The sequence below is a fragment of the Dermacentor albipictus genome, chromosome 8 (genome assembly GCF_038994185.2).
Source record: "Dermacentor albipictus isolate Rhodes 1998 colony chromosome 8, USDA_Dalb.pri_finalv2, whole genome shotgun sequence".
NCBI lineage: Eukaryota > Metazoa > Arthropoda > Arachnida > Ixodida > Ixodidae > Dermacentor > Dermacentor albipictus.
The window spans coordinates 45,526,840-45,598,928 of NC_091828.1; the positions used below are offsets into that span (position 1 = coordinate 45,526,840).

Sequence of the window (72,089 nt, forward strand, 5' to 3'; positions counted from 1 at the left end):
CGTGGATGCGTCCTTTATGCTTGTCGCGTAGGAATGAAAGCACGGTTTGCTAGAGGGCGAAAGTTGACATCTCCGTTTTATTTTTGACACCGTGAATAACAAGAATAGCCTGGAGTGGATGGAGGCGCCAGAGCGGTAGAGATGGTCGTGCTGCAGGCATAAAGTTTGACGGTAAAGTTCCATGGTTGGGGGCAATAATCTTGCTAAAGGCTGAGCGAGGTCGACCGCCAGGAAGGGAGGCGAGATCATGCGATGGAAGTCGGGCTAAGTGCCTGATATGCATCCTTAAAGCGTCAACTTGAAGATACGTATTGATGGGGTGGTCATGCGCGAGGGCTATTGTTGCTGCCGTGGATGCACATCTGGGAAAACCAAGGCAAATTCGCAGAGCTTGAACTTGTACAGACTGGAGGACACGGAGGTTTGGCTTACCGGTCCCACCCAGTAGAGGTAAACTATAGCGCAGGAGACCGAGGAGTAGTGCGTTATAGAGTTGGAGCATCGCACTCACAGACGCACCCCATGACTTTCCCGCAAAAAATCTCACCACGTGGGTTATCATGACTAATTTCCTTTTTAGGTAGGAGAAATGAGGACTCCAGGAAAGGTCTCGATCGATTATCACTCCTAGAAAGCGGTGCGTCTTCTCGTAGGCAATCGGCTGTCCAATAATTCTGATAGCGTACGGTTTCAATGCTTTGCACGTGAAAGCGACTATAGAGCACTTCTCGAAGGACACCTCCAGACCTCGCACTCGAAGATAACCTATGTTAGTGGGGCCGCTTTTTGAAGTCTTGCGCGCACCTGGGAACGCGTCACTCCTGATTACCAAATGCTTATATCGTCTGCATAGATCGACACATAGACAGATTGCGGAAGGGTATGAACCAGGTCGATCAGCACGAGGTTAAATAGAGTGGGGCTCAAGACTCCGCCTTGTAGTACGCCACGGTAGGTGTTGTGTTGTGATGACGCACCATCCGCTGTTTGCACATAGAATGACTTGTCCTTCAAGAAGCTGGATATCCATCGAAAAAAAGGCCGCCTATGCCGACATCGCCCAAGGCGTCCAGGATGGCTTGATGGGTTACGTTGTCATAAGCGCCTTTAACATCCAGGGACATCGCCGCTGACAGCCTCATGAGGCTTTTTTCGTGCTGAACAGACGAGGCAAGATCTATGACGTTGTCTACAGAAGAGCGCCCATGTCGAAAGCCTGCCATAGCGTCAAGGTATAACTTGTAGTGTTCTATATACGACTCTAGACGCGTCAGCACCATCCTCTCAATCACCTTTCCTAGACAAATGGCCAGAGCAATGGGACGACAAGACGCCACGTCTAGGGGTGATTTACCTGGTTTCTGCAGAGGCACAAGGCGCCTGGACTTCCATGTAGCAGGAACTATGCCTTCACGCCGTGAATTATTGTACACGTCTAGAAGTGTACTCCGGGTTGTTTGACCGAGGTTTCCAAGAGCTGCGATGTCTCCCCGTCAGGCCCAGGCGATGAGGAACGTCTGCACGCTGCCAACGCCGCCTGCAACTCTTCGATGGAAAACAGATTGTGCATACGAGACTCCCGCAAGATTGGACATCACGGTGATCACGTGTAGCGATCGATGGCGGTAGACCAGCAACCTTGTAACAGAAGTCCTCCGCTACGTCGTTCTCTCTGCTACCTTGGTAGAGAGCCAGGCATTTGAAGGGGTGACGTTGTTGCGGTGATGCTCGAAGAACACGCACTGTTCTCCATATATGTGACAGGGGTTTATGAGGATCAAGGGTATCACAGAAAGTTTTCCATCTTAGAGACTGCAGGAATTTGATCCAACGCTGGATCTTCTTCTGTATGCGCCTCGCCTCCCTTAGGTCGTAGATTGACTTGGTGCGCCTGTACTTTCGTTCCACGCGACGGCAGATTGCTCGAAGCCGCTCAATTCCGCTTAGAATTCATAAAACTTAGGAATAGGCCTAAAAGGTCTCGTTGCTTCTTGAGCAGCGGCGTTAATTAGCTTCTCGATGTTGCCAGGTAGAGAGTCCTGGATCTCCTGGCACTTCTTCTCAATGAGCAACGTGTATTTAGGCCAGCCGATATGATGAAGAACTGTTGTAGAGTGTGACTTGCGTATGCCGTCGATATTAACATATGTTGGAACGTGGTCACTACCATGCGTTTGGTTGTCCGTGAACCATTTCACATTGGCACTGAGGCATCATAAAACAAAAGTTAAGTCCAGGCAGCTGCTGTATGGCAATCCGCGCAGAAAAGTGGGACTACCATCATTTACGCAGCAGAGCTCATGGTCCGACGCGAAGGATATAACACTTCTTCCTCTACAGTCCATCTTTAAGCATCCCCATAGCGGATGATACGCATTGAAGTCGCCGGTAAAAATCCATGGTCCAGGTGTCGCTGTTAAAATTGCACTTAGTCTTGCATTGTCAAATTGACTCGAAGGTGAAATGTAGGCACCTACGAGCGTGAGTGCGGCGTTCTTGCATTTTATAGTCAAGCATACGTACTGACTGTCGTCATCAGGTGCCACTGGGTGTAAAACGTATGTGAAATCGCATCTGATATAAACGATGACCTTGCTGCGCTCGCTGCAGGTGGCAGACATGAAAGCTTCATATCCTGATAGGCCGATTGCGCTCTCAATGTTTGGCTCACAAATGACGATTATTGAAAATTTGTTCTTAAAAACAAACGGAGGAAAGTCCGAAATGCGGGATTTAATGCCTCTGACATTCCATTGGAAGATAGACGCTTCCTTGGCCCCTTTAAGGAATGACTGTAGAGGAGCAGCCATGGTGCTTCTCAAGACCGCACACTACCGGATTCAGGGCATCCAGTATTTTAAGTGCGCCTAGAGCCGCCGGAGTGTGTATGGCGCTCAGTAGTACTCGTAGCGTGTTCATAAGGGCCCTTATCATGGTGACAATTTGTTTGTCGTCGTCTTGGCTGCTGCCAGAAGGTGAAGCATGGTTCGGCGAGCGCGCTACATCTTGTCGCTCCTCTGATGTATCTTGCCACACGCATGAGGCAATGGTATCGGAGGCTTTCTGCTGAGGAACCTCATTGCTACTATTCCTAGTTGTATGCGGAAATTTGTGGACTGTCAGTGGACGCGGTGCATCCTTAGCAATAGCAGCGGGTTTCCTATATCTCCGGCGGCGTGAACGTCCACGTCGCACCTTAGCGGCAGCCTCCCTGTGCGAGGAACCATCCCTGACCATTTGCCTCAAGACTTTCGCCTAATTTTTCTTATGTGGGCAATTCTTTGAAGTTGCTTCGTGAGAGCCTTGACAATTGGCGCACTTTTGGTTTTCTGCCCGACAGGCGTCGGAGCTGTGCGACCCAGAGCATCGTCAAGTTTATAAAAGAATGTTTTGCAGTAAGGCGATAAATGCATTTTGCGAACTACGTCGTGGCTTGGCCATCTGATGTATAGTGACCGGTAAAATGGAGGCGGAAACAGCATGGACAGTAAATATTTGTATAACGTTTTACGCGACACAGAGTACAAGTATTCAGTGGAAAACCGAAGTGTCAGAAAACGAACTGCCGAGTAAACTTCTTGCGTGAACCCCCACAAGCATAAACGCTAAGAAAAAATGTAAGAAACAATTAAATGAGATAATGCATCGACAAGTGCGACTTGCATGAATGACCGAATTATAGGATGCGAAGTATCGCGAAAAAAGAAGAAACGAGACACTATTGGCCGCACATAAATATGTACTAAGCCCAGCCCACCTTCACTAACGGGCCTGAAAATATTGTCTCGCCTCATGGGCTAAAAAGTTGAAGACCATACGAAGATTTCAAAGAATCGGCAGAAGCGTTGGATGTAGAGCCTGGCACAATGAATAACTTGCAATACATAGTGAATTTTTGTTCCCAAGAACTTATTACAAGCTTCGACTTTACCAAAGATAGAAAGATGGTATGGAACGAATGCCTGGGCGTAACATTGCAGGGCCAAAACCCGTTCTTTCTAATAGTGTGCGCTTAATTTATATGCGTGTAGCGGCACGCCAAGATACTTTGGCGGGACACCGGTCAATTTAACGCCTCCAATCTGTTCCGGTGTATAGCACCATGAGCCAAACCATAAGCCTAAACATTTTCAGGAGTTCACTCGTGCTCTTGAACACGCTGCCAGATTCCTCTATTTTCGATACTACCTTTTCAATACTGGACATATCCGTGCAGAAGAATGCTAAATCGTCTGCATAAGCTAAGACTTTTACTTGCATATTATTGAAGTCATGGATGTAACTCGATTGAATTACGTTTAAGCATAGCGGTTCCAGGTAGAGGGCGAATAGTAATGGGGATGTCGGGCATCCTTATTTTACTGAAGAGTGAATGGAAACGGGTTCAGAGAGTTGGCCATTATTAACTGGATGAGTAGTACAACAGGTATAGCAAAGCTTAACGCCTTTAAGCATAACGGAGCCTACATTGGCATGCTCCAGAAGAGAAAATAAATAGGAGTGACGGACACGATCAAAAGCTTTAGCAAGGTCTATCTACCACATTGCAATCTGCTCAGTGGAACCGTAACAGTATTGAAGAACTGTACGGGCGTTATGTGTGTTGGTTTGAATGGATCGGCCACTAATTCCACACGTCTGATAGAAACCAATTTGAATTGACATCGAAAATTGCAATCTATTAGTTAAAACTGTTGCAAAAAGTTTGTAATCCTCGTTTGACAATGTTGTTGGCCTGTAGCTTTCAACAGAACGCAGTTTCTCGTTATCCGAACTCTTGGGAATTAAAACTGTGTGGGTTTAGCAGGAAGATTGCGGAAGGGCGTCTACCTCTAAACTTGTAATAAAAATGTACAGTAATATGGGACGGATAATTGATTTCAAAGCCTTGTAAAATTCACTCGAAAGTCCAGAGCCGGGTGTTTTCAACAAAGGCAGCTGATCAACAGCTAGCTCAATTTGTTGTATCGTAAGGGTATCACTGATGAATGCACAGTCATCATCCTGTGAAGGTTTTACAAAAGACGTAAAACTCTCAAAGTCTTTTGCATCGTGATCGTCGGGACGGGCACCAAGCAGCACACTGCAGTTATTTCGAACTTGGAAATTATGTCATTCGTATTTGTCACAAGACTGCCTTCGGAGTCTATTTCTGGAATTACTTTGGAAATAACGTGGCATCGCTGGTCAACTAAAGCTTGACGTGTAGGCTGCTCAGACTGCAGAGCACGCCTATTTCGAGATCGAGCTCGCGCACCTCTGTAACGCAGTGCATCATACTTTTGTAATTACCATTTAGGATTTTCTACGCCAACAATGTAAGTGCCTGGCATTTCGCATTCCATCTCATAAAGGCTATATAGGCTCTTAAGAAAAATTTTTTCCTCCTTCTTCCTATAGAATGCTTTCAGCGATCCAATTTCTATAGCCACTGTACGAAGCTCTTGTTAAAAGAGTTCTCAAGCTGCAAAAAGCGGCAAGTCAGTAAACAGAGATGTTGTTAGGGCCATGCGCACGCGATAAATGAATCCCTTATCATTTAGGAGCTCAGAGTTAAGATTCCAGAGTGGCCACTTTGGTCGGAAATTAGTTTCAGATTTCTCACCTATCTTTGCGATAACCATACAATAATCAGAGAATGAAAGTGGGATGATAATGCAGGACACTCCTCGGGAGAGGAGTGATGAAGGAACATAAATCCGATCAAGGCGGGCGTAAGAGGGACCTTGTATTCGCGTTTAAGAGCGAGATCCCTGTCCCCACACTCCTATATCAATGAGCCCTGGTTTTCTATTACACTAGACAAAACTTCACCACTCCTGTGCCGCTGAATGTTAATGCTGCTTCGATCGTTCGGATCACATACACAATTGAAATCTCCCATTAAAACAATGAAATGATCACAGTACATTAAACTGGACACAGTATCAAATAAGACGATTCGTTTTGCAGCGTCATTAAATGCATATACATTGACTATTCGCCATGGCACACCATGCAATACAAAATCAGAGCATATATATTGATCTGCCATGTGTACATGGCGACTAAATGCTGAACAAAGTAGGCTCTTCTTCAGAAACAGCAAACAGCCCGCGGATAAACCAACTGCGTGTGAAACGCAGACATTATATTCAGATAGAAAATGTCGCAAAGCCCTTTCTGTCTCGTCATCACTCTCAATCTACGTCTCCTGCACGGCGACGAAGTCGATGGGCTTCGAAGACAGAATCCGGCGAAGCTGTGCCCGTTTCTGCAAAGACCTAAGGCCTCGCAGATTCAGAGTTGCGAATATAAGTTGCTGTGACAGGGCCATGGTGACTATCCACTATTTAGACTTAATACTCTATGTGGTCGGTCATATATACAAGCCTAGCTCTAGTGTCATAACTTCTATTCGCCGTTGTGCGCATTATACAACTACATAGTTTGCGAAATGTACTTGCGATATCGCGTACGCACAATGTTAGTAACTGGTTGCTTACGTGTTTTCTTACGTAAGGGCCTCTCGCATAATGCGGTATTCTTTATCACTGCTGTATTCACTCCATTAGACTAACACGTTCCTAGCAATCCTCGATATATTTCGACGGATGCTGCATTTTTGTCGTCCGGGTTTGTCGTGCAACACAATGGACCACTTGGAGAAAAAGAATGCTCTGGATTAGGCAGGTACTTTCCACAAAAAATACGGATTGAGTTGTCGTAAATACTGTTGTACTTATTTTTTTTTTTACCTTGAGGAAGCATCAGCGACCTACCAGTGGCGCAGAGCGCGTTATAGGCTACACTATCTATGTCTGGGGAAAAGAAAGTCAACCTACTCAGCTGGCAATTATCACCGGTAACAATAGCAAGGACATTCCTTCCAACTGTATTTAGTACTTCGGCCGCTAGCTGCCAGATGGCGCGCACCTTTTCGCAGATCGTCTACGTGCCGTAGCAATCGGACTTTGACGCCGTGTGTCGAAGGTGCTTGCGATAACGTATAAGTACCGAGTCCTGGACCCATTGTTGGAATGTTTTCTCAGGTGAGGGTGCGTTGAAGATACTCGTCTTGTTTATCATTGCTATCTTCTAATTTTCCTGACACGTGTCTAGCTACCACGCAGATGTGTCAACAGATTTTTTCTTTCTGTCGTCGGGGCTCGTGGCAAGACAGTGGCGTGGAGATGTGGACCATTGGCTGCGCCCTGCTTGTCGCACTGGTCGTGTCCGTCTGTCACAGCCTCGGTCGCTGGTTGATCAGGTGAGGAATATACCTTCGTCTTGTTTTCTCGTTACGCAGGTTTACGCGTGGGATCTTTTAAAACCTCTCTTTACCACATTTGCACGCTTCTACCACGCCACCTATTGTAAGGCGCAGTTATATTAGAGCTAACACAACCCCAAAATACTCGGTGGCGATTCTACCGGGCACATCAAGTAACTAAGCCTGAGCAGACGCATAGCGTGTAGAAACGATTTTATAGAACATGCAAATGCACACCGGGACACGCGCGGTCACCTAGAATAACACCTAGTCGCTATCCTATTCTAAGGACAGCTTCTTTTCGGTGTCTGCCGACCGCAGAACGTCATCTTCAGTTCCATTTTACGCATAAGAAATGCCACACTTCTTCAAGGCTCGCGCAACCAGTGTCTGCGGGAAGCATTCGATGCACGATGAACCCACCTTGCGATGTCTTTACGCGTGCGTTGCAATTGGTAGTGCAGCGCGCACGTAATGCGGAGGTTGTGGGTTCGGCTTCCACCAGCGACAGGTTACCTCTTCGCCCACTTTCATTTCCCTTTTTCTTCGTTATTTTTTTTTAATTCCAATTTTAACCATAGCTATTTTTCCCTATTTTTTCCTTGGCTTCATTTTCTGTTGGCTTGATGTGGTCATGGTTAACATATGATCATTCCCCTCCGTTCCCCTTCTCAGGTCGTGATTTAGTATTTCATTAGGAAGAATGGTAGTGCGCTCACTGGGCTCTTTTGCGGCTGTGAACGCTGTGGTTTATCAGGTGGGTTATGGGACGCAGATGTCGGCTGCGCGAGCAATGCAGAAGCGGTGATGTGCAAAATTCTTTTTCTCGGTGCCACATAGTGAGGATGGAGCTTACGGTAAGACCACCTGACAACGACATGATACCTATGCCGATTTGCCGATTAATACTGTTACCCCATGATAGAGTCAACTACCCGGGGGCATAAAAGAAAATACCAGCATACTTTGCAAAGCCGCATTAGGCTTTCCACAGCTATCGCATAAAAAGATTACGTGTGGTAAGCCTGACAGGTGGAACACAAAGGCGCTGCAGTTATCCCGTACCTGTAGCAATATCTCGCCGTGGTGTTTTTTTTTATAAAGCTGATTCTTAGTTCGCCATCAAAGTTGTCTTCTCAATGCGATTCAAGATTTGACGCCTATCTACATGACCCTTTCCGGTCATCATCAGCCTGGTTACGCCCACTGCAGGGCAAAGGCCTCTCCCATACTTCTCCAACAACCCCGGTCATGTACTAATTGTGGCCATGCCGTGCCTGCAAACTTCTTAATCTCATCCGCCCACCTAACTTTCTGCCGCTCCCTGCTACGCTTCCCTTCCCTTGGAATCCAGTCCGTAACCCTTAATGACCATCGGTTATCTTCCCTCCTCATTACATGTCCTGCCCATGCCCATTTCTTTTTCTTGATTTCAACTAAGATGTCATTAAATCGCGTTTGTTCCCTCACCCAATCTGCTCTCTTCTTATCCCTTAACGTTACACCTATCATTCTTCTTTCCATAGCTCGTTGTGTCGTCCTCAATTTGAGTAGAACCCTATTAGTAAGCCTCCAGGTTTCTGCCCCGTAAGTGAGTACTGGTAAGACACAGCTATTATATACTTTTCTCTTGAGGGATAATGGCAACCTGCTGTTCATGATCTGAGAGTGCCTGCCAAATGCACCCCAGCCCATTCTTATTCTTCTGATTATTTCCGTCTCATGATCCGGCTCCGCCGTCACTACCTGCCCTAAGTAGATGTATTCCCTTACGAATTCCAGTGCCTCGCTGCCTATTGTAAATTGCTGTTCTCTTCCGAGACTGTTAAGCATTACTTTAGTTTTCTGCAGATTAATTTTTAAACCCACTCTTCTACTTTGCCTCTCCAGGTCAGTGAGCATGCATTGCAATTGGTCCCCTGAGTTACTAAGCAAGTCAATATCCTCAGCGAATCGCAAGTTACTAAGGTATTCTCCATTAACTTTTATCCCCAATTCTTCCCAATCCAGGTCTCTGAATACCTCCTGTAAACACGCTGTGAATAGCATTGGAGAGATCGTATCTCCCTGCCTGACGCCTTTCTTTATTGGGATTTTCTTGCTTGCTTTATGGAGGACTACGGTGGCTGTGGAGCCGCTATATATATCTTTCAGTATTTTTACATACGGTTCGTCTACACCCTGATTCCGTAATGCCTCCATGACTGCTGAGGTTTCGACAGAATCAAACGCTTTTTCGTAATCAATGAAAGCTATATATAAGGGTTGGTTATATTCCGCACATTTCTCTATCACCTTATTGATAGTGTGAATATGATCTATTGTTGAGTAGCCTTTACGGAATCCTGCCTGGTCCTTTGCTTGACAGACGTCTAAGGTGCTCCTGATTCTATTTGCGAGTACCTTAGTAAATAGTTTGTACGCAACGGACAGTAAGCTGATCGGCCAATAATTTTTCAAGTCTTTGGCGTCCCCTTTCTTATGGATTAGGATTATGTTAGCGTTCTTCCAAGATTCCGGTACACTCGAGGTCATGAGGCATTGCGTATACAGGGTGGCCAGTTTCTCTAGAACAATCTGTCCACCATCCTTCAACAAATCTGCTGTTACCTCATCCTCCCCAGCTGCCTTCCCCCTTTGCATATCTCCCAAGGCTTTCTTTACTTCTTCCTGTGTTACCTATGGGATTTCGAATTCGTCTAGACTGTTTTCTTTTCCATTATCGTCGTGGTTGCCACTGGTACTGTATAAATCTCTATAGAACTCCTCAGCCACTTGAACTATCTCATCCATATTAGTAATGATATTGCCGGCTTTGTCTCTTAACGCATACATCTGATTCTTGCCAATTCCAAGTTTCTTCTTCACTGTTTTTAGGCTTCCATCCTTCCTGAGAACATGTTCAATTCTATCCATATTATACTTCCTTATGTCAGCTGTCTTACGCTTGTTGATTAACTTCGAAAGTTCTGCCAGTTCTATTCTAGCTGTAGGGTTAGATGCTTTCATACACTGGCGTTTCTTGATCAGATCTTTCGTCTCCTGCGATAGTTTGCTGGTATCCTGCCTAACGGAGTTACCACCAACTTCCATTGCACACTCCTTAATGATGCCCACAAGATTGTCGTTCATTGCTTCAACACCAAGGTCCTCTTCCTGAGTTAAAGCTGTTCTGTAGCTTGATCTGGAATTCCTCTATTTTCCCTCTTATCGCTAACTCATTGATCCGCTTCTCATGTACCAGTTTCTTCCGTTCCCTCCTCAGGTCTAGGCTAATTCGAGTTCTTACCATCCTGTGGTCACTGCAGCGCACCTTGCCGAGCATGTCCACATCTTGTATGATGCCAGGGTTAGCGCAGAGTATGAAGTCTATTTCATTTCTAGTCTCGCCGTTCGAGCTCCTCCACGTCCACTTTCGGCTATCCCGCTTGCGGAAGAAGGTATTCATTATCCTTATATTATTCTGTTCCGCAAACTCTACTAATAACTCCCCCCTGCTATTCCTAGTACCTATGCCATATTCCCCCACTGCTTTGTCTCCAGCCTGCTTCTTGCCTACCTTGCCATTAAAGTCGCCCATTAGTATAGTGTATTTAGTTTTCACTCTACACATCGCCGATTCCACGTCTTCATAGAAGCTTTCGACTTCCTGGTCATCGTGACTGGATGTAGGGGCGTAGACCTGTACAATCTTCATTTTGTAACTCTTAATAAGTTTCAAAACAAAACCTGCAACCCTCTCGGTAATGCTATAGAATTCCTGTATGTTACCAGCTATATTCTTATTAATCAGGAATCCGGCTCCTAGTTCTCTTCTCTCCGCTAAGCCCCGGTAGCACAGGACGTGCCCGTTTTTAGCACTGTATATGCTCCTTTTGGCCTCCTAACTTCACTGAGCCCTATGATATCCCATTTACTGCCCTCTAATTCCTCCAATAGCACTGCTAGACTCGCCTCACTAGATAACGTTCTAGCGTTAAACGTTGCCAGGTTCATATTCCAATGGCGGCCTGTCCGGAGCCAGTGATTCTTAGCACCCTCTGCTGCGTCGCAGGTCTGACCGCCGCCGTGGTCAGTTGCTTCGCAGCTGCTGGGGACTGAGGGCCGGGGTTTGATTGTTGTGTTCATATAGGAGGTTGTGGCCAAGTACTTCACCAGGGTGGCCAATCCTGCTCTGGTGAGGGAGTGCGTTACCGGTTCTGGTCACCGGGATCAGGCCACACTCCAGGCTTGTTTGTGCAATTTTATCAACACGCGGATTTTTTTTTTAATCCGGTGGAAAATTGCCGGCACCGGGATTCGAACCACGGACCCCTTGCACGCGAGACGGGTGTTCTACCTCTACGCCACCGCTGCCCTTTCCGGTGCTGTGACCAATTGTACACCCCACTAGAATGCATCATATCCTCCTGAGACCCCGCTATGGGGATTTGTCTAATTTATTGAACACTAGGTAATGAGACAATACTTTTACGACATGGCATTAATTCTCACGAAGACCTGGGGTGCGATCGGAGATGGTTGTTCGGCGTGTTCGTTTGGTTACCGGCGCGCGCGTTTGGCCTACTCCGCGCCGACGTTACCTGCCGCGGGGCGCCGCCCCGTTTTTGGTGACGTCAAAATGACGACACGCTCCTCTCAATCATCCGCCCACCGAGCATTTCGTCCGAACGCGACGGGAGTTGAGAAGTTTGGAGCGATCATACGGCTTTGCATGGCGCGTCTGGTGGATTGGATTGGATCCAACAGGCGGCCTTTTCGGCTGCGGAATGGCACGAATGGCACGTTTGAATCCGATCCATAGTTTAATTCTAGAAAATGGCGCTTCCGTTGGAAACTTCGGTTCTTTCGCTGGCGTTTCTAGAGGAAGGAGGAGAGTGGGTGAGGGTGCGAAACGCGTTTGAAGAAATGGCAGAAAGTGAATTCCGGCGTCGTTTTTGTTTCTCGAAACAAATAATTCGTTGGTTTTACAGAGACACCGACAACATCATCGGTGCCAGCGAGCCACTGGGATATTGTCGCTGCCTCTTGAAAAGTGCGCCACTCTTCCCGTCGTTTTTTTTTCTTTTTCCTTCTCGCTGTGCGCGACACCACCTAGGGACGACGCAAAGAACCTAATAGTTATAAATTGCAGTAGTCACACGTACTGCTATTTGAAAACGTGTTTGGGCTTGAGAAGAAAAAATACGTTTTTTTAGACAAAGATTTCATTCAATTGGAAGACGAGAAACATTTGGCTTTGTAGTATACTGTTTGCAAGCAGACGACAAACGACGGAGGTAAACTTCCGGGCAGGTGACCGCTTCCTGATTGGCTGCTCTCTCCGCCCCGCTGTCACAAATTTTGCATACTGTAACTTTGTGACGTTGCAGCAACTGAACAGAACGCGTATCGAACAAAATATCTCCGATCGCGCCCCTGCTGTCCTATGCATTGGACACCTGCTGGCGCCATCTATACCGCATTGACGAAAATACATCGTTCTTAGTCCCGCCAGAACAATTCCCAAAAGGCAGAATTCAGCGGCGCGACGTTTTATGACACCTGCCGGAATAGTAAGCAGTTTCTCGTATTTCTACCTAAGCTCAGGGCATATATTTGATTTATTAATAATATTTCGGGTTTTACGTGCCAAAACCACTTTCTGATTACGAGGCACGCCGTAGTGGAGGACTCTGGAAATTTTCACCACCTGGGAGTCTTTAACGTGCACCTAAATCTAAGCACACGGGTGTTTTCGCATTTCGCCCCCATCGAAATGCGGCCGCCGTGGCCGGGATTCGATCCCGCGACCTCGTGCTCAGCAGCCCAACACCATAGCCACTGAGCAACCACGGCGGGTTATATTTGATTTTCTTTAATGATCATACAACAGCGAACACGCAGGATACGAACTTTAAACTTTTCACGCGATTACATTTATCTACGCTTTGTTTGATTTTGCGTGTCCATTACATTGGACAATGGAACTCAACTCGATTATTTTGACAGCGCTTTTGCGTGGGTCTTGTTATGAACAGCAGACGAGTATTGTTGGAATTTAGCTGTTTGTGGACGAAATTGCGTCTCTTTTTTATAGCCAAGCTGTAGATAGCTAGCCGATTCGTCCGTCCATAAGTCACCTGTACGCCAAAAACTCCTTCGGCGCAATTCCATGCGCATGCGGGAAAGAAAAAGAGAAAGAGAGGCGCGCAATTGGTGGCACCAGTAGTGACGTCGTTGCTCTCCGTCGCAGCCGAGCCGGCACGCAGCAGTTTCTCTCCAATTTAGAAATAGGTAGGCCAGGCGCCATACGTACTCCTTAATAGTAGGCAGCTTTTGATCAGCAACACTCCCAGCAGAACCGGAAACGACCTCGTCTACGCCGTGCCGTTGCTGCAGCTCGGGCAGAAGAACAGGCTCGTGCAGCCGAGCGCAAGCACAAACTTCGTACCGAGGATCTGGCAGCCTAGCAAGCCGTCGTTTTATGAACCGCTGGGATTAACTCAGTGATAAACAAGGGGGCCAGAAGTTTCCGCTTAACCGGTTAACCATCTGCACGGAGTGCTTGGGCGGTGACTTTTCCTGTAGGAGACCGGCGTCGCGTGTCTGATGAGACGGCTGACGCAATTTTGCGAGTTGCCGAAGGGATCACGTAGAGTTAATAAAACACTTTTGCACACGTGTTTTAGTTCAATATTTGTTGTACGTCATTTCATGTGTGCTGCGTGAAAAAAATTACGGATAGAAGGGGTGTTCAATATATTGGACATCGCGCTGAGCTGGAACTATCACGGATATTGAAAAGATATTTAACACTATTCGCCTTCGTAACCCTGCTGACTTATTCTGAAAGATTACGAAACATCTGCGCACATGAATGCATCCCTTGTCACAGGAGGATAAAGAAAAACACTGATCTATAGGGATATTTAAAATGTTCCGCACAAATATTAGCACTCTATTGAATGAACCTTTGGTGAATAATATGTTTAACATGCGTTAGTAAAGCAAAGTAGAATGTCAGCGCGTGTGTCCTTACACTCGGCGTTAGTGTGTCGTACTATAGCGCGTTCACTTCTTTCATTGTTTTATGCCGATAACAATGACACGTACGCTCGAGGCAGGTTGTCCTCGTTTCCCTCACCTCTTCCCTATCTCCCCGCGCAATGCGCGTTCCGCAAGTATGCACTTTACCCCAACCTTTCCTTCCCATCAACAAGAATCTCCTTCTCTCGTTCCGCAAGTGGAGGGCCAGGAGCTCTAAAAAACGAGCTGTGCCTTTGGCGGCGCAAGCAGCGAATCCACGTGAACGGCCCCCGACGCTCCAGTCAATCTGCTCTGCCAAAGCAAGGGCAGCGTTCAGGCTTACACTGCTGGCACGGGTGTTGCGCGCGCTCACATGCGCGGAGAAACGCACATGGTATTTTAAAGCGAAAGCTTTACTGGCCACGAACCTGCGATTTCGCCGTGGCCGTGCTCCGAGGAAGCGCATGACGTCACACGCGTTCCTCGTCGCTGCGTTCACCTCCGCTCACTTCGCCAGCTGCGTCACATGCCTAATAACATGTCGGAGGATTGATAGAGCTCCTGTGCGCCGCAACGACAGTTGAGGCGGCAGTATAGACGGCGACAATTCTGATAAGCAGAAGGATGCCTGGAATCGACATCGGAGCGAGATGAAGAGGAAACGAATCGCCCACCCAGGAAACAGACGAAGAGCGCGCCGAACGACTGGCGAAATGCCGCAACATAGCTAGACAACCTGACTAACCTGGACTTGCAATCAAGATTAACCAAGGCTAGCCATGCTATGCCTTAGCTTTCGCTACGTATATCCTGACATAGCCAAGCTTAGCCATGGCCAATGTTTTTCTTCAGTCTGATCTCGAGCGTCATCGAAGTACGGCACCTTCAACGTTGCGGGCGGCGCACCTACCATTTCAATGCGAGTTTTTTTTACAGCGAAGGAGGAAGAGAAAGGCACTGAGTAGTACGGTCATGCCCACATCGGCTCCTGCTTTCTTCGATATTTTCGGTGAGAATTTCATCTCAATCCCAATGATTTCTGCACCAACGGATGCATAAGGAAAAGAGGAACCAGCGGATACCAACTTTTCTTCGGTGGGCGGGCTTTTTGTCGCTTTTTCAACCTGTTTCTCTTCCGTGACGCCGTGCTCCCCTCAGTCTGACGGCAAGGCCTAACCAGCGTTCGCCGGGCAGGGTTAGTCCCGCCAGAGGGACAGAGGGAATGGTTGTTGTAATGGAAAGAGACGATCTTCCGCCAGAAGAATTTGGTGTGTAGCTCAGCTGGCGCTTCACCGCTGTTAAGAAAAACGTCCTGCGCCTCTCTCGTCGTGACAGCATCCATGAAGATGCAAGCAACGAGGGGTACCGTGAGCGTCTCAATGGCAGCAGGAAGCCGATTAGCCTAAAGCACCATATTATCAAGTCGTCGCGAATGCCTCAGCTCCCGAAGGAACACTGGAAGATTATCGCCCTCCCCAGGGGTGATCTGGATGTTCAGAAAACGGGTTCAGCTCGTCTTGGTCGGGCCATGGCCGCCGCGGCAGGACTCATGTCCATGCAAGCTAGGCACGACATTGTCTGCCCCAACACAACACAAAATATTATCGTCCTGAGCACCGCGTCTCGCGATAATGCAGATGCTTATCTAAATATGAATTGCATCACCCTGGGAATGAAACAGTGCGAACTCAGTGCTTACGAAGCCGCGCCGCACGCCACGTGCAACGGTGTCATACGTAAAATTGATGTGTTGGAGAGCCAGGCCGACCTAGACAGAAGCATCCTCAACGATAGAAATACCTTAGCCCTGGGAGCCAAGCGAATCAAGAATAGCGAAACGGTAGTCATTGTTTTCGGCGGCTACAAGGTTCCCAACTTCGTTTTCTGCGGCTAGGAGCTAGTCAAGTGCTCCTTGTACCTCAGGCAGCATGACTGCTGCCATGCATGTGGTAGACTAGGCCACAGAGCTGACGTCTGCCCAACGCCGGAGGACAAGCTATGCAGGAAATGTGGGGCCAACAACCCCGACGACAACCACACCTGCTCGCCTACTTGCAGCCTCTGCGGGGGCCCGCACGCCACAGCGGACAAGATTTGCAAGCAAAGATTCCAACTCCCGTACATCGTTCGACGGAGGAGAAGGGAAAGAAATGCGGAATCCAGGAATTGAGGCCCGTCACCAGCAGAGGCAAGCGCCGACAGCGAACCGGCTAAACCTTCGAGCAGGCGCTCCCGCTCGAGAAGCCGCTCGAGGTCCGGTAGGTGTTCCCGGTCCAGGTCCAGGAGCCGTTCCAGGTCCCGGGGTCGCTCCAGATCGGGAAGCCACTCCCGGGGCCCACAGAACAGGGTCCGGTTCGAGGAGCCAGCCGATCTTGTGAAACAAGGCACCACCTGGGCAGACCGGATGCGGAGTAGAGGGAGAACTGGCGAAAAGGTAACGGCGGGTGCGGCGCCTGAGCACGGTTCGTCTTAAATATCTCACCTTAGGAAAAAAATGCCGAGATGCGCAGCATAATCGAGTTAATGCGAACCGAAATAGCAGAGCTCAGAAAGGCTAATCAACCTCACCACGTTCCAGTTCCTAGTTCAACCCTCACAGGGACCCCCTCGGCAAACCCCTCTCCCCAACCCCCTCGGGGACCTCACGTCGTTCCAGTCCGTAGTTCATTCCCCTCGGGGAGCCCCTCTCCCCAAACCGCAGATGTTCCCATGGTCGTGGATGCGAGGCACTCGGGCAACCCAGCCAAAAGAAAGGCCGTTCCCAACATGCCCGAAAATGTACAGGCTAAAGCGAAGTCCGAAGTCAGGGAAATGTTAAATTCCATCTGCTTCGAGATCAAGAAGATCAGTGAACGATTATCTGCAGTGGATCAGCGACTCTTGGTCGTGGATCAGAAGTTAGACGTGCCAAATGTCAAAAATCAATGCTTAGAAAACAGAATGCCAGCGATAGAGTCCAAGGTGCAGGAAATGAACATCAAGACGTCGACCCACGCACGTCCCGTTTACTTCCCGAATGGCACGTCGGTACCTGCGCCGCCACCACTGCACATTCCTGGACCGAATAATAGAAGCATGTCCCTCGAGACCCAAGTAGCAACGCCGGAAGGCGCTCTGTACAGCAAGGATTGGGCCACGCACCCAATTTAGGATTTGGCAGTGGAACTCCATGGGACTCCAAATTAAAAGATGCGCCCTGTAGCAGTTTGTTCGCACTCACAGAGAAAAGCCACATGTTATATTATTCCAAGAAACGATGACTGATCAGGTTTTACTCCAGGGATACAAAGCTCTTGCTTTCCGTTGGGACGACAGAGGAATCTGCACATTAGTCAGCAGCAAGTTCACTTTCGTCGCACACGATCTAGGGCTCCAGCCTGGCAAGACGGAGACCTCCCAAGTAGAAGTCATCCCAAGTCAATCCAACATCTCCAGCATTTTTATACTTAACGTATATCGCAGCCTGAGCGATCACAGACAACATTTCAAAACCATCATCACTAGGGCAACGAAACTCGCCGGAAACTCTCTACTGGTTGTGACCGGCGATTTGAACGCCCCCTTTCACGCGTGGAACTACACGCACGACACGGTCAAGGGCAGAAGCTTGTGGCAGGAGGCGGCAGATTGACGGACCCAGCCTTTCCCACCAGACGTGGCACCTTCTCGACCAGGGACTCTGTCCAGGATCTCGCATTTGTTAAAAACGCTGGCTCAGCCGCGTGGTCGAATCTGCTCATAGACCTCGGTAGCGATCACTACATCACGGTCACCAGCTTACAAGTGCAGCAGAAAAGAAAGAAAGCCTTCTCGGTCCCTGACTGGAACAAATTCCGTGAGATTCGCAAGGCCCGCGCCACCCGTGGAGAAAAGCCGGAGAGTCTCGTCCAGTGGTGCGCACTAACTCTGCAAGATGTCTGCTCCACCACCAAAATCATACAGACGGATCTACACACAGACAAAATGGATAGCAGACTAGCACACCTTCTCGAGGCTAAGCCATCACTTCTTGGGAGGTGGAAAAGCCAACGCTTGAATCACAAGCTCAGAGAAAAGATAGCCGAGATCAACAAGCAGATCGACGAGCACTTATTTGACTGTACTTTCTTCACTTCCCTCAACCGTTGCTCGGCGTTCTACAATGCCATACCACTGCATATCAGCCCAGTGCCAACGGCATGGTTGAGCGGCCCCATCGCCAGCTAAAGGCTGCCCTCCCTACGTGCCTGGATAGAGAGCACTGGTTCGACCACATTCCTGTAATGCTTCTCGGCCTACGCGCTGTCCTTTGTTGGGACCTTGGCAGTTCTCCCGCCGTACACGTCTATGGTGCACTCCTGCGGCATGTTGCAGACTTGCTCGGTCTTTTGGACTCCTGGCCCCAGCCGCTGCAGTGCCTTCGCTGCCTATAGACTGCATTTAGCAAACGCGCCACGTCCTGCCTCGGCCATCGGACCACAGGATCTTTGTGCATCCGGACCTTGCGTCTTCGACCCACGTTTTTCTCAGACGAAACTATGTAAAGGCACCTCTACAGCCTCCTACGATACGCCGTACCATTTGCTCCGCAAGACGCCGAAGTCCGCCACCATCCCATTGAATGCTTGAGAAGAGGCAGTTTCATCAAACGGCGTCAAACCAGTCTACCTCGATATGCCTGCCGCGGAGCTCCCCGCGAATGTCACTGGCGTATTCGCGGATCTGCACGTAACAAAGACAACACCATCTCCACTTCGTCGTCAAGCACAATTCGTCGCTCCGTCTGGGCGGGGGGGGGGGGAGGCCTGTAGCGCCCGCCGATGGCGCTACGCGCAGACGTTAAAGGTCGGCGCTCTCGGTTGGCACTGCGAAATATGACGAAGATAAAGTTCGGTGGCGCGTGGTCGCGGCGCGCTAATCCGTTCCAAGAGCTTGCTGCGCTGGTCCTTTTCTGGGGTGCTCCACTGCAACTCTTTGGTTCGCGACAGTGATAGCACTGCGTAAACGTAGCATTTGACGGCGTCCGGTGTGAAAGGGTCTTGGAAAAATTGGAGGACGCTTAAGCTTCGCCTTCAAGAGTGGAACGCGATAGCGTTATCGCACCCCGTTCGCACCGCCTACTCAAACTCGCTACGCCAGCCAAACGTCGCGATCAGCACAGATAGCCGGGCCCCGACGCGCCATGAAGGCGGACACGATCATGGGGCGAGCGGCGCGCCACATGTCGGGGCAGCACCATACATTGCGAGGAGGGGGTCTTCTATGTTTGCCGCAAGATGGCTCTGCGTGTGTGCAAAGCGCAGAAGAAATGTAGCGGAAACGTACTTCGCTACTCGTTAAACTGCGACTTCTGTAAGTTACATGGTCATAATTACCAATATACACCGCAGCATAGCTTTCCACGGAACGTTTCTAAGAGAACACCGCATTCACTAGAGGCGATTTTGTCCCGCTTTGAAGGAACGAACTCGTCGCCGAGTGGTAGCGTCTCCGTCTCACACTCCGGAGACGCTGGTTCGATTCCCACCAGCCCGTCTTGCAAGATGTTTTTCATTTATGAAGTGCCTTCTGGGTTTATCGCTCACGGCCAACGCCGCCGACGCCGACGACTCTTAACGCTGTCGCGTTAAAAGAGCGCGACGTTGTCGCCATCCGTCAAGGAGACGTGGACTTATGTGAGGGGAGTACAGGCGCACAGCAGAGATTGCTGCAACACGGTCGTTGAAGAGTGCGGGTAAGATAGTCACTGGGGCAGAGCGCAGAGCTGGATGTGCTGCCCAGTTGTCAATCCTTATACAGGCGCAATTGGCCTGCAAGAGGAAGCAATAGGGCTGTTACGTATGATTTAGCTTTGAACGTGTGTATCGGAATGGATAAGTTGGTCGCAGTATATAGAGAATACAAGGCTGATTCAATGTGGTGCATTTATGTCTGCGTAAGGGTGCAGCAGGTGAACGGCATTTGTTGTGTTATCCACAGTGAAGAATATCAATAAAGTGTCAATTGTCATGGAGCTGGCTGCTCTAAGGGGGTAGCAACCTCGTCAACTGTTATCACTTTTTACGTACCTCTTCCATCCTTATGTATTGAGAGAAATAAATTGTGATATTGCATTTGATAGGGTGAAATAAATGATTTATTTGAATGGGAAGGATATTACAAGTTTATTTCGTCAGCGTTCACCTAGACCACCGTGTCGTTTTGTAACTCGTCTGGCCAAGAATTGTTTTTTGACCGAGAATGGACCAAGAAGTGGGAACAGAATTGTTTATTTGACGTGTGACCGCTTCCGTAGTGTTGCCTACACAATACGGTGCTTTAAGGCGGCTTTGCGTCTGCACGCCGTGCGTCGGTTGTCCGCTTGACAAATTTGCATGGTGTTCATTTTTTCATAAATAGCGGAAGCGTGCTGTACCGTATCTTGAATCCAGTCTGTTCGCAACCGCTGTTGCGTCTAGTAGGAGCATTTCCTTGCCTTCACATGGCACCTTTTCTTTCTCCCGTCCTTCCCCCATGTATGACAACGGCAAGCGATGAGTGGCAAGGCTGCCATTCACTCATTTCAAGACTGCGTCGGTTCTACCCATTCTTTGCCTCCTCTTTCTGCTCCCTCTTTTCAATTCTCTCTACTTGCCCTCTGGACGATTGTACGTTACTATAAAGCTAAGCGCTGCATTTATTGCAATGCTTTTGCGAGATCACGGATATAATAGCAGCCGTTAAGACGATATTGGGCGACGTTAACGCAGCTCCAAAGGGCTTTTGCACATTCGACGTGGTGCAAACGTCCAAACGAGTTTCCGGCGTCATCATTTCTCTCTGCCACGCTTCTGTCATGTATAAGCACACTCTCAGCCACTTCTTAATGCGGCGTCCAAGACAGCTACAGCAGCACCAGCGGTGCAGAAGTTAAGGAAGATGCAAAGGAAACTTCGTTTTAAAAAGGGTTGTTCTTTTTCAACATTGATTATTTCACGTACGGCATCTCCCCACCAATTTGAGTGTCAGGTGTGTGTGTGTGTGCGTGCGTGTGTGTGTGTGTGTGTGTGTGTGTGCGTGTGTACACTCACGGCCTGTTTCAAATAGATCATTTATTGCAGTAAGCATTTTAACGGCATTTTAACGGCTGTACCTTCCGTCTGCCCTTGTTTCTTTTGTCTCGCGCTTCGCTTGCACTATGCAATATGCACTATGCCCCTTGCGATATACTCGAGAAAGCCCCGAGCAAGTCGTGATGACCGTAACCTTCTAATTTCACAGGCAGCGTCGTAAATGCTTCAACGCTTTCGATGGTACTGCAGTACCGACCGTGCCACTACAGAGCCTCATCAGCGGCAATTCCCATGAATTCTGGAAACCCGTAAGTGCAAGATTCATGCATAGGTTGTAAAAGAGAAATTTCTGTGCAAGGATAATTTTAACACGAGCAGAATAAGAAATAACTAATGTTTACACGCGTCTCAATAGTTCGAGGCGGCTATTGGTCTACTCACACGGATGTGTTTACATTTTTGTTATTTCAGTATCCTATTGATTAAAAGGTGTTACCGAACGCTGTGACTACAACGAATATAGAAATACACCAGTAAAAAATAGCAACATAACATTGTTTATGCAACAATTTTACGGCGAGGAACTCGATATGTATAAATGAAGATATTTCTTGAGCGTGATGCTCTACAAGCATGATTATATTTTAATTCCTTGTTAAAAAAAGACTCAGTTACGACCATGCAAGCAGGCTAATTCATCGGCAGATCTAGCCTACCATGCCAGCGACATTTCGAGAACGATAAAACAAATTAGGAAGGTTAAACAATATTTCCGATCAAGAGACATAGACAAAGCGAAACAGCCTCCATAGCTCATCTTCTGATTGAATCAAGGCGCGTTTAGTCCAAGAACGCTTGCAGTGAACGCCTGCCTATTTCAGACTACAATCAAGAGGCTCGATCAATGGATAAAGGAATACGGCAACGTATTTGGGTAAGTAAACGGTACTTTTTTCGGTAACATACGCTTACGCTAGATGTTGTTCTGAGGAAGACAAAGTTCGGCTTAATCATCGCTACTTATTCAGTATTCAGTTGGAAGAAAAATGATAAGACAGCTACTGCAAATGCCGGATGTCACAGTGACTTAGCAGCATAAGTCGGCAAGCTCACGTATGTGTCAGCTCACTCAGACAGGCCCGTGAATCTAAGTGAGCCCGTGTGAAATTGAGTCTAAGTGAGCCCGTCAACTTAGTAGAATTCTGGTGGGTCTGAGTCTGAGCGAATACGGCTGATGGAATGCTGGTAAGTCCGAGCCCAAATAAGTTCGGCTCAGTCTGGTTTGGTGAGTCAGGGCGCAGGTGACGCTGGCTGAACTTGGTGAGGACAAGTCTCAGTCTCACTGAGCCTAAGTAAAATTTCGGTGAGGCTTAGTCCAAATTGGCATGGTTGAATATAATTCTGGTGAGTATGAGTCCGAGTAATGTCAGCTTAGTATAGTTTTAGGTATAGTATAGTATAGTTTTAGTTTAGTTTTCATAGTATAGTACGGTATAGTATAGTATAGTATAGTTTATAGCTCAGTATAGTATAGTATAGTTGCAGCCTGAGTGTTTCCGGCTAATCGTAATTTTGGACAGCTGGTATCCAAGTGAGCCCAGTTAAGTAGCATATTGGTGGATTAGGGTCCGAGTGAGGCCATATAGGTAAAAATCCAGTAAAGTCATATTTTGTGTCAGCCATGTCAAAAAAAAAAAACAAATTACGCCAGATTTCATCTTACGATGACTATCGATGGTGGTGTGACTAACATTCGAGCTATGTAGCCACAAACCGTATTTCTAAAGTCTCGTTTATTTAATATCGGTAGTGCTAACTGTGAAATTTTCGTTGATATCGCTTTATGCAACATAATCCGGCATCGTTGCACTTTCATGTTCGTTTGCCACGAACGCCCATGAGCATGACGGGATGACGATGACTGTACGACGCTGATGCGGTGACGACGAACCGTTAGCAGTGAGCTGGTGCCCAAAGCTACTAGAAACATGGTACAGTGTGAAGGCGTAGAAGGCCTCTCTGCAACGACTTGACGATAGTCCGATAATTATTACGGAAGATGATGATGGAGCGACCACTACGGATGGCATCACAAAGATAATCAAATACGTAGTGGCCCAAGGCGGTAGGCAAGTTTAACCACTGTGTCGTCGGCCTAAGATGATAGATAGATAGATAGATAGATAGATAGATAGATAGATAGATAGATAGATAGATAGATAGATAGATAGATAGATAGATAGATAGATAGATAGATAGATAGATAGATAGATAGATAGATAGATAGATAGATAGATAGATAGATAGATAGATAGATAGAAAGAAAGATAGATGGATAGATGGATAGATGGATAGATAGATAGATAGATAGATAGATAGATAGATAGATAGATAGATAGATAGATAGATAGATAGATAGATAGATAGATAGATAGATAGATAGATAGATAGATAGATAGATAGATAGATAGATAGATAGATAGATAGATAGATAGATAGATAGATAGATAGATAGATAGATAGATCAATTTATCTATCTAATAATGAGATTAGCATTCTTGTCCTAAAGCAGGTATCTTGAGCTGATCTATCTATCTGTAATTCTATAATCTTACCCCGTTACAGGGACACAATGGCACAACTTTTTTAGTAGATTGGAGGAATAGACTATAGTCATGTCATCGCGGTAGTTCAATCGTTTTCAAATCTCCGTCATCCATCTCTCGTCTTGAATCGTATCCGGTGGCCTATGTTGCCTAATACTTTAGAACACAAGACTGATGCACATTGTGGTACCGTTGTTAATCACATCGCCAATGGCGCTGCCCGACATTCCCAGGCTAGAGCGCCAACACTCCTTATGCGTTTGTAGAGAGTAGACGCTGCAAGAGAGCGTTGCAATCTTCGAATACTGCACAGAACCATAACTGTCGATTATGTAGCCTCGACTCACCAATAAAGTTGCAATCGCCAACTAACCTTTCACAACGTGAGGCAAAACTACTGTGTCAGTTTAGGGTAGAGTAACCTTAACTAACTCATGTAATTGTCGAACTGGAAATGCTAACTCAATCATTTACGCTAAGGGAAAGTCTGAACAGACCATCGATCAACTCTGCCACTGCCTTCGACCCGATAAAAAGCGCCAGTCTCTCCACTGAGCCTTGAATAGTTTGAGCGATAGCCCATTTACAAAAGTAAAGGTTTCGGGTGCCTGGCCTCACAGCTAATACCCCCAAAAAAGCCAATAAGGCTCTTCCACAATTCTTGAAAGCTACACATATGAGTTCCTGGTTCTAGATATGCTGCATCTGGCTTGGTACTTGTAAAAGTTCAAGATTCGGGGATTTTCTTTCTTTCAATCCCCCATCTCATTTCTCACCTGCAGGTTAGCGAACAAACTTAACCTTTTTTGTATTTTCTTCTTCCCATTCTCTATGTAGGCCACTAGATACACCTTCGTAATCCTCATGCTGTCATGATCGATAAATTGTCGTCATTACATCTTTGTCTTTCGATTCTTGTTATGTCCTTCTCGCCACGCCATCATCGTCATACAGTCGCCAAACATTTGTGGTTATAGCTTCACCGAGAAGCTGTCGTGGTCATTCCATCATTGTCACTCCAGCTTCTTCATACTAATCTCGTCATGCTGTCGTCATGCTATTGTTGTCTTACAGGCTTTTGTGACACAGTCGTCGCATACACACGTCGTCATCCCATCGTTCTCACACCGAACATATATCATCGGCACCATAGCATCGTAGTCTTACAGCCGTTTTTCTCTTTTGTTGTCATACCGTTGTCATCATACAATCACATTAGTTCTATTGCCGACGTTCTAGCTTCGTCATCCCACTCGCCATTATTGTTACAGAGTAGTCGTCATACCATTGCTTCATGCCGTCGTCCTCACGCAGTGCAGTTATCATCATCACTTTAGTAACGTAATCCTATTTTCGTCATGTCTTCTTCGTCATACCACCCTCGTCGATCAATTGAGGTCATTCCTTCATCATATCACCGTAATCGTGCTGCCATTAAATCGTCATAATGCGGAATTATCACATCATCGTTGTCGTTCAGCTTGCGATTCGAATTTCGTCGTTCCATCATCGTCGTGCACTTGTACTCAACAGATGGTTCTCGTGTCGTTGTCACGCTGTTGTCTGCGCACCATTTTGAATAATTAAGAATCGTTATCTCATTTTGTCATGTCGTTTGTCCAAGCCACTTTTGTTGTTCCGTAAATCTCATCTATTCTTTGTTATTCTGTCGTAGCCCCTGCGTGGGCGTTATTCAATCGTCCTCATGCCGCCATGCTCACTGCTGACCTTGGCAAGTTAGTGCCATTGCAAAGTAGGATAATACTTAGGTATCTTGCATATAGCTGAAGCTGGGGAAGCCTCACGACTGCAACAGATGAGAAAAAGTGACTTCATGATTACGACCTGTCGCTACACTGCTTGAATGCTAATCGTATTACTGCCGACAGTCATCATGTTAGTGGAAGTACCAGGTAAGAATTGCTTATACAAATAAAATGGATTTTTGTATTATTTATATGCGTATTTCGACTAATGCTAAGATGAAGAAAAGTAGTATGGGGCAAGGGAGCATTGGCGTCTATTGCTACTGGTAAATATATAGGGAAGAGGCGGCCGTCGCTTCATTTCAAAACCGTGTAACGAGCCTCGTAGCTTCAAGCTAGCGCTTTGTAGAATACCACGCCGAAATTTGCATCCCGTACACATTGCATGAGTGGCTTAGTTGCTTTTTATATTTGCTTAGCATTCTTTCTAAATGTTTTCGTTAGATTCTTTATAGGAGATACGCCATTCATGGTGGTCAAGGATCTGGACATGATAAATGAAATATTCATCAAGGAGTCAAGCAAGTTTTCAGGGCGTGGCGTAAGTACAAAGTATGCTAAGGTAACGACACCTTGTCTAATGAGGAGTCATCATTTTTATATCACAGGATGCATCAGCCGAGAAGTTTAGCTAGTAGTAATAGTAGTAAACTTAATTTTGTGCGAGATGGGGTTTAGGGAGGATGGAAATTGAAGTCCCGTCTTCTTCTTCCTGAGGCGAAGACCAGGCCTTGCGTTTTGTCGGCGCCTTCAGCCATTTGGACGACGGGCAGTTGGACACCCGAGTCTGAGCTGAGCAGTGCAGTTTCCCACTGATCTAGCGTGGTGATGGGAAGGGGAGGTAATGAGATGGTGCGTTTTTTGGTCCTTATTAGGGGGCACGCACACATTATGTGGTGAAAATCGCCTCTACCTGCACATAATTTACACTCTGCTGTATATAGCCCGGGATGCAGGTGACTGTACGTCACTCGGTTTGGAAAAGTGCTGGTCTGTAAGAGGCGCCAGGTTACTGATTGCCTTTTCTTTTGTGAGCGGTAGGGCAAAGCTCGCTGGCCTGGCGGTAACGCTGGAGGATTTCCTTGTGGGATACCATTCGGTCCCTGCCCGAATGGCGGAAGGATTTGAACTGTTCATCGCAGGATGATGTCCTGCGGCCCCGGATGGCCAGTTCTCGAGCCGCACTGATAGCAACTTCCGTTTCCCGGAAGACCGGAGTGCGCTGGTGCCCAAACGAGTTGCGTTCATCTGCGCCGGGTTTCAGGTGCCGTGGCCAGAAATTTGAGGGCTTCGGGCGAAATTTCCCATTGCCGTCTTTGAGTCGCTGACTATTATTTTGGCTATGGAGGAGGCGTACGCCAAGGTGATTGCGATTTCCTCCTCGAGGTCCAACGAGCTTGCCAGGACATGAGCTAGTAGCGATGGTTTTATTTTGTTGATCTAGTACAGCCGCTGTCACGGCGTCTCGATCGCATTACTCAGCCTCATGTACAGAGGCCACGTCCTTAAAGTTTGCAAAGCGCTTCTGTAACGATTTGGTTTTTTCTTGCCTGCTCTCTTGGTTTTGCAAAGGGTGGGTAATCTTAGGTAATGGTGCGACATCTCTGTGTTTTCTGAACTCTATGGGAACGTCCCATTTTGGACCGAATTGCGTGTTTTGTGTAATCCGAGTGATTACAGAATGTTCTGCCCCGTCTGGAACTGCGAGAGTCTCTCCTGTTACGCAAGTCTTTGTGCTTCTATCAAGCTGGCTTAGTTTTTTTTTCGAAATACTGATAAGCTACTCCCTCTTCCTTATATTTGCTAAAGGGAGGCGCGGAATATGCGGAACGCTATAGTGTGAAAACGGGAAGTGCGACTCTGGCACACAGCAGAATGTATCTTTCAGTCATTCCCTATCAAACATTTATTACACTTCAAATCAAATCAATATTTACTTTCCAGTAAAAGAAACAGAAACAGAACTCCCAAATGATTATATGAACAGACGGGATCGCATGTAAAAAACAGTATATTGGTGCGTGTTCCACGTGGTGCATGTGCCGTACAGTCCTAAAACGTTGGCACTCTTTGGGGCTTACCTTATCTCACCACAATAATCCTCATCTACCTTGCCCACATTTCTTTTCTTTATCGCTGTGCGCCCGGCTTTTCCAGGTCACGAACGGCATGTTCGTTGTAAGCGTGGCATAGCATTCTAGACAAGAAAGTAGTCAGCGCAGAGTTTTAAACAATAGTAACGCAAGCAAGGCGTAGGACGATTATTTTTGTGGGACGAGCCTCAAAGAGTAAAAATTTTAAAGAGTGTTTCATATGGCAATATGCAGATATTATATGGAATTAGGACATGATGGCACTGCATATATGAGTATGAGGTACTTGGGTGTTTTTCTTTTTTTTATGTGGTGGTCAGCGTCTGCGGTCTCAGCTAATGGCTGACAGAGAGGTAAAAAGGGAAGCTCTTCAGAGGATGCAGTAGCTAGAACCACACTGAAGTTTCTCAACCTAAATGTATGCTGGATAGAGACACGGTCTCGGTAGACGCCCACTGTGGTATCGGTACCTATACATCAAAATCCAACATGGAGATGTGGACAAAACAACTTTGCCTATTTCTGCCTTCAAAATACAAGACAACGCAACAATGTACACATAAAAAAAACATTCAACCATATAGTTGGTATTAGCCAATTTCCACGCAGCAAAACTTTTGAAGTTCACAAATGGTGACATATTCAACAATTTCTCTCTTTTATTTTTATACATGCTTCAATCATCTAAATGAAACAAAAAGCCAGTTTTCATAAGTCGTGCTGTGGCGATATCGCTGGCATAAATAACAAAAAGCTTTGTGTATTCACTAAAACACAAGATGATCCTAATGTAAGCAAAACGTACATAAACTCATATAAGACTGTTATGATCACAAACTCCATATAAAAATCTGAAATTACGCTCGCAAGAACAAAAGTTTCCTTAAGCAACAGTATCTGAAAATTAAAAACTAAACTCGGTAAATGTTGAACATGAGCTAATATTCAATACTCTACAAAGCAAAAATTCTAGTTTGTCCAACTGCAAGCACCTTTATGGTGACATGCCAACACCCAATAGACCAGAACTGGCAGAAGTTTTCAAGTTAATGAACAAGCGTAAGACAGCTGGCATAAGGAAGTATAATATGGATAGAATTGAACATGTTCTCAGGAAGGATGGAAGCCTAAAAGCTGTGAAGAAGAAACTAGGAATAGGCAAGAATCAGATGTATGCGTTAAGAGACGAAGCCGGCAATATCATTACTAATATGGATGAGATAGTTCAAGTGGGTGAGGAGTTCTATAGAGATCTATACAGTACCAGTGGCACCCACGACGATAATGGAAGAAAGAATGTCTAGAGGAATTTGAAATTTCACAAGTAACGCCGTAAGAAGCAAAGGAAGTCTTGGGAGCTATGCTAAGGGGGAAGGTACTTGGGAAAGATCAGGTAGCAGCAGATTTGTTGAAGGATGACGGGCAGATTGTTCTGGAAAACTGACCACACTGTATACGCAATGCCTAATGACCTCGATCGTACCGGAATCTTTGAAGAATGCTAACATAATCCTAATCCATAAGAAAGGGGACGCCAAAACTTGAAAAATTATGACCGATCAGCTTACTGTCCGTTGCGTACAAAGTATTTACTAAGGTAATCGCAAACAGAATCAGGAACACCTTACACTTCTGTCAACCAAAGCACCAGGCAGGATTCCGTAAAGGCTACTCAACAATAGACCAGATTCACACTATCACTTAGGTGATAGAGAAATGTGCGGAATATAGCCAACCCTTATATATAGATTTCATTGATTACGAGAAACCGTTTGACTCAATCGAGACCACAGCAGTGATGCAGGCATTACGGAATCAGGGTGTAGATGAGCCGTATCTAAATATACTGAAATATCTATAGCGGCTCCACAGCCACCTTAGTCCTCCATAAAGAAAGAAACAAAATACCAATCAAGAAAGGCGTCAGGCAGGGAGATACGATCTCTCCAACGCTATTCACATCGTGTTTATATGAGGTATTCAGAGACCTGAATTAGGAAGAATTGGGGATAACGGTTAATGGAGAATACCTTAGTAACTTGCAATTCGCTGATGATATTGCCTTGCGTAGTAACTCAGAGGACCCACTACAATGCATACATATGATCTGGAGAGGCAAAGCAGAAGGGTGGGTTTAAGAATTAATCTGCAGGAAACTACTCTTTAACAGTCTCGAAAGAGGACAGCAGTTTACGATAGGCAGCGAGGCACTGGAAGTGGTAAAGGAATAATTTACTTAGGACAGGCACGGACCGCGGATCCGGATCATGAGACTTAAATAATCAGAAGAATAAGAATGGGCTTGGCTGCGCTTGGGAGGCATTCTCAGATCATGAACAGCAGGTGGCCATTATCCCTTAAGAGAAAAGTGTATAACAGCTGTGTCTTACCAGTACTCACGTACGGGGCAGAACTCTGGAGGCTTACGAAAAGGGTTCTACCTAAATTGAGGAGGACGCAACGAGCTATTGAAAGAACAATGATGGGTGTAATGTTAAGTGATAAGGAAAGAGCAGATTGAGTGAGGGTACAAAAGCGAGTTAATGACATCTTAGTCGAAATCAAGAAAAGAAATGGGCATGGGCTGGACATATTCTTAGGAGGGAAGATAACCGATGGTCATTAAGGGTTACGCAATGGATTCCAACGGAAGGAAAGCGTAGCAGGTGGCGGCAGAAAGTCAGGTGGGCGGATGAGATTAAGAAGTTTGCAGGCACAACATGGCCACAATTAGTACATGACCGGAGTAGTTGGAGAAGTATGGGAGAGGCCTTTGCCCTGCAGTGGGCGTAACCAGGCTGATGACGATGAGAATAATGATGGTGCTGATGATGCCAACACCCACAGAAAGTGTGGTTGCGTTTGTTGAGGAGCAAAATAAAATGAACAAATGTTTCGAAATCTTGTCGTCCTAGGCACTGTTTTATTGATGATTACTTCTTGGGCCAAATTAAATGACGAATAAATACCCGTAGACTATTTGTCGAAGAAACTCACTAAGGTGGAGTTTCAAAACTATGAATATCATTTTTAAGCCAGTCATCATCCACTGCGACACACAGCAGACATCCTACTGCTCTTCTGATATGAGATCTATACCTATCCTTGCGCAATATTTTCTTGCAACTTCTACGCTGCCCAGAGCATGGTGACGTAATTCTCTAATGTGGGATATCTTCTGTTCATATGTTTTGTGATGAAAGGCCGACTAGATAATTTGACGAGTTGCCTTAGAGTAAAAAAATATGAACCATTTCGGTGCCTGCAAACAAGGCACCGCATGTTCTTTCATTGGATTTCTACTCACTCAGGCATCGCCGGCAACGAATTTGCTGACAGGGCTGCGCGGTCTGCCCACGAAGACACCCAGACGCGTCCAATAGCGTGAGCGTCAGCGGACGCAGCCAGGGAACTTCGTCTTCTCGCGCACAAAGGAGACAAAGTTTCTGGAGTTCGAGGGCCTTCCACTGCCGACTGTATAAACTTGGCCCCTTGCTACGCCTAAAATTGTCATTTGACCATTCGCGACGCGAAGCAACCTTGCTGTGTCGCTTGTTCCTAAAAGTGGCGTTTACGTATGCTTACTCCTACCATGTGGGAGTGTCCGAGAGCCCGATGTGTGACGCCTGTAGGCGCGAGGAAACCATTGAGCACCTATTGTGTATCTGTCCTCGCTACAATGATCAACGCCTCTCTCTCCCCGTACAACTTTAGACCGACTGGACTCGAGACCGTTCTCCAAGTCAAAGTTACTTGGAACGTGGCCGCACTCGTCACTGGCACAAAAAGCAATTCGAGCCTTAGTACACAACTTGAAGTGCACCGGCTTGAGCGACCACTTTTAGTGTCCCTGTGCACCATCCCTCGGCCACTCAGGGCTGACTTTCTTCCTCGCTTCCTTTTTCTATTCCCGCTTTCCCTTAACGCCAGTGTAGTGCAGCAGGCCGGACTCTCGTATGGTTCACGTCCCTGCCCTTCCACTTCTTGCTCTCAACCTCTCTCTACATTGCACAATCCTGGCAAAACTTTTCGTAATACTAGAGGTGGTCGCAAGGCGTCAGAAAGGCAAAGTGGGCCCATAAGATTGTGATTCGTTGTTATTTCAGAACAGTTAAGCTGCCCAGAAACTTTAGTGTGGCTTTTGAAAAAAAAGTTATGAAAAGGCAGCCATGCAATGTAATAAATATACTGACATGCAAAAATATGTGCTAACATGCCTGTCGTTTGTAATTGAACTAGTTACTTTTAAAGGTAATTTTTTTTCTATCATGAAACATCTGCACTTCGAAAAAAAGATTGCAGCAGATGACATCTTGCATAGTAGCAGAAACTTTCTTTGCGATTTGAACCTTTCGTTAGCCTCCTTGAAGTAGCAAAGGCAGATTTCGACGTAAATGAACATTCTACTCGGTGTATGAACACCATGTCTATACGATGTGCTCAGAATTCTCTGGATACGGGTTGCATATGGTGCACACATACAATGTGCATGTGGGGTGCTTAAAGTGCAGCAACAGGTGCAGATTTCATCGACACGCATACGGCGCGCTTATCTATGTTTACCTTCTCAATGTTTTTTTTTTCTCGCACGCAGCCTTACTATGCGATTTCATAAGGGTAGGTTGGTGTTAAGGGTCTCAACATGAAAGCCGTCCTCTTTGGCACATGTAGGGTCGAAAAAAATTTACCGTGTATGCTTGTTGATTTTGTGCAGTGCAACGTTCATGCCGACGCTCAGGTTTCTCTAAAGTACGTGAACATTTACTGAGAGTTTGAAGTTGATTCAAGTGTTACAATCGAAGTTCCGGTTTATATAGAAGTGTTCAAAGGCGACTGAAATTACGTGATTGGATGGAACCAGTTTCAAAGAAATAACCCCATAGTTGCTTTTTCTAACGAGTGCACGGTGCAGTGTTCCATCTTTTCTTCTTCAGAAAATAATATTCAATAATTTGATTTCGACACATCAATGTAAGCACTGCGGTAACTCGACTGAAGATATATTATGGTAGAAGGTATACCGCCATCCTCGTCGTCAAAAAAAGCATCGCTTTACGCCATCTAGACTCAAATGACCACTTGAGGTCATGAAGATACCTTGAGCGAATAATGTTCTACATTGCTCCTTCGGAAAGCAGCGTAATTTTCCGAGCCTCACCAGACACTTCTGAGATCCTCTGTGAAGTAGACGGCACTAATGTAAACAGCATGGGCTGTGATTTAACGGAACGCAACGTGTTACAATTATTTTGCGCGCCATTCGTCATGGATATTGTGCGCGTCAGTATGTCGATTACTGTCGCAAATGCTGCTTACGAAACTGCATTCAATGCTTGTTTTTCTTCTAACAGCTCTGGCAGCTACATATCATATGAACGTTTTCCAGAACTTTGTTTTAAACTCTTATTTTTTCCACAGCACATGTTTAACATCATCGAGCAGGATCCACTCTTCGCTAGGTACATCATCCTTTCGAAGGGTGCAGTGTGGAAGAGCTCCCGAAACTGCATGTCGCAGTTCTTCACCTCCTCCAAGCTCAGAGCGGTAAGTGAAATCAGCGCACGAACGCTGATGAGAAGCTTGTAATGACGTCACGTTCACAGCTTAGGGTTGAAAAAGTGACAGTAACATTTCACTTCATGAACACGGGCGATGCGCAAGCGTATGAGGGCCACAGCGCTCACAAAGCTATCGGCCGTCGGTGCGCCTAGACGTCTGCACTGTGTCCGCATCACAGACCGCTTTCAAGTTACGGATCGTGCGGCCACGCTACACGCAGCAGCCGCTGGAGTAGAACACCCTGCCTCGGTACAAAGACGGCACGCTTCTTCCCCGCTTTCCTCCCCTGCACGAGCAAGATTGAGCCGCCATCGCCAGCACACCATCACATGTTTTCACTTGCACACACAGCATAGTCCGCGCGCAGACGATGTTATCACGATACAAACCCGGTACGTCCATGCTGCACACAGAACCGGTAGTAACTGACAGAGGAGGCCAACCCAGCGTGCCTCTGCCTACCCTCCTCCTCAACGATGTTTCGCCTCTTTTCTCCTTCCCCACTTCTCTCAACGCCACCTAGACGTTCCTCTAGGTGGCGTTGCTTTGCCGCGCACACAGCGCGCTCCTTCGTGCTGACCCCGGCGCGCGATTCTCTTCTCCACCTCCATTTGCCATCCTCCTCTTGGCGTTTGCTTCCTTCACTGTTTGAAGCTTCGGCAATTTCAGTGGCGGGCCATTTACGCTTGCGCGTAAAAGGGTAGCAGCAAAATTAGACAGTCTGTCATGAACAGGCAATTATGTGACGCCGCTAAGACCTTACTCTAAAGCTCTTAATACGTACTCGTATTGTGTAGAAATTTTGATATGACGCACGCTGTTAAATTTCCCCATTATACATAAATGATGTTCTTATCATTTACTCCATATTTAATTGATGATTTCTGCACTTATTACTGACAAGTATTTGAGTTAATAAATTACGTCAGCAATAAACGCGACTCCGTCACATCCCCTCTTGTATATATTCAATTTTATTGATGGTACGTGTAGATGATCCTGTGCACCGCAGTTTATAAAAATTAGGGCATTTTTCTAATTATGGAATTCGGTAGTTAAAGGTTGAGGCATGTGTTTGCATGTAAATGTGAAGGAAGGTTCCAAATATGGCGTTCATGCAATGTTTTTGTACACATGCGCAAAGCAAGGTACCTATGCAGATGGGGGCGTGTTCTCGACGAGCGCTTTCTGCGATATCGCTTTCATTGCGCGCTTACTGTCTGATTGAGCGAAACTGGATGAGCTGTTTGAGTGCTTGAGCAATTCACGTCAAAGCGATGGTATTGCGGAAAGTGGTCGTACGAGTATACGTGTCTGGTAGCGAAGGTTACGTAAGAGACCTTGCGTCCCCATAGGTAACTAATAAAAAACTTACCTTTCTGATTTCGCTAAAGCTTTTACTTAAAAGTGCCGCTGCGTGGACACTGGCTCCGCCCCTGCAGTGAGTGGCATTTACGGCGCAAAAAAAAAACATAACGTGACATCAAATATATGTTATATGCTATTGCTGATGTATAATTCCTTTACAATTTTCTATTTCTATGTTGCTGTTTCGGCATATCATAATTCGTTTTTGTCGCACGTACACCCACTCCTACATAGTCCTAATGGGCTGCAGCATGAATAAATAAGTAAATAAATAAATAAATAATTAAATAAAAGATAAAGATTACATCATGCGTGCCCATAAGTTATCATAGCGATACATCCATATATGAATCTGTTCGCTCACGCGCACGTATATGCACAGACGCGCACATACGCACTCACATATTTGAAAAAGAAGAAGAAAGTCGACATTCAAGTTATTTAAAAAAATAAATTTAGCCAGTGTCCTTGAAATGTGCCGAGTTGCCTAAAGAACTTGAAGTCTTCGCTCATTCATGCCACAGGTGATGCCGTCTCTGCTGCACGCCCAGCAGCAGTTCATCGATATCCTAGACGAGCGCGCGGAGCGCGGCGTTGACGTGGACATCAACAGCCTCTGCGAGCGCTTCACCTTTGACGTGATTGGCAAGGCAGCGTACGGCATCGACACGAACGTGCAGCGCAATCCCGACTGCCCGTTGTTTAAGGACGCACTCGCCGTCCTTCCGAACGTCACTTCGGGCCTTCTTTACCATCTTGCCCGTGAGTGATAACAGTGCAATTCATCGACGCGCTGAGCTTGAGTATCAAGAACGCAGCGAAGCGAAGACGAGGCGAAATTAAGGCCTTTTTTATGCGAAGCATATTACGAGAGCTCAACCCAGCTCCTCAGGCGCGGCGGTGTCGCCTTCAATGACCTTTGACACCATGCCATACCACGTGACCCCGTGACGTCACGACAGAGGAGAAACGGGGCTCCAACTCGCGGCGTCGCGGCGGTATATAAGCAGCTGCGCTTGTTTCTAGGTGGCTTTGGCTCAACTCTTGCAAGGTGGGCTGGGTGGGAATCGAACCAGGGTGTCCGGATTGTGAGACGGAGACGCTACCACTGAGCCACGAGTACGATGCTTCAAAGAGTTACAAAAGCGCCTCTAGTGAATGCGGTGTTGCCTTAGAAACGAGCTGTTTCTAAGGCTCAGGCGTGCGTCGCTTGCTCACGCGCACATTTCGTTGCCGCGCCGAACGCTGCGTTGCTCGACGCTCACCGCGTCCAATGCGGGGCGCGTAGTCGCTGCGCCGTAGCCCATTGTCTTACACCCCTTGGCGGGTCGACGGGAACGCTGTCGCGTTCCACTCTTGAATATAGCCAAGCAACAGCAGTTCACCAGGCTAAACAGTGGTTCAACAACTGAAATAAAGGCTAGTATGCTTCGCATCCTGGGCTTAACCTTAGCTAAGCCACAGCCATTTTTTCGAAGCGATAGCTCTCAATAGCTACGCTCATAAGCTTGTGTGGTTGTGGGACGGTGATAGAACACGGTAGGCGATGTGAGCGCGAGGAGTAAGTACGAGGAAGAGGACGAGAGTAAGGAGTGGGAAAGGAAGCACGTGCGCAGAGGGCAAAGAAAGAAGGAGGTGGTGAAACTGTTTCGCTCGGGCAGAATTGTAACACAGGTCGGAGGAGGAGAGGGAAGAAAGTTGAGCGTCAGACCACATCATCTCCAGACAAATGCAGCTCGGGAAACTCAGCACGGTAAACGTAAAGCTATCACTCACTTTGATTGTCACCTTCTTATTCCTAGCGAGCTCCTTTATAGCTTCATATTATATTTTGGAGGAAAAAACTAACGAATAAGCTAAAGTAAAACTGCAATGAAGGAAAGTACACCGTACCAACGTACATACTACTCGAGTAGTTTTATATCTCGGCTGCGGGTAATAGTCCTCTGAAGACAGTTTTTCAAAGCGTTCATTAGGGTCCAGTCGCGCGCCTACATTGTATTGCAATGCGCAGTCATTCGTAAAAGGCAGAATATGACGAGAAGGGGAAGCTTGTATGATGAATACTTGGCGAGCAACTGAAGCGTAAACCCAGAGCCAAATCTGCTCCTTTTGGCCCCTGGGTGTATGGCTTGCTGTTCCGTAATGGCGAGTAGGTCAGCGGGCCGTAAAGATTGTTGGCTTGAGAATGAGGTTGCTATCGTTCGCCCACTGGTGATCATTTTGGTCGCCAAAATTTTTATTTATGTTTACTCTTAGAAATTGATGGGCCCTTTGCGTTATCGACGTCGTGTCTTCTCACAATGTTGCACTAAAAAAATAGTGTTATTATCGGACTTTTTAAGCTTTTTCTTGTCGACGTGAGATGGCGTCAAATCGCAGAGACATCTTCCAGATGCACTCCATACCTTGTGCTCGAAGCTCTCTTCACTACCGCCGTGGGCTATATTCAATTCTGGCGTCGTAATGCACCCATTATATAAATATTTAAAAAAAACAATGTTTCCAGCAAATGACCACGATTGATTCCGGCGAGGAGGCACGATGTACGGCTTCGTTTTTCTGGATTGACACTTTCCTTTCTTTTTTTCATACTTCAGTTATGAAGAGTATAAAACCGCAGTTATGAAAACACAAACGGAATGTCTTTAAATTGAGGAAACAGCTGAGTTCTGCTTACGCTCGTCGCGTACTGACAGAGCATCACTCACACGAGATGTGGAGCGCACCACATTCCTTCCTTATAATGATCGACACAATCACAGGGCAATCGGCTCGACGATGGCCAATGTACGTAGAACGCACCTAGAGAAGTTTGGCGGGTACGGGCTCAGCGGCCGTATTCACAAGAGTCCTCTTACGTGAGTCCGCTCCATCACTTGGTCGTGTTTCTGCGGCCCCCACTGATAGTGATCGGCGTGCTAACCGGACAGTGGCCGCGGGAACGGTCATTTTGAATTTGTACTTGAAAAGGAAATTTTTGCGAATGTTGGGTTGGGGGTATAATGAATGCGGTCCTATAAGTTAGTGAATGACACTAGAATCTATGATAAGTCGAAGATTTCAGTGCATTGTTCTTATAATTTTAGTAATTCATAGCTACTATTGTTCGTTTCAGCTTCTGTGAACAAAAACGCTGTCTGATTCTTTTCTGAAGTGCCACTAGCTGTTAACCTGCAAGAAATTACAACTTCCCTGCAAAACATGCAGACGCTTCCTTTCAGGTTACAAGTGTATGAACTTAAAGCCAAAATATCTTAAATAAGATCTGGGAAAGATGTGCTCACAGCATCACCAAACTGAGTAGTTGTACACAAGCACAAATCGAGGTTTTCTCTTTGTAAGCGCGTGGACGCTTACACTAAGCCAAGAAATTGATACATGTAATGCTTCCCAGCTAATAAAATGTTCCACTTAAGTATTGCTAACACTAAGAGCGCAATAAAGGCAAACCATAGTGACTTGGTGCTCCGAGCATTACGTCTTTCTTTGTGTTTTCTTTTTTGTTGATTGTTTTTCCTCGTGTACAGGTACATATTTGTGGCGGTAACCCCAGATATGCTCCCGGGGATAACAAAACCGAATAAATGTTGAAATATGTTTCATTGCAGAGAACCTCTTCCACTGGCCATGGCTCCTTAACTTACTTGCCCTGGCTTTAGGCGCCTTCTACGCTAATCCTCTGGCTGACATGACTAGGAAGTCCACTGAAATTATCCAACATCGAAGAAACAACCCGCAGGTTCGTGTATGAAAGCTTGCCTCTACGCATTGTATCCTGGCTCATATTTATAATTCATTACGATTTCTAAATGCGATGACTTTAGCAAGCGTAACATATTGCGTTGAACTCTTCTCGTGTTGAACGACCTTGCCCCCATTCGGCGGACGCAAATACAATGTCCCTAATTATATGTTTGATTTCGGCCTTCTATTCTGTTCACAGTGCATACTGCAAACCAAGAAAGGCTTTGATAAGATTGTCGTTGAGTACCCGTCTTTTTTTTTTATTTCGCCCGTTTATCTGTGCCGTTAGTATATATGCAGACTCATGTCGTCTAAAAACTTGGCAATGTGACGCACGCATCTTGTTTGTAACGCCAATCCTGCAAAGCAGCATTCAAAGATTATAAACGCAACAAAGCGTGAACCATTTCTGCAGTTATAGCTTTCCATGGCTTAGTTGTTTTCGTCTCATGCTACAGAAATTGAGTAGTCGCGCAACTGATAAGAAAAGCACAACTTCGGGAAGCTCACTCCAACACGTACGCCAAGGTGAACTTCCTGAAATCAGACAACGCCAAATGAAGAGAGGGCTCTTACTAAGCCGTTGAATGACACCAGTTTATTGTAAGCATTGGTTTGCTGTTACGCCGGTTGTACTGTTATCCTTGCAGAATAAGCAGGGAAGGGGTACAGGCGTAAGTAACATATATCGGGATAAACTAGAGATAGGTAAGATTATATACCGCGATGGATGAAGTAAAACCTGATTATCTCACGCAGGCTTGGCGACTATTTGAGGCCATCAGAAATCAGCCCCACTATTAAATTTATACCATAATGTAGTAATGCAAACAAATTCACCAAGCGAGAACTAGAGGGTGTGTGCTTCTTCCAGAAACGCTGTGGTTCGAAGCTGACGGGAGTGTTGACTGCTCAGCGATCGGGATAAGCAAGATGCCATTAGACTAGTGTTTGAAGAAAGGATAGATGAGATAGGAACGCGATCAGTACAAGCATAGATAATAATATAACATAAGAAGAGACAGGTGGAATTCTATGTTGTGATACGGTAAGACACAAGCAACAAGCATAGGCTAGATGAATGTTTGTCGCTACCCGCATACAAAGGCTCAGCCACAACCTACCATTATCATCAAGAATACTATCAGTGGCGCACGCTATCTGGCTTGAATACTAGCATAGTGCGAAAACAGGGGAAGTTTCCTCGGACGATGAAAAAAAAAATAGACCTGCACCTGCTCTGATCCGCAAGTTTCATTAAAGACCTTAGCAATATATACATCTAACACAACAAACAAGAAGCACACAAGCTAGACCAAACAAGAAACAGTAGGCACGTAAACTATAGATCTGTAACAACGCTTCCACGTACACATACCACAACACGTTTGCCATTTGCCGAGAAAGGATATATTGTTATCCACAGAAGCGGTCGACCGATGACTGACGCATATTTTGTTTCCACAATGTGGTACGCTTAAATGACGTAGCAAGTTACGCGTTTTTTTTATGTTGCACAGTGATGACAGTATTTACATAGTAAGTCGCGCACAGACTGGTGCCACACCCCACAGTACTGATGTGTGTTATTGTTTATTCATCCGTGTGAAATTGGCCTAGTTCATTTATGCATCTATACCAAATCATCCAGTGCCAGCTCTCACGAGTGTAATTTTCGTGCTAGATGGTATTAGCCCCTTCGACCAATGTAGATATAGAAACTAACATACAGCTATTAGCCGTCATCTTGTCGACTGAAGAAAACTCGTCCATCATCTAACGTCCATCATTCTTTGACATACTTCGATCGTCCAGACTCACGCAGCGTCGTTTCCGGATCCCAGGGAATACGCCAGCTTCAAGGGACATTTATCATTTCTTCGTCGTAAGAAAAGACAACCACTACATTTTAATGGTGTTATTCTAGCTCATGACAATCCATACTGACTTCTAGGCGCAATAATTCGCACCAATCTCTGAAGCGCTCGTGTTTTTTGTCGCAAGCAGCGTGACAAGGATACGACCGCGTGTGCGATGTCCACAACGTTAGGCAAATTCGTAGAACGATAATTTTCAGAATACGGTTCCTACAATACAAAATGAAAAGTATACCAGCCACCTGAAGCCACATTAACTGTATTAATATGTTTTGTTCGCGTTTTATAGAAGGTGATGGTTATGCACTTTGTATAGCATCCTCCTAGGTAATGTACTGAATTTAGCTTAAAGAAGTTAGTTGCTATGCGTGGTAAGTTCGTACGACGACAATGCGAAGTAGTCTGCTGTGGTGCAACGACAATGGTAGTATTGTGTAGCTTGATTTCTCGCATAACGCTGCTGCGTCACTTGAAAGCGAGACATGTCTCTCAACCTTATGGGTACAACACCAATATAATAAGAAGTTTCATAGTTTTATTTTTATAATGTGCACTGTAGGCGCTTAATTAGGGGCTATAATTTAGCTAGATATTTTCATTATAGGTTACTGCTGGTCCGCAAGCCTTATTGACATGCCTTGCACTCCTGCCGTTAACCACATTATCAAAAGCTCGCGCACTACAAGATGCTAGGTGGTAGTTTGTAGCGTCGAAGTTTGGCTTGAATAAAGCGACCCGTGCCAAAGACCACTATATAATGAGCTAAAACACCAATGACGCATATTGGCAATATCGCGTATGCCCCAAGGTATCACCCTCGCTACATATCAACGACAATAAGTGGGAAATTATGTAGCGTGTCACCAACCATGTCAGCCCATTGCCTATGACATAGCGCTATTGAGTTTGAGGAGGCGGGTTCAATTCCGCCTGCATTTCGAGCGTAGAAAAATGCAAAGATGCTCCCGTTTATAGGAGCGTTTTTACGAAAGTTAGTTTCACGTTTATGAACGTCATGCCATCAAAATTATTCCAGAAATATCAGTTATGGCGTGTCACATTGACGTAGCGTAGTTTTGAAACATAAAACCTGAGCATTTATTTTCTGTAGCGTGTCATCAGAAATGATATTCCAGGAACTAATTTGCCGGAGGAGCAATATAGTTAAGGAATATATAGGTTGTTTTAGTTTTCAGTAATATGAAGTACTTAGGACACTCACCTGTCGATTGGTATTGAATTCAAAGAATAAACATTCCTTGCTTGAAGTAACATTGTTAAACTGTATGTTTACTCTACTGAATGTATTATTATTATTTTCATCAGGTGAGAGTACCGGACATGGCTCAAATTCTTCTCGACGGTCTGCTCAATGCGGAAGAACCTGAAGTCGGGAAACATGACGTCACCGCAGGCAGTACAGGTATCACGTGAACTCCCAACTTCACATATCTACCGAACTCCTTGTGATAAGTCAGGCAAAAAACACCGAAACCTGGCAGAAAAAGAACCGGACGTCCTCACGTCCAGATACGAAATACACTGAGATAACACAAGGTCCACTGATATACGTACCTTATAAATTTTAAGCAGCGAGCCGAGTGTTAAACACGCCCATCGCGATGCTATTTTCGGAAAGTTTATTAACGTTTCAGGTAGCCTCAAAAATCCACAGTGTGGTGTGCAACTTTTTAAGGAGATGAAGTACTTCGGCAACAAATAGTTTTCGCCTCAATAAGGCCTATTGGCAGCGAGGAGTTACGGAGTCGCCCTCTATCGGAAGCGCCTGGCTGGCGTAGTATGAGGGATCACGTGGCGCGCTCCTCATAGCTTTTGCTGTCAGCGCTCACTGAAAACACCACGCGCGAGCTTTCCCGGACATTTCTGTAAGCACTTTCGAAACGATAGAAGTTTCTTACTGTCTAAATAATAATCTTGGGCAAACTGAAAGCACACAATCGTTTACAGTCGCTATCTCTTTACCGAATACGTACAGTGAACGCCACTGCGCAAGGTCGCCGCGATGGAGTCTGCCGAACCGGCTTCTTGCGTGAAAGGTAGGTGAATACTGAGAGCAAACTATGTGAAATATGTTCTTATAGTGTTTGTATAACTAAATGGAGCGTAATAGAATGAAGCCTCAATGCAGCGATCGCGCAGATTCGCAGCGACCGACTGCGCGTCTGCATGCTTGTCCGCGCACTGTTTCGCTTTCTCCGCGCGCTCGTTTTCGCACCGTGCCATGAGCTTTAGACCGCAGAATACGAGCATTTGACAGTATACAAGCAACCATTGTTGCGTGGGCGCTATCAGAGCTGTTCAAAAATAATTTCATTGTAGAGACTCCGACGCCTACGGGGACTGTGATGTGCCGTCGCGACGATTCAATCTTTTTTTTCTTCAAAATTCTTTGACCATTCGATACTATTTCTCGAGTTGCGTCGCACTGTATGTTTATCGGCGTACTCAGCGTGCGATTTCCCGCTGCTCCTTTTTTGTAATCCAGTGCATTAATTCATAACACAAACATGACCATATGCCATGCTTTCTTCAAATGTGCTTCTTACCGCTGCCTTTCCACTCCACTGAACTAGCCAGTATCTATAGTATCGACAAGTTGATAGACCAAACCGTCATGACATTAGTCAGGCAGCTGACTCGGGCGTGCGCCTCAGTGCGCGTTTTAGAACATCGCAGACCGGGCGCCGTAGCAGAAATCTTCCCCGCGTCTGTGCTTGCATACACGAGTTGTAGCCGATGACTGTTTGCCGGTTTTATGTTTCGCGAGCCAAGCTTCGCACAGCTTCTTGTCCTGCGGCTACGTGTGAATAAGGCTGACACCGGCCTCCGTTACGTGCGTCCGGCCCTGCGGCACCGAGCAGTAGCCTACCATGTCGGGCGCCTTCAAAGGCAGCCACTACCTGTTGTAGTGCTTTCAAGCGTTGTAAAGGAGACACTCGAAGCGGGAAAATTTCGCCACTAAATGAAAACCGCAGCGTACGAGGGAATTTAAACTCGTTTTCAGCTCGCTTCGGCGCGCCCGAAGCAGCCGACGCGGCCGCTATGTCCACGTGATCCCTCCTAGCACGTCACGCCGACGGTGGCGCCAGCTTTTCCAGTGGTGGAGCTCGAGGCCAATAGCTGCTGACGCATCGTCTACTAAGGGACCAAATGTTGAGAGCATGTGGCGGGCATCATTGGCGAAGATTATCCATCTATTGACTAGTTTTACAGCCCTAGACAAGCATCGCCAATAGATGGCGCGACTTGTCCAGAGATTGAACCCGGCTCCAGTACGCGCCACAAACATGAGGACACGTGGTGTGCCTCGATCGGTTAGCCTTCTTACCGTCCGCCCGACTCGCCGAACGGAATCGCTTACCATTGAGCTTAAAGGACGCAAGCTTAAAGGACGCAAGTGCCTTCGTTGTGCGGCGGACCAGGCAGAGGTTCGCTTGGAGCAAATGCTGACTAACCAATTGCACCGCGCTGCCGAAACGGTTGAAGAACGATAGTCATGTGGTAATCATCTGATGATCGTACTGGTCAGGGAAGTGCTTCTGACAGAATCGAAAGGTGTCCGTAAGAAGCAGCCTGGACTGGTCCAAAGCGGAATATCGCTCGATGTGTGCATCGCACTTCCTACAATGTCAAGCAGACAGCGTGTATAGGCACAAGTATCTGGTGTTATTTCCGCCCCACGCAAGCTTCCTTGCTTATGCCACGGAATTGTCTCGAATGATGAAAGAACTGGCAGTTGCTGCAAAAACACATGCTCAAGGCGTTTGTAAAATGCGCGATGAACGTTGCTTATGAAATCAGATTGTATTGTGAGAAATCATCTACCTGGCAAAATGACCGCTGCGTTATTTATCATGGAAGGAAACATGGACTTTGGATAAGAAACAATGGCAATGCGCATTTGCCTGCGCATTGTCGAGTTTAAGTGTGCGCTCCGCGGCTTCGGGGGATTGAGATTCTGCGAGACGCAGGCATTCCACGGCTAGAGAGTTGATGGAAGCGTTTTATGTTGCCTAGAGAGGGAATGCATGCGTTAGCAAAACTTTTTTTCTTTAGCCGCGAGCAAAGGTACATGCGCGGTACGTTGCGGAGTCATAATCACCATACTCCTATTTCAAACACTTTGCTTTGTTTGTTGTTTCATTGCGTTAGTGTGATAAACTCCTTATACCAGCGCGTTTCACGGAAATAACACTTAGTTGAAAGATTGCGCTTATTAGTGTCGATGCTCATCAGAAGGAAGATCGCTAATCGTGTTATAGTGTCACCAATCATCTGCAAAGGATGGATGCGCCACCAATTTTTCGCAACAAAGCTGTTAAAGGGGAGTCCTACAACGGTGTTTGTGCGGCGCCGATGGCTGCGGTCCGTGGTGGCGGCCTCTTGAAAAACCTGCTGTACTGTTTTCCAACGTGCTCACCACATACATCACACCATCGGCGGGAGCTGTCACTCAAGCGCCTGCGCTCCGTTATTTCTTTAACCGCCCACACCACGTCCTGCACTTACCGGTATCCAGAGGAGAGCGAGCGGCACAGCCTGCGATGGGAGCCATGAAGCGGCCTTGGGATGAGACCGTCCTGCTTCGTCCCGCAACGCCACCTGCATCGGAGCCCTGAATGTTCCAGCATGATGACATTGCCCTAACGCGTGGCGTCACGCCGACGCAAGACCACTGGAGTATGCCTTGGTTATAGCACACTACAGCCCTACTAAAGACAAATGAAGTGAAATTAAAAAGTATCGGATAAAGCGAAAGGATCGCACCGGATATGGCGAACCGCTTGCAAAGCCTAGGGTAAGTTTTGGGCAGTGGCAACATAGACTTCTGCGACCTCCGAATGGAGTGAGAACCGTCTCACACTACTTGGATGCCTTGTCCGGATGTCTAACTCGGACGGCTTGATGAGCGGCCCAGATGTTAATATATCTGGGATCTTTCTAAGGCACGCGTCACTATCTACTAGCGCACCTACTTGTTCGGTGCAGCGTTTCATTTATCTCAGGATTCATGTGTCGGCAGCGATGCAGTTCTTTTTATACTGGATCACTCGCTGGGCATGGAAAAGTTTACGGTAATCATAGGTCATCCTTCTAATTACCCCAGTCCATTCCTAAAATGTCCTTTACTGTGTCGACAGTGCAATATACTTGTATCAAGAATAGGCTTGGTAAATCATTTTATCTGTAGCGATCACTTGAATTGTTTGGTCGATTGGTGTAGACTCGCATGCGTGAGAGAAAGTCGGTCGCGACATCTATTGAGATGCGGCATTAATAAAAAACTCGCTTAGCCAACCGTATCAACGACGCCAAACTGAAAGGCTGCTCGGCGCGTAGAATTAGTCATGTTGCTCCGAAATGCGCACTTAGATATATGTATACACACACACAAAGTCATGCGGAAATTTTACGTGTATTTGCAGGCTTCTTTCACACTAGGAAAATCGCTGTGATGTAGCACATATTGATCAACAAAAAGCTGTATCGGGAGTATTTTATATTGCTCTACAGTGTTCTCATTGACACTTTTTAAATAATCGTAATATTTGAGAAGTTAAATAATAATAAGGGATAACTATGCAATTAGCAAAATCCAAAAATATATTCTGAGTGTCTTCAAACGATGGCAAACAACATTTCCTTGGTTCTGTCCAGTTCGTGGCATATATATATATATATATATATAAATATGTGTGTGTGTGTGTGTGGACCAGATATTGGTTCGGTCCAGTTCGTGGCATATATATATATATATATACATATATATATATATATATATATATATATATATATATATATATATATATATATATATATATATATATATATAAACGAGAAGAAAGGGGGTTAAGCGAGGGACCCGATAATTATTAGTCATATAATGAGAAGCCAACAAACACTGACACCAAGTACAACATAGGGGAAATTGCATGTGCTTAATAAATGAAATAAAGTAATGATAAATTAATGGAAATTAAAGTGGATGAAAAAACAACTTGCCGCAGGTGGGAACCGAACCCACAACCTTCGCATGTCGCGTGCGATGCCGCGTCGATGTCGCGTGCGATGTCGCGTCCTATGTTGTCCCTGGTGTCAGTGTTTGTTGGCTTCTCATTATATGACTAATAAATATCGGGTCCCTCGGTTAACCCCCTTTCTTCTCGTTTATTACTTAACGAGGGTCTCGAATCCGGCAACAATGATGCCTTCAGGTAGCATATGTGGGTTTATTGACCAGCTGCCTTCACCCGAAAAGATCACGTTCTCGTGACGCCTGCGGCAAAAAAGACGTTCCACGTCCGCCGCCACGGTCTGTGAGTGGGGGCGCTGGCTAACACTCCCAGTGTTCTACTAGTACACATAAATACCCAAGAAAGTGGATGGGGAAACGCCGCCGCGGTAGCTCAATTGGTAGAGCATCGCACGCGACATGCGAAGGTTGTGGGTTCGGTTCCCACCTGCGGCAAGTTGTTTTTTCATCCACTTTAATTTCCATTAATTTATCATTACTTTATTTCATTTATTAAGCACATGCAATTTCCCTATGTTGTCCCTGGTGTCAGTGTTTGTTGGCTTCTCATTATATGACTAATAAATATCGGGTCCCTCGGTTAACCCCCTTTCTTCTCGTTTATTACTTAACGAGGGTCTCGAATCCGGCAACAATGATGCCTTCAGGTAGCATATGTGGGTTTATTGACCAGCTGCCTTCACCCGAAAAGATCACGTTCTCGTGACGCCTGCGGCAAAAAAGACGTTCCACGTCCGCCGCCACGGTCTGTGAGTGGGGGCGCTGGCTAACACTCCCAGTGTTCTACTAGTACACATAAATACCCAAGAAAGTGGATGGGGAAACGCCGCCGCGGTAGCTCAATTGGTAGAGCATCGCACGCGACATGCGAAGGTTGTGGGTTCGGTTCCCACCTGCGGCAAGTTGTTTTTTCATCCACTTTAATTTCCATTAATTTATCATTACTTTATTTCATTTATTAAGCACATGCAATTTCCCTATGTTGTCCCTGGTGTCAGTGTTTGTTGGCTTCTCATTATATGACTAATAAATATCGTGTCCCTCGGTTAACCCCCTTTCTTCTCGTTTATTACTTAACGAGGGTCTCGAATCCGGCAACAATGATGCCTTCAGGTAGCATATGTGGGTTTATTGACCAGCTGCCTTCACCCGAAAAGATCACGTTCTCGTGACGCCTGCGGCAAAAAAGACGTTCCACGTCCGCCGCCACGGTCTGTGAGTGGGGGCGCTGGCTAACACTCCCAGTGTTCTACTAGTACACATAAATACCCAAGAAAGTGGATGGGGAAACGCCGCCGCGGTAGCTCAATTGGTAGAGCATCGCACACGACATGCGAAGGTTGTGGGTTCGGTTCCCACCTGCGGCAAGTTGTTTTTTCATCCACTTTAATTTCCATTAATTTATCATTACTTTATTTCATTTATTAAGCACATGCAATTTCCCTATGTTGTCCCTGGTGTCAGTGTTTGTTGGCTTCTCATTATATGACTAATAAATATCGGGTCCCTCGGTTAACCCCCTTTCTTCTCGTTTATTACTTAACGAGGGTCTCGAATCCGGCAACAATGATGCCTTCAGGTAGCATATGTGGGTTTATTGACCAGCTGCCTTCACCCGAAAAGATCACGTTCTCGTGACGCCTGCGGCAAAAAAGACGTTCCACGTCCGCCGCCACGGTCTGTGAGTGGGGGCGCTGGCTAACACTCCCAGTGTTCTACTAGTACACATAAATACCCAAGAAAGTGGATGGGGAAACGCCGCCGCGGTAGCTCAATTGGTAGAGCATCGCACGCGACATGCGAAGGTTGTGGGTTCGGTTCCCACCTGCGGCAAGTTGTTTTTTCATCCACTTTAATTTCCATTAATTTATCATTACTTTATTTCATTTATTAAGCACATGCAATTTCCCTATGTTGTCCCTGGTGTCAGTGTTTGTTGGCTTCTCATTATATGACTAATAAATATCGGGTCCCTCGGTTAACCCCCTTTCTTCTCGTTTATTACTTAACGAGGGTCTCGAATCCGGCAACAATGATGCCTTCAGGTAGCATATGTGGGTTTATTGACCAGCTGCCTTCACCCGAAAAGATCACGTTCTCGTGACGCCTGCGGCAAAAAAGACGTTCCACGTCCGCCGCCACGGTCTGTGAGTGGGGGCGCTGGCTAACACTCCCAGTGTTCTACTAGTACACATAAATACCCAAGAAAGTGGATGGGGAAACGCCGCCGCGGTAGCTCAATTGGTAGAGCATCGCACGCGACATGCGAAGGTTGTGGGTTCGGTTCCCACCTGCGGCAAGTTGTTTTTTCATCCACTTTAATTTCCAATAATTTATCATTACTTTATTTCATTTATTAAGCACATGCAATTTCCCTATGTTGTCCCTGGTGTCAGTGTTTGTTGGCTTCTCATTATACGACTATATATATATATATATATATATATATATGTGGACCAGATATAATTATAATATACTTCGTCACTCCGTTTGTCGGTGTCATTTAAACACAGTCAGAGCACCCACCTCTCCGGCTCACACGGATTTCTTTACCTTGTTTTCCTTAATACGTATGTCAATAGGTTTATGATGGAAAAGAAAGCAAACAGTCAGTAGGAATCAGTGATCACATAGCTTAATATGCTCAGTATTACTGCAGTGATTGGCAGCAGTGTAGTGACGCATTTCCGTAATCTTGCTTGTGTTTTCTTCAAAGCCCCACTACCACAAGATATACTAAACCAGCTTTCATCAAACTGCATGACGGTTTTCCTGGGAGGGTAAGTGTCACTTTCAACCAAATATGGATGCGGATACAAATTTATTGGACTTGTTTGGCAATCGCAGGTACGACACCACGAGGCTGGTTCTGACTTGCTGGTTTTACCTTATGGGAAAACATCCGGAGGTGCAGGAGAAAATGCGTCAAGAGGTGCTCGAAGCTTTTGAAAAAGAGGTGGGCGTCCATCTAAATAATTCATTTATCGAACGATAAACACGCTGTATCTTTTTTTTTTGCCGCCGGAGCTTACACCAGCTACATATAACTAAGAAACAAGGAAAGTGTGCTTGATTCCCTATAGAATTAGGTAATACTACTGCCATTGTTTTCTTCACTTCCGAAATATTCATCGTTAGCGCAAGTCTCGAGTGAACCTATAAACCTCTTGTAAGTTAGGAAGCATACTACACAGTTGGTGTTCAGCCCTTCATGAGTCTTATATATTTCTCGCAGGGAAAGCATTTACAGTGTCAATTTTTGTACGAGATGTTGCCAAATGAACACAGCGGTTTATTTTCGCCTATTCAAAATGAAAAAAAAAAGAATTAGACAGATAATATCCAATGCATATAGTCCTCACTAAAAAGTGGAGAACGTACGGGTACGTCGCTGGCATGGTGGGACACAAATTCACAAACGTGCAGGCATACAAGTGACACCAAAAAAGTAAATCAGCCCACAACAGGACCTAACGGATCTGTATCTTCAGCGAAAAAATATTCCTTCAGCCGGTACACAAATGCATTGTTTTGATTTATTTAACTACGAAATGCAGTACTACCGTGAATCGCCGCTCAACTAGTACATTTGCTCTCGCTGCTGGAAAAAAAAGGATGCAAATCAAGAACCAACTGATTGAAAAGCTGCAATTATTAAAGTGCATACTAAATATTGAAAGAGGTGCTGTGAACAGCGGTAGAATTTGAAATAGTCGGGCTGTTTCGTTTATTTGCAAACTATGCGCTAGTAAGCAGCTTTACCATAGAAAAACAGCGATACAATATCTGTCGTCGCTGTGATTTGACTAATTCCCTTTGAAACTGTATCGTTTTGTGTTTTTAGTGTGTAATGTATAATAATGTATAATGTTCCCACTCCTGCTATAGCCCTGTATTGGGCTGCAGTATTTGTAAATAAATAATAAATAAATAAAGTATCGACCCCAGCGGTACATGTAACAAAGCCTATAGTTACTAAAATGTCGTTTGAGGAACGGCGAACGTTGTTCCTGATACTCAAACATCGGCCAACAAATTCATCGCGAGTTCCAGTGGTTTAACCGTTTAACCTTTGCTGTGCTATTTACGCGTCTCTTTGTATTCGTGCTTTAGGGAGATCAGCTATCTTTGCTTACTCTGACGACGCTTCCCTACTCCAACCAAGTCATTTCTGAGACCATGCGGCTATACCCTCCTATAATCACGTGAGAATTTTTCGTTGACTACCCGCAATTCACTGCCGCTTCTACGCTGTCGCAATGCTGGGCTAAAAAATGCAGGTTTTTTAATTGCGTAATCGATAAAAGCAACGAGTTAAACTTGAATCTCCGGACAAGAAGACGACAATTGTTAAAATGATCGTAGACACGCGAGTAAGGCTTTTCAATTAGCACTGTTTCAAACAATATTCTTAAAGAGCTATGCAAATTGTTCATTATTGAAATATATATATTTCGTTCCTAATAGCTCTAAAGCGACGTAGCATTACGATGCAAACAATGAAAAGTGTGTTACGAGGTCAACGCAAGCATTTCCAAGGCTATATCATCAACAAATTCGGCGTCACAGAGCAGTGCGAATCAGAGTTCGTGGCCACACAAGCACACGACTAAGCTGACACAATTTTAACGGCAGTAAAAAGGATAATAGGCTCGCCGACAACATCTATCACTTTTTGACGGGTCATAATGTCATAAAGAATCCTCAGTCGACGAGAGGACTAGGCATGCAGAGCTTCGGTGTAAAACGGCCCATACAGCTCAAAGATATTTCAGATGCATGAAATCTGTGCATTCAAACGGCTGTTCTGCTGCACAAGGAATCTGACTTAGTCAATGATTAGTACGTGTTTCAATCTGTATTTTGGCGGCATAATAATGTTCATGATTTCCAAATCCATCATCGCCAGATTTACCTCACGTTGTGCGGACGGAGACTATCGTTACGGAAAATATGTCATCAAAGAAGGCACCTCAGTTCTGGTGCCCACGTACCAGCTACATCATGATCCACAATACTGGAACGAGCCGGAAAAATTTGACCCAGAAAGGTGAGCGCATGTTGATTATCTTGAAGTACCATCAATTGAGATCAATTTGCAGTTTTCGTATTCTAGTGAACCTTAACAAAAGAACCAACCAAACGTGACAGGAGATACATAAATCAAAACCCGAATTTGGCCGTCTCTACAGAGACTAACGTGTGCTTGCCGAAGTCTTGATAACCATCTCGGTAAATTTTGTAGCATATCGGAAAAGGTAAGTTTTCACGACGTTTTACCTTATTTATACGTGGTAAATACAGCTGTCGGAAAGCAAAAAAAAAATGATATTTTATGCACCGAAGTTCTGTCAGGTGTTCTGTTACCTTGGCTTCGAATCTCTGTTTTCTCACTTGCTTGTTCTATCTCTGGACACGCAACATCGCATCTTCATCCGTCTACTGTCATGATGACGGCGAGGTGATATTTTACAGAGCCTAAGACCGATAAAGGAACGTAGTGCCTATTTGGACGGGTGTAATAAACGCGATGGGATGTCGGCAGTAAAACGCGCCTACCATTGTCCCTATGCTGCTCAGAAACAGCAATTTTTAAGCAACGATCCCTTGTTTTTCTTTCACTGGCTGTACTTTTCTTAATAATGGAAACGGAGCACCCCGCCGGCCAAGCTGGCAGTCGAACAGAACGAGATTGAATGTTACTGGGTGACAGTACTAGATAATGTGACTAATGATTCATCTTGTGGATTTCTGAAACGTCATCTGCCATGCTTCCGCGCTTCGAGGTGTTGAATTATTCGGCGTCGCTCTATCAATGTGCTAGCTTCCTGGTTAGCTGAGATGCTGGAACGATTGCCCCGAAAAGGCGTTGGTCCCGCATTCGATCTCTGCACTTAGACAAATGTTTTGGAAAGCTTTCTTACTAAAAGACCCATATGGGTGTTTCATGTAGCTTCGTGCGCCTACTGAGAGAATCAGAATTTTTTTTCTGCTGCGAACGTACTGCTACGATGTTCATCTTAAAGATTCGGGATGGTGAATTTCGATTATTTCTGCGACGGCTTACAATAAACTGCTTATGCAGAAACAAGGGTCGAGTAACGGACGCAGTTATTCTTGACGTTGTATTTCTACTGTGCACTTCGGAATATTGTGCTGGTTTTTTGGTTCTTTATCGACCGACGCACTGTCTGAAACTGAAAGTGCGTGAAGTAGGTTACTGGTAACTGGTGACACCCGTGGTGTTCTCGGCGCATTATCTCTGCAAACTACGACATAGCTGTTCTAGAGCAGTGTGGTCTTCTGTCAGGAGCACACTGCTTATGACTGTTGGTAGCGTGCAACGTCCCGTATGAGTGAAGCACTGTAAGCGAGCGCAATTCTTATTGTATGATGGCAAACGCAATCAAATCGCGACCACGGCACCGACACGTTGCATAAGGTAACAGTAATTTATTTTGGTGTCACATTTTGCCCCAAAACTGCACTTTGGTTAAGCGGTCCCTGACGCGAGTTACAACTTATTAAAAAGCGGATTATTTTAGATTTAACATGGTGGCGCGGCACCACCATCAAAAGAAGAATATGATATATCCAGGGCATCACAGAGCATTTGCTTGAAAAGCACTAAGTAGTGAGGGTCTGGATTCGTGCACTACTGAACGAGGCCAATTTTTTGCGTGAACAGTGTATTGCATAAAATTCGAAGCATCAGGGTCGTGAGATTCCTTGATTGCTATCTCGGTGGTTCTTCGTTCGGCGCTTTGATGCTTGTTTTTCATCTGTACCCCCCCCCCCCCACTGTAATGCCTGAATGGGCGCTGTGGGTACCAAATAAATAATAAATAAATAATAATAATAATAATAACTGAGCGGGCATCAGACATAAAAAGTATGTAATCTGCCCAAGGACGACAAATATCAGTTACAATTTTGTCATTGTGTCGTAATGACTCATTCGAAATGAACTTCGCCAAATTCCAGTCATATAATAATAAACTTATAGGTTACCAGGCATATTGAATGAACAACCTATAAATTTGAATTTGTCGCCACGTCACTGACATGTGGCCCAGTATTACCGAATCACTCGCTACTAGGGGTAAAAAAAAACGGTAATTTGTAAGCGTGGTTCACAGTGGGATTTGATTCTTTATGATCTCCGATGCCCATTCAGTTACGCAACGCCTAGTGGACAACCACTGACAGAGGGCGCAAGGTGTCTCGCCTGACTCATGTCTCGCTTTTGTGTGTTTGCTTTAGATTACGTGAGCATTGATACCGCTCTAAATAGGACTACCATGCTGAAGATTGTGCAACGCAAAACAGGAGTTCCTCCAACCGTAACCTACATGGGCAATAACTTTGTTCCGTAAAATAACCCACTGCTCTAATTCAGGCAGTTCAAGTACTTAATAGCAGAACTTGGCTCACTAGCTCGGCTTAAATATTTAGTAAATCAACGGTCGCCATACAGTTACGTATTTGCCGCGTCTATAAATTTGGTGCCATACAAAGAACATTATAGTTTGCATGAGCAGTGATCATGACACATATACGCTACTGCCTCGTCTATACTACGGTGCCAAACCAACGATATTAAAATCATCATTGCATTGTCCAAAAAATATTACTGCATTCTTTTTGAGGCAGGTATCAGTTCTTTTTTTTCGCAAATAATAATCCTTATTCTACTAAGAGCTGGTATACGGCTCTCAGCATGCCAATAGACTGTGATTAATTTTCCTAAATGACTGGAACGCTAGCTGCTTCACGAAAGCTACTGTCTGATGCTAAAAACTGTTAAAGACTTTACATGTAGAAGAAAATTCGCTAAAACGCGACAATTGTGTACCCATCTTCTCTGAAGCGGTGGTATCGATGCAAAAGAAGTAGAATCGCATTTTACTTTCTACCGCTTTCAATTATCATATGCATGATTCATGCTCACATTGAAACACCACCAACTCATTATGTTAGTCACTATTTGAATATCTCCTAATTGCAGGTTCAGTCCGGAAAACAAGCGCTTCATTAATCCCACTGCCTACCAGCCTTTCGGCCTGGGACCGCGTATATGCCTCGGTCAGCGACTAGCGCTTGCTGAGCTGGTCTCAGCTGCCGCGCAAACGCTGCGCCACTATCGCATCACCCTGGCCAGGAGTCAGAAGGTATTGGAGCATTGTTCACTGGATCAATATTGTGAAGATTATTTACTTTTACACAGATAAATGTAGTTCTTATACATAATGCTTTTTTTGGAAGTGCTAAATATAATTTGTTTTCCTTCACTCGTCAAGAGTATTTTATTTGACATAACTTCATTGCGTCCTCGTCAGTGTCTTTCACATTGAACTATAACAGACCATTTTCAGAGACTAAGATTCTCGGACCGTGGCCCCATAAGTCGCAGGCTTACAAAGCGACGCGTGCAGTGCTACATTTCATGAAAGCGACTGGTCTCAATGACTGAGTATAGAATAGTTGAGTGTTGGGCTAGTTGGTCGTCCATATTTCAACTGGTAACTTAGCGCGAATAAAAACACGGAAGCAAAAAAGACGGACAAGGAGAAGCGCTAGTATAGGGGTGAAGATATAGACATCTCCCTCTCTCTCCTTTCGTTTCTTCCCTAAACCCCTTTCCCTGTGCAGGGTAGCAAACCAGACGTGCGTGTGGTTGACCTCCCTACCTTTCCTTCCTTCCTTTTCATCTTCCTCTTTATTGTTAACAGTAGTGTACGATCGTTCGAGTTACCCTAATTGATTTTAATGTAGGCGTAAAAATAATCGCGCATAAAAATGTTTTAGCAAATGCTTCACTTATATGGTTCAAACGAACTATGCTAACGAGAGAAAGCATCTTCCTCTAAGCAATGTCACGTGGTAGGAATGATCCACTGTATACTGCTGATAAACCTTGTGTAAGAATACATTTCTCTTTCTTTTGCAGTGTGACCTTGAGATATACACCTACTCTGTTATGGCAGCACCTAAAGAGACAGTGTTCATCCGACTACATAAGCTGCATAGCGTGACATGACTTCACCGCTGAGCCATCTAAGGAATATTGTGCGTTTCAAAGCTGCATAAGAACTTTTTATTAAACAGCGTCATGATATAGTGTTTAAATGCCAATGGTACTTTTGTGCAAGAAAAATGTCATCATCGGGCCATTATTATATGTAGGAGGGACGCCGGATATACGTTAGTTGCTTATAATGAACTATTACTGGCCCTATTCAGGTAGATTGTGAGTGAACCAGTCCAATAAATAAGAGATCACAACCTTGGTCATAATTTGTGTCCTTCATGTTACTCTTCCACAAACAACATAGCCGACTTAGAATGAATGTTGCGACGAAGTCTGAATGAAAGTACGAAGAAACTTCTGTACATAACTGAAGATCACGAGCCAAAAGGAAAATACGAGCACATATACCTGTGAAACAAGCCGATTTGTCAACAGCGTTTATGAGGCAATCATTATGTCGAATATTAACTTTGAATATACAGTATACGTCAGGGCATGAGCGTCTGTTATTGCAAGGTTTGATCAGAACGCGACATGCATGTACGCTACATATTGCCAGAAAACAGGATCTGCTCGCCTTGGTGCAATGGACGCAAAACGAAACTACTCCCACAGAGATCAGCTGTAGAAGTGAGCTCTTCTTATTTAATTGTAAACACAGAGCACGAAAACACGACACAAAAGGAGAGGGAGGGCGAGGAGATCAACTCATATGGGATCATTCTGGCCATCTTGGCCGCATTCGCTTACATTCTTTCGCGATGTAAGACAAGCTTGTGCCTCAACGAAATCTTTTTACTGGAAACCTATTTCAGTGTTTTGCTAGGAAAGTTTAAATTGTCATACGTGAACATGCAGCAAGATATTCTTTTGTATATATCAACAATCGGGGGAAGTAGCGGCTGACAAGTACTAATGTGAAAGTCTCGCAAATCCTTGCATAAGGTCTTCTTTGCTTTGTGCTGTGTCCCGCGATGGTAAAGTGTGCCACGTTCGCGGCATTTATATTTAGCGCATTACCTTCTTTTTTTTTAGCGCGGAAACTCAAGCTAGCTGGGGAGCGTTGGCATTCGACAGACAGCAGCAGACAATACGATTAGTAAAGTGCACACACCAGCGATGAAAGCCGGTGTGTGCACTTCATGTAGTGGTGGTGTACTTTCGAGCAGTTTGTGCAGTATTTACTCAACCATACCGGAAAATGGACAGCACAAGCCCACTATGAGCGGCGTGGATTGTATGAGGTCACTCCGGCTGATACCTGCGGTAAGTGAGCGTCACACGCCGCATGGGAGGAAAGCCTAAGTGGCATTGTGGGTCAGAGCAACAGAGGAGAGAAGTTCCTGGCACGACTAACACCTGCTGGCCAAAACTGCGGTGCTGCAAGTTGCTTACACCGTAACATCGCAAAACTACTCCTGGCCTGTGCATCGAACCTTAGTGCCAATAAGGGTCCTAGCAATCCACAAACATAGCGGAGTCATGGTCCGGTGGCAAAAGATATTTCTCTTTTGTATTCAAATATGCGCAGCGTATGCAACAAGCGGGATGCTTCATTGTCTGTCGTCGACACGTGCAGTGCCGATATGGTTATCTTGACAGAGACATGGCGTTCTACCAAAATTGAAGACCGTGAAATTTTGGAATGCGAGGGTGTTTACCGTTTCTATCAACATGACCCGTGATGTGCGGTGTGGTGGCGGTGTACTTATCGGTGTTCGTGATTCGATTACCACTGCTGAAAGTGAGCTTGCGTCACCATTAGAGCTAGTGTGCACGCGCGTAGGCTTTGAACGCGAAACATTTATCATTTGCGTCGTTTATAGGCCCCCTTCCTCACCTAACACATTTTGTTCAGACCATCACGATGCCTTAAATAGTCTAATTTTACGGTTCCCTTCCACGCCACTAATACTCCTCGGGCGCTTTAACTTTCCTGGCATTAACTGGCATACTGATCCCCCTACAACCCAAGAGTGCTGTTATGAATATTCCAATTTCATCAGCCTTTGCCTCGATTTTAACCTGCACCAGCTTGCCCTGAAGCCTACTCGATGTTCTGCACACTCGGCTAATATCCTAGATTTAACCCTCACTACATCCCCGCAATTTGTTTCGCCTCTAACTTACCTACCGGGTATTTGCGACCATTGTATAATCCAGTGTAATTTGCAGTTAACCATCCCATCTGTTACCTCGTCGAAAGTTATACGTGATTACAGAAATGCTGATTTTGCCGCAATAATAACGAACTAGAAACTGTCATCACTGACTACGTTCTAAGTTTCCACTCTCGATCTGTTGAAGAAAACTGGTCAATATTCAAAGAAAAAGCCAACTCCTCAATTAACCGGTACATCCCGCAAAAACGTATTTATTCCCATTCTCGCGCACCTAGGTTCAACTCGCGTCTAAAACGTTTACTAAACAAAAAGAAAAGGCTTTTCCGACGAGCAAAAATAACTGGCAATCATGAGCGTTGGAATACTTACACAATAGCACTGAGACTACAAGAATGGTGTAGCAGAGTCCAAAACAACATTTTATGAGCACACATACATTTTCTTCTTTCTTGAAAGACAACCCACAGAAATGTTGGAGTGTGGTCAACGGTAAAAAATCTAGTGCCATTGAACTGCGCGATCTTAACAACGAACCTGTCGATCGCACTGTCTGTTGTGAAGTGTTGAATGACGCGTTCATCTCTGTATTTTCGGATTTTGTGCTGTGCGCAAGCGGTGTTTTTTCTGATGTGCATTATTTTCCAATGCTTCTTATTACCATTTACCTTGACGGCGTTGTAAAGTTGATACAGACCTCAAAAGTTTCTGCATGCAGTGGAGTAGATGGTATCAACTCGAAATTTCTTAAGGAAACTACTAATTATTCATCTATAATTCTGAGCGAAATCTTTGCTCACTCACTTCAAACAACCATCCTTCCGAACGATTGGAAGGCAGGAATAGTGATTCCCGTGCATAAGTCTGGCAGTCGCTACTCCCCACTTAATTACAGACCTATATCCCTAACCAACGTTCCCTGCAAATTAATGAAGCGCATAATTTACTCACACCTGGTTTCATTTCTCGAGTGAAACTTATTTTTCACCCCCTACCAACACAGATTTAGAAAACACTATTTCTGCAAAGTACCGCTTTTGTCATTCACTAATGATTTGTTCCAGGCGATGGATGCTAACGTTATTATTGACTGCATTTTTTTAGACTTCACCAATGCCTTCAAGACTGTTTTGCACGCATTACTTTTAACTAAATTAAGTAACCTCAACATTGGTCCTAACGTTCTTGCTTGGATCAAGTGTTTTTTGTCTAACCGTTCCCAATTTGTTTATGGTAACGAATGCTCCTCTTCCACTGGTCGAGTAACCTCCGGTGTACTGCAAGGGTCGGTTCTAGGACCATTAATATTTTTAATTTATATTAATGACCTCCCAGACCAAATTAAATCATCAGTTAAGCTATTCGCCGATGACTGTGTTCTCTATCATGTGATTTCTAACTCTGGCGACTGCGATACTATTCAGACACTGACATAGTGACATCGTAGTGTTCTAGATCGCAATGGAGCTCAATTCTAATAAATGTAAGGTGATGCGTGTGTCCCGTGCTGTCAGAAATACCACCCTTCCTACGTACAATATTAACAACATAGCTGTAGAAAATTTTTCATCCTACAAATATCTTGGTATCCTACATTACACACAATCTTACATGGAACATTCATATAAATTACATTTACGGTAACGCTAATCGCATGCTTGGGTTTTTACGGTGTAATTTTTCGTCGGCAACTGCAGCTGTCAAGTTACTTCGGTACAAATCCTTAGTGAGGCCTAAACTTGAATATGCATGCTCTATTTTTGATACCATCTATTTGAGATATCATCGAATCCTTCAAAACCGAGCGGCTCGTTTCATTCTTTCGAATTATTCTCGTCATGCAAGTGTCTCGTCAATGAAACTAACCCTTGACTTGCCTAACCTAGAGTTACGTCGTAAATACTTTCGCCTATGCCTTTTTCATAAGATTTGTTACACTAACGAAACACTTAAGAATGAAATAATCTCCCCGCCATCATACATATCATCACGCACGGATCATCGTTTTAAGGTTGAAGTTCCAACTTGTCGCACCAACGTTCATTTTGATTCCTTCTTACCAAGAACGACGAATGACTGGAACCGCCTCCCTGCCTCCATCACTGCCATTTCTGACACCACAAACTTCAATAATATTGTCAACAAATTTGTAATAATCAGTACACTTCTCTGTAATGCCCCAGGGCCTTGAGAGTATGACAATAAATAAATAAATAAATAAATAAATAAATAAATAAATAAATAAATAAATGAATAAATAAATAAATAAATAAATAAATAAATAAATAAATAAATAAATAAATAAATAAATAAATAAAAGGGACACTTGCTGTTGGTAGTAGTTTGAAATGTCTTCTCCATGAATAAATATTCTCCTGTCGGTGAGGCTTTATTCCTGACCCTCGTCGTTACTGACCCAGTTCTGCAAGTTATGTGGGAATTTAAGAGTCTGCTGTTCAGCTGCAAAACAGAAGCTGCTTGAAAACCCCTGCGCGCTTTCTCTGAGCAGTGGAACCACTGTACTATAAGTTCGCACGACATCGTGCCTGCGTAGTGCGCCCTTTGTATATATCGAATTAAAGTACGTTGATGTTCTGCATTATGTGGTGAGTTCTTTTATCATTGAACCTCTTACGGGAGAGTACACATTCCGCCCTGTTGTGCGAAGGTGTCGGTTGAGGCCAATGTTATGGAAGTGTTGTTATCGATGCGTGATGTCAGCGGAACTGCAGAATCAGATTATCACGAAGACTAACTGCGCGCACGCAACATCCCATAGGCTCAGCCATAGTGTCTTGCTCCATGTTACGGGAAACTATATATTGGTGGCTATTTAAAAGTACTTATTTGACATGGAAAGGAGCAGCTGCCGGCGCGCGAGGGTGGCGCCACCTACTTCATGTCTCATGAAGAGGCACTGCTTGAGACATAGGCTGTTCTAAGTAAGTGTACTGTAAGCTTAAACAATGCAGCATTACAAAGAAACTCTCAAAGCAATGGTGTGAAAAAGGAGCGGTACCACTTCATACGAAAGAGGCAAATAGCAGTAAAATAAAACCATTATGTTAAGAATACTTCGCAAAAAGATGAGATTCTGCATGCACTACATCATCTAACAGTGCCGAACTCTAGTTAACTGGAAAGGCAATTAGACAGCTCATTTGCTTAGGAGCAATGACACAATGAAGGTAGCATGATGGTTTCAAAAGTTGCACGCAAAGCAACTTACGCATGGTCATCGCATGTGGCACTCAGCAAAAGATCTGCGCCTTCGACCATGTGACACCAGGAAGTGTTCACAGTGACTCACCGGAGCTCCTTCTAACAGTATTCTCATTAACTTCCAGTGGCTTTAGAGAAAGCTGATGCAGGACGCCCGCACCCTGGCCCTCTATGTCTGATAATACGGTCCCCTGAACGACACTGACTCGAACGGCGATATTAAGATGCCATGCGGAATACACAGGCGTTCCTGCCAGTGCCTACACTGGGTTCATTTGAGGGTTGTTTACACCAGTGACTTTTTAACGGAAATGACATTGTTCAGCACACCGCTGTGTATCATTTTCACTGTGAGCGATCAGTGAATTCTTGAGGCCTGCCTTGAAGATGCCTATAGGTATAGCTCACGCAGGATCAGGGACACGCGAAGACATGGAAGGACACACACTGATGTGTATGTGTTGTTCCTGCGTTCACGGGTGCATGTTCCTGCGTACGCGATGCCTACAGAAGATCATCAACTATGAACAAGCGCCTCTCGCTGCATCGGTTGGCTTAAGATGAAACTTACAGTATTGCAGTCTGCTTAAAATACATTTTTCACAAGCGTCATAGCAAATGATTCAAAATATGAGGACACTTTCAAATACCAAATTTCATTTAAAAATGGCATTTATTACACCTGCGATATGAGCAGTCCTTCACGCTTATGTTTAAAATAATTTATGCTTCGTTCTTGTTCGGTTTAAAAATTAAAGGGTAATTTGTATGGCACACCTCGTTTGGTGAAGCCGGAACTTATAGCTAGTGTTGTTTTTCTTGAACTCCAAATTTATTCATTTTTGTGCTACGTCATCACTAATGAAAATTAATCCAATAAAGATTATTTCTTGAAACATTGCAGGCTGCTTTGATATACTTCATGACGTGCATAAACTATGTTTAATAAATTATGCAAATAACATTTTATAGCATGACCTGCTATCACTGATAGCAGGAGGCAGTTTGCAAGAGGCAGTTGGCTCGCAAGGGGGCAGTTTTTGTGTGTGGTTTTAATCTATATTGACGATTCCCGAAGGACCGATCACATATATTTAATTCTAGTTCAGCTTGCGGCCTATAGGTATTCCTGCATAAGTACCAAATTATTTTGTAATACAGCCATTGCTTTAAAATGTAGAAACGCTGGCGTGCGGTGCATATTGGACACTTTAAAGTAAAACTGAACAAAAGAACTTTATTATTTATTTCATTGCTTTAACTGCAAAAATAGCATTAGAACTGTCTTTTCAAGAATAGACACAAGTGCGGCTATTTCATCCTAAAAAATATTTTTTTCTTTACCGACTGCCATCACCCCTAAAGCAGTGGGTCACACTTGGTTCATGGCTGTGAACCGCTTTATGCATTGTGCGTTTTGAGTGCGTTTACATTTTTACAGATACAGACCTCAATACGATATTGTAATCTACCCAAAGGGCCTATGCCGATCCCGCTTTCGTGTGTGTTGCTTACGCTTTGCTTGTGTGCTTCCTGGTGATTTACTAGTACTCCAGGATCGGCCAGAAATGTTTCGGTCAGCCTCACTTCTGTCTGTCACACAACTTCCTGAAAATCGCGAAAACTTCTGATCTCATTTCACGTGTTCACAGTTGTTATTCATGATTAAGCCATACAAGAGAAAACTGTTGTTTTTTTTTCGAACCTATGCATTTCTTTTTTTGTTTGCAATTAGCCCTCCGCTTCTCGTCAAATATTTCCGGGCTGCACGCACTTACCGTGTTTGTCAGGAGACGTCACAAAATTGCGAAAACTCACCACGCGATAGTGACGTGTACATACTAAAGTTGCAATACCATGCCTAACAAAGCTGAATAGTTTTGCGATATAGCCAGAGACTTCCCCGTTCTGAAAGGAACAAAAAATGCCTGCCCGCCGATCCCTGTGGCACTGGCTACTTGAAGCTGCCGGAGAGAATGGATTTCTCTAGAGATCGTCGCATGAGTGTATAACGTTGTCGAGCCCTTTCGGCACGTATACAACGTCGCATCACCAGCTCTTCTTCGCTAAGGATCCATTTTAGCAGCATTTTTGCGTTCTGTTGAACGCCGTGACGATCTTAGAGCAGCCAGCGCATACTAAGCAAGGGGAACTGGACCAATCGCAGACCAGGTGCCGCACCAGCCTCATGCGGTTAACTTCTTTCAATGCGTTGGCTAGGACTCACTAAAACCCTTGCCACTTCAGCATGCTTCCCGTATCAGCCAGTTAGATAAGAAAAGCCTGTCAAGGCGGCGATGCAATTTACTTTAGTAAAAAAAAAGTAACCTCTTATAAACAAGAAAATGTTTTCATTGAGCTCTTCAAACAGAGCTGCAGGTCACTGCCTGATGATTGCGTCACCGCTTACGGAAACTTGACGTCCGGAAATTCGAACAAACCCAGAATTGAATAATTTTACGTTATACGGACCCAGTAGTGAAACCGTCAAATATCACGTCGTTTCTTTAGGTTCACGTTTGTGGGCTTTATGCATAAAAAAAGGTGGCACTAAGCAACATTGTAATAAAGTGAGCAATTTCAAATGTCCTTCTCCAAGCGTTTCGAGAGCCCAGCTCGGTCAGGGCACCAAAATTGAAACTATTAAGAAATTATATTGTTAAGTTCCATTAATTTCACACCTATTTTGACGCACGGATGTGTTAGGTTAACAGTTGTGCAGGTTGTAAGTTTAGAGATGCTGGCCCAGAAATTTTAAAGAATTCAGAAATAAACGCTATTCTGAGGTCTCTACTCAGTTTGTTGTTGTACTGTCCTGCATAATTAGCTGTCCGGCATAAGTTACTGCAGACCTACAGAGTTAGCGATTCTAGATATTATTACGATATCGCAACGTCGTGAAGCCTACATCAGAGCACTCATCGACCGTTTTGAACACTCTCCGGCCGACGCCACACTACTCCTCTTCCTCCTCCGCGACGGTTCCTACTTGTCATACCTAAACACCTCCGCTCAACCGTCTTAGAAGAGCTTTACAACGCACCAACGACGTTCCACCTCGGCGTATCTCGAACCTATGACCGTGTACGTCGCCGTTTTTTCTGCCCGGGCCTTGCCCGTTCCGTACGACGTTACGTCGCCGCTTGTGAACTTTGCCAACGACGCAAGAAGCCTTCCCAGCTCCCCGCTGGTTACCTGCAGCCACTCGACATCCCTGCCGAGCCCTTCCATCGTGTCGACTTAGACCTTCTCGGCCCATTTCCGGAATCTACATCAGGAAGCAAGTGGGTTGCAGTCGCGGCGGACTACGCGACCCGCTATGCCGTAACCCGCGCTCTTTCGACCAGTTGCGCAACTGATGTTGCGGACTTCCTCCTGCATGATATTTTGATTCATGGTGCTCCGCGTCAATTGCTAACAGACCATGGCCGTACGTTCTTAGCCAAAGTCATTGACGACATCATGCGTGCCTGCTCAATACAGCATAAATTTACCACATTCTACCACCCTCAAACGAACGACCTCACTGAGCGTTTGAACCGCACCCTTACAGACATGCTATCCAAATACGTTTCAGACGACCACCGTGACTGGGACCAGGCTCTACCTTACATCACCTTTGCGTATAACTCTTCCCGTCGCGACACTGCTGGCTTTTCTCCTTTTTACCTCTTGTATGGCCGCGAACCGACGCTACCACTGGACACTGTGCTTCCGTCCACCACAGCATCAACTAGCGCTTATGCCCGTGATGCTATCGCCCATGCTGACCATGCTCGCCAACTTGCGCGCGCTCGTCTACAAGTCTCTCAAGACAAACAAAAGCAGCGCTACGACCTCCGTCACCGTGATGTCAATTTTGTGCCCGGCACTATCGTGTTGCTTTGGTCATCATCGCGTAAAGTTGGCCTTTGTGAAAAACTGCTTTTCTGCTACACGGGCCCATATCGCGTGCTTCGCCAAGTGACATATTTATTTATTTATTTATTTAACAATGTCCTTACAGGCCTCGTGTGAGGCATTGGGTAAGGGGGGCGTTACAATAAGATTAACAGAGTATATAGAACATATAAAAGCATAATAGACATACATTATCAATTGACAGTGAAAAACTATATGCCTATCTTATACAAGTATTAAAAGCATTGTACAACATAACAAGGTCTGGAGTGTACATATTAGAAAAAAACAAACGATACAGTTTCTTTAATAAACAATGAAAAATAATGTTGCCACTCTAGTACAAATAATAACAATACTAAAGAAATACAAGAATTATAAGCGAAATGAGCTCATAAACAAGAGAGAACATAACTGGAATAAAAAAGGACAAAAGCATCGTGCACTTTATTGAAGTTGCGCGGTGGAATATGAAATGATGAGCTGGTGGAATTTATCGGGATTAGGTTCGGAGACGATGAAATCAGGAAGAGCGTTCCACAATCGAATGGCACGAGGAAGCGCCGACCAGTTGAATGCAGCGTGTTCCCGTAGATGCGTGTGAAGCTGAGGTGATTATGTAATCTGTGAGATGTGAAAGGTGCGACTTCAAGCCGTAAAGAAGATTTCCTATCCGCATGAACGTAATTGTGAAATAATGATATGAGTGCAAAATCGCGTCGAGTACTTAGTGGTTGAAGTGAAATATCAAGTTTTATTTGTGAGATGCTTGAATTGTAAGTGTAGTTACGCGAGATAAACCTGGCGGCCCTATTTTGAATTGATTCTAATAAGCTGATTAGGTTGTTATGATGGGGTGACCAGATTGGGGAGGCAAATTCGAGCTGGGGGCGAACAAACGTCTGATACGCTAGCTTACGGATGTTAGAGGCCGAATTACGTGTTGTTGTACTGTCCTGCATAATTAGCTGTCCGGCATAAGTTACTGCAGACCTACAGAGTTAGCGATTCTAGATATTATTACGATATCGCAACGTCGTGAAGCCTACATTAGAGCACTCATCGACCGTTTTGAACACTCTCCGGCCGACGCCACACTACTCCTCTTCGTCCTCGGCGACGGTTCCTACTTGTCATACCTAAACATAAATATGTCACCTACGAAATCGTTCTAGCCACGCCCACTACGTCTTCTGCTGTGACAACTAGTGACATTGTCCACGTCGCCCAACTCAAGCCCTACCACTCTACACGTGCCTTGGATATTTAACAGCACCGTGACTGCGCTTTTGCCGCCGGGAAGGAAGGAAGGAAGGAAGGAAAAAGTGGAGAAGGAAAGGTAGGGAGGTTAACCAGTATGGCTTAACCGGTTTGCTACCCTACACATGGGAGAGGGATGGGGGAGATTAAAGATGGGGAAGGGGGAGAGGGAGAGAGAGCACATATCACAGCACACACACATCGTCCGTTGGAGTCCATCATTCTGGCATGGTACGCGACGTTACTCTCACAGCCGCTTGTCCAATCCCGTCTCTTTCAAAAACCGAAGTAGTCCCTTTGTCGCCTTCACCTGCGATATCTTCTGTCGGCGGCATGTGAAAATCGTGTCGAGCGACAATGGTCTACTGTCAAGGCGCGCTAGAACAGATGCCAGGGACTGTCGCTGAACGTTATAGTCAGGACAGTCGCACAGAACATGTTCCAGCGTCTCCTCGCAAAGACAGGCATTACAGAGATCGTTGTTGGTCATTCCAATGCGGAAGGAGTAAGATTTGGTGAAAGCCACCCCCAGCCATAAGCGATAAAGCAGAGTCGCCTCTCTTCGACGCAGTCCAGTTGGCATATAGAAATGCATCAAAGAGGGCAGGTGGTATTGACGGTTGCTCTGGGTGGTCTGGCTGTTTGGTGTGCACCATAGAGATAGCGTGATCTCATGTGCAAGCACTCGAAGTCTGCTAGCTGCGTCGGATCGTGAAAGCGGTATGGCCTCTTCTTGTGCGTCTTCAAGAGCTGCCCGAGCGGCATTATCGGCGTCTTCATTTCCAGTGACGCCGCAGTGACTTGGCAGCCACTGAAACGTCACATGGTGTCCTTTCTCCTGTGATGTATGGAGTAGGCTTCTAATATCGAATACGAGCTGCTCGAATGGCCCGCGATGCAGAGCTGATAGTACAGATTGTAGGGCTGCCTTTGAATCGCTGAAGATTGACCATTGCCGAGGTGGCTCCCGATTGACGACACGAAGTGCAGCGCGAAGAGCAGCTAGTTCAGCAGATGTCGATGTTGTTGGGTGGTCAGTCCTAAAGCTGATGGTAATAGCTTTTGCTGGGACAACCACAGCACCGGACGAACACTGGATGTTTGTGGAACCATCGGTATAAATGTGTTCCCTGTCCGCGTACCTCTCGTGCAGAAGAAGCAGAGACAGTTGTTTGAGCACAGGCGACGACAGTTCAGACTTTTTTCCGATTCCTGGTACACTGAGATGGACTGTAGGGCTGATAAGACACCAAGGGGGTATCGATGGTTTAGATGCAGCGGTGAAGCCCGATGGCAGTTTGTCGTTGTATTTGATGATAGTTTTAGCGAATGATGATTGGTGCCTGTCCGAAGGTAGTGCTGCAAGGTGGTGATAGGTGGCACGTGCAAAATGTCTGATGTGCGTTCTCAGGGCTTCCACCGTAATGTGAGTTCGCATTGGATGGTCCCGAGCAATCGCAATAGTTGCCTCTGTTGAGGTGCATCTGGGCAAACCAAGGCAGACTCTGAGTGCTTGAGCTTGTGCTGCCTGCAGAACACGAATATTTGTCTTGCAGGTGTTGGTCAGCACAGGTAGACTATATCTTAGAAAACCGAGAAAGAGAGCTCTGTAGAGTTTAAGCATTGCGTCTACTGACATCCCCCACGTCTTTCCTGCCAAGTATTGAAACAACTGGGAAGTCGCTGTCAGGCGCCGTTTCATGTAGGCCACGTGCGGGCTCCAACAGAGGTCTCGGTCAATTATTACGCCAAGGAATCTGTGGGTTCGGACATAGGAAATAGTCCGCCCATTGATTGAGATGATATAAGGCGTCATCGGTTTGCGAGTAAATGCTACTAGTGCGCATTTTTCTGGTGATATGCTGAGACCCTGTTTACACAAGTAGTTCGCTGTCAAAGTGGCCGCTCTTTGAAGTCGCGCACGTATCTGAGGACGTGTGACTGCCGAAGTCCAGACACAGATGTCGTCAGCGTATATTGAAATTTTGATGGTAGTTGGCAAGTACTCAGCAAGTCCAACAAGAGCGAGGTTGAATAGCGTCGGGCTGAGAGCACCGCCTTGAGGAACGCCCCTGCTGGTATAGCGTCGCGTAGTTGGGCCATCGTCAGTTAACACAAAGAATGATCTTGCAGATAGGTAGCTTGCAATCCACAAAAAAACTCGACCACCTAGGCCAACCGTCGCAAGGGCGTCGAGAATGGCCTCATGTAATACGTTATCGTACGCCCCTTTCACATCTAGGAATAAAGCTGCAGATAAACGCTTACGGGACTTTTCGTGCTGGACGTAGGAAACGAGATCCACTACATTGTCGATAGAAGAGCGGTCACGTCGGAAACCAGCCATGGAAATCGGATAAATCTTGTAGTATTCAAGGTACCATTCCAGGCGGCCAAGGATCATCCGTTCCATTATCTTTCCTACACAGCTGGCCAGCGCTATTGGGCGGTAAGAGGTGAGTTCTAATGGGGATTTGCCCTGCTTTAAGAGTGGCACCAGGCGGCTTACTTTCCATTCGTCAGGAACATTTCCCTCCTGCCATGAGGAGTTGTAAAGGCTCAACAACTCTATCCGTGCGGACTCTCCGAGATAGCACAAGGCCCGGTAAGATATACCATCCGGACCCGGAGATGATGAGCGCCTGCAGAGAGCTAGAGCCGCTTCGAGCTCCTCCATTGTAAAAGGAAGGTCCATGCGGCCATCACGTGAATTGGGGACGTCAGCTCGGGCTGGAGGATCTGGACGAGTAGCTTGGTCTGCGATCCGCGCACAAAAGTCTTCTGCGACATCGATGTCTTGCCGCCCTTGGAAAAGCGCTAGCGCCTTGAATGGGAAACGCCGTTCCGGAAGGCAACGCAGACCTTGCACCGTTTTCCATATGTGAGACAGTGGCTTGCGGGGGTCGAGTTTCTGGCAAAACGTTGCCCAACGTTCCGACGCTAATCTATCCATACGACGCTGAATCTTCTTTTGCATCCTCCTGGCTGCCCTAAGGTCATGAATTGATTTTGTACGCCGATATCGACGTTCCGCCCGGCGACGAAGCGCTCGAAGGCGCTCTAATTCTATGTCGAAGTCATTCCGCGTGGAAGAGGTCGTCATCATGCAAGTGGCGTTTTGCATCGTCATTTTAATCGTTTGCTCTAACCCTGATGGTAGGCCCTCGCGGCAGGCATCTTCCATCTCAGATTTGAAGTTGGCCCATTGAATCGTCCGAATGGTATTCCGTAAGCCTGATCTAGACGACAAGCCTTTGATGTTCAGATAGGTGGGAATGTGGTCACTCCCATGTGTCTCAATGTCTGGAAACCACTTCACACATCTGGCGAGAGAGTTGGAGACGAAAGCAAGGTCGAGGCAGCTGCCGTATGTCACGCCGCGAAGAAAGGTGGGGCTACCATCGTTCAGGAGAGTAAGGCCATAGTTGTGGGCGATGCTTGCTAGTCTTCGTCCTCTTGCATTTGTCCGTGTACTTCCCCATGCTGGATGGTGTGCATTGAAATCTCCTATGATGACCCATGGGGCGGGACAAACATTCAAGATATCCGCAAATCTTTTGGTATCGAAATTGCAGGAAGGCGATATATAAACGCCTATGAGAGTAAACAAGAGTTTGTTCCTTTTAACTGTGATGCATATATATTGATTGTCGTCGTGGGGAGCAATTGGTTGCAAAACATAGGTGAGTTCACGACGAACAAAAATGACGATTTTGCTGCATGCACCATTTGTTGATGACATGATAAATTCGTATCCTGACAGTCTTATTGATTTCGACAAGTTGGGCTCACAAATGACGATGAGGGGAAACAGATTGGTGTACACAAACTGCCGAAAATCTGAAATTCGTGATTTTAGCCCTCTGGCGTTCCATTGGATGATGGACGCAGCCTTGACTTCTTTCCGGAAGGATGGGGTATGGGTAGCCATCTTTCTAGTTGAGGGATGCAAGCACTGGGCCTAAGGCGTCCAGCACTTTAAGTGCGTTTTGAGCACAGGGTGTCCCGATGTCCACTAAAATTGCTCGAATGGCCTCCATTGCCGCCGGGGGGTAGTATTACGATAATATAGGTAAATACCCGAGAGACGGGCCGCCGTGAGAACGACGACGAAGTGGGTCTGTGCCCTTGGCGCGAGTGAATGTCGGCCTGGCGCCCTGGCTCCAGCCTAGTGTAAATAGTCTGTAAATAGCCTTTTTCGTCTGTGTCTTTCTACACGCAACAATATTTTATTCAGGGGAGTGTCGCAATTTTTTTTTGTGCCGTCTACGGACTGTGGCAGCTCGTAGCTAGTCTTGGTACAAAGCATGTAACTTAAAAAGTACCTACAGTTTGCTAGCCTTAAGCCATTACGCCTGTTCTTGTGTGCTGTGACTACGCCGTTTGCAGGTACAAGTCGCTTCTCCACCATGACATGCTGCGACAAACAATTTTATGAAGCCTAGAACCACTCAGGCACAATTATTCTGGCGTGCCCATTACAACGTCTACATAATATGCGCGCAAATTGTCACAATAAATGCGAACGTCATCCTGACGACGTTGTTGTTAATGTCGACGTCGTTATTGTCGGTCCATCTCACGATGAATCACGAAGCAGCTCGACACTTTGCCCAGTAGATCATGGACCCAAGTGACTCAAGTTCACTTGGAAAAAATTTGGCACGAGAAACGCAAAGGCAGACCTACCAATACGTGGGGGAAGTTCCTAAATAATTCTAATTGCATTTATAACTTTTATGTGTTCTGCAACGTTCACACAAGTTATTTTGTTAATGGAAATATGGCCGTATTTCAGTACAACACAATAACTACACTTTTATGGGAAGCTTATTGCTTTTAAGCTGTCACTGACGCCTAGGTTCTATATAGACGTAGCTCCACAGTGCCTGCTTGTTTAGAACTCGTTCTCAGCGAAGCACACAGACACCCTGGTTATCTTTCTCTCATATTCAAAATTTTATTTCACATTATATTCAACTCTGCTTGACCTGAAGCTCGGCTACTCAGTCGAAGTGGCCTTTAGCTTTTTCGCTCTAGTAACTTCAAAAATCAAGCGAAGCCGTGACATTCGTTCTATAAAAACCCTTTTTACATGCGCCAAATGTACTTAGAGTGCTGATGGCGTAAAGAATAAATGTGAGTCTTGTAGATGCAACAGTGCTAGAATTCGTCGATTCGCGGACCCGTGCGTTGCTGCACAATTCCGAAGTTACAACACGGCCGTAAAGAAAGGGATTGATGGGCAATTCAGGTATTTGATATCTGAAATGGAATAAATATATGATAAATTATTTCGCGACATAAAAAATATATTGGCGCAGCGGTAATTTAACCACGAATAACAGCATAATCAAGTCACCAAAGAATACATGCCAAACATGTTTCAAATCAGTAATCGCTTGCATCTACTAAAGTTGTATTTCCTGATAGAACGTTCATCTACAAAATAAAATTGTAGGCTTGCGTACATAAAACAATTGCTAATGAAATTGCTGTGGCTCTCTTAATCTTAGTGGTCTTTGTCGAAGTAGTGTCTTTAGACTATTGAACGAAAGTGAAAAAAATACAAACGTTCACCAATCATGAATATAGTAGCTCTGATCTGTTCTGCGATAATGTCTAGGTTTTCAACGACGTACCTATGAGTGAAAAGCGCATTGCGTGCCGGAGCTATGAATTTTCATCTTCGCACAATTCTAACACCGATTGGTGCGCAGGATCTCTCAAGGTGGATTCTTGTTGTTGTTACGGATTTTTGATAAATTTTTGTCGGCCAGTATTGGATAAAGCTTTAAATTGTTTAGAGTCGGATTTGTTAAAAGCAATCAGCAGGTTTCAGACGTAATCGGTGAATGAGTTGCAAAACTTCTCCACGGAGTGCTGTAGCACCTTTAAAATCTTTGTATAGCAACTAGAACATGTGCACAAAAAGACATAAGCAGAACCAGCAATTGCCCAAGATATCTGCCGGAGTACTCATAACGGTAACGATCTGCACCTTACTGAGGAATACGCTTCCAGATTTTGAGGTGGTTTTCTTCTAGTTAGACCACATTCTCTTTGATGTTGGAGTTCTACAATATATAGATGTCAGCAAGCTATTTATGATAATATTGAGGTAATCCCATTTGCTATTTAAGGTACTTATCTACGAGAAAAAATAAATGCGATTAGAATTTTTGCTATTGGTG

General features: G+C 45.4%; 2 protein-coding genes across 2 annotated transcripts; both read left to right on the forward strand.

Annotated features, from left to right (window-relative positions):
• Positions 1–7,129: 7,129 nt before the first annotated feature.
• Positions 7,130–49,319, forward strand: LOC135909731 (cytochrome P450 6a8-like). The gene is made up of 9 exons (XM_070524607.1): positions 7,130–7,249; positions 21,500–21,599; positions 22,173–22,225; positions 26,108–26,204; positions 33,175–33,300; positions 35,208–35,445; positions 38,295–38,425; positions 41,634–41,730; positions 49,210–49,319. Exons 1-9 carry the CDS (start codon positions 7,173–7,175, stop codon positions 49,233–49,235), a joined length of 945 nt encoding a protein of 314 aa, XP_070380708.1. The 5' UTR covers positions 7,130–7,172; the 3' UTR covers positions 49,236–49,319.
• Positions 49,320–50,480: 1,161 nt separating this feature from the next.
• On the forward strand, positions 50,481–55,639 carry LOC139048429 (cytochrome P450 3A19-like). The gene is made up of 4 exons (XM_070522815.1): positions 50,481–50,567; positions 51,272–51,412; positions 54,371–54,533; positions 55,313–55,639. The coding sequence occupies exons 1-4, from the start codon at positions 50,542–50,544 to the stop codon at positions 55,400–55,402; spliced, it is 420 nt and encodes a 139-aa protein (XP_070378916.1). The 5' UTR covers positions 50,481–50,541; the 3' UTR covers positions 55,403–55,639.
• Positions 55,640–72,089: the final 16,450 nt, after the last annotated feature.

What these genes read in the sequence shown, in the direction of transcription:
- LOC139048429 (XM_070522815.1), top strand. Translation starts at nt 50,542, where the DNA reads ATGCGGCTATACCCTCCTATAATCAC. An exon ending in CTATACCCTCCTATAATCAC is followed by an intron (nt 50,568 to 51,271) that starts GTGAGAATTTTT and finishes CATCATCGCCAG; the next exon opens with ATTTACCTCACGTTGTGCGG. An exon ending in CCCTGGCCAGGAGTCAGAAG is followed by an intron (nt 54,534 to 55,312) that starts GTATTGGAGCAT and finishes TTTCTTTTGCAG; the next exon opens with TGTGACCTTGAGATATACAC.
- LOC135909731 (XM_070524607.1), top strand. Translation starts at nt 7,173, where the DNA reads ATGTGGACCATTGGCTGCGCCCTGCTTGTCGCACTGGTCGTGTCCGTC. An exon ending in CCCATGAATTCTGGAAACCC is followed by an intron (nt 21,600 to 22,172) that starts GTAAGTGCAAGA and finishes TGCCTATTTCAG; the next exon opens with ACTACAATCAAGAGGCTCGA. An exon ending in CCTCCTCCAAGCTCAGAGCG is followed by an intron (nt 33,301 to 35,207) that starts GTAAGTGAAATC and finishes TTCATGCCACAG; the next exon opens with GTGATGCCGTCTCTGCTGCA.